We start from the raw sequence: 61,277 nt of genomic DNA on the forward strand, positions 1-61,277 counted from the left end.
ATGGTGGGAAAAGAATGTCTTTTAAAAATTGAATTATAATCTTTAAATCGAATAATTTAATGACCATTTGTGGTGGCAGTCAAGGCATTTAATGTCCCACTGCCCATCACATTGGTATCCAAAAAGAAAACAGCTATTTTAATTGCTTTTTATGTTGGAATTGGTCATCTCATCTGAATTTCAAATATTTTAAATGGTTTATCAATTAAATTTCGAAATTATGTATTTATTTTGCACAATCTGAAATTCGAAATTTTAAATTCAATAAAAAGAAAACTCTTTTCACGGATATGCATTCACGATCTCTATTCATGGAGATCAATAGAAACAAAAACAAATTTCACAATTGTTGAAGACCTGATTGTCATTCAATTCACAATTTCGTTATGGTTATTTTTTAAATAATATATACACAATAATGATATAACAAAGACATTATCTTTGTTATATATTTGATTCAAATATCATAACAATCAAGAATGAAGAGAGCTGACAGACAAAATAAATTAGATAATCAGGTGTTTTAATTGTTTTTATGTCGGAATTGGTCGTATGATCTGAAATTCGAAATTTGAAATGGTTTAAAATTTTGAATTTAAATATGGATGGTGGGACAAGAATTTCTTTTAAAAATCGAATTTTAATTTTTAAATTGAATAATTAAATGACCATTTGTGGTGGCAGATATAAAAGAATAATTAATTAAAAAATATGATTTTGAAATTCAAAATTTTAATTGGATAACCAAGTGTTTTAATTGCTTTTTATGATGGAATTGGTCGTCTGATCTGAAATTCGAAATTTGAAATGGTTTAAAATTTTGAATTTAAATATGGATGGTTGGAAAAGAATTTCTTTTAAAAATCAAATTTTAATTTTTAAATAGAATAATTAAATGACATTTGTGGTGGCAGACATAAAAGAATAATTAATTAATAAATATGGTTTTGGAAATCGAAATTTTAATTGGATAATCAGGTGTTTTAATTGCTTTTTAGGTTGGAATTGGTTGTCTGATCTGAAATTCGAAATTTGAAATGGTTTAAAATTTTTAATTTAAATATGGATGGTGGGAAAAGAATTTCTTTTAAAAATCGAATTTTAATTTTTAAATTGAATAATTAAATGACCGTTTGTGGTGGCAGATATAAAAGAATAATTAATTAAAAAATATGATTTTGAAATTCAAAATTTTAATTGCATAATCAAGTGTTTTTATTGCTTTTTATGTTGGAATTGGTCGTCTGATCTGAAATTCGAAATTTGAAATGGTTTAAAATTTTGAATTTAAATATGGATGGTTGGAAAAGAATTTCTTTTAAAAATCAAATTTTAATTTTTAAATAGAATAATTAAATGACCATTTGTGGTGGCAGACATAAAAGAATAATAATTAATAAATATGGTTTTGGAATTCGAAATTTTAATTGGATAATCAGGTGTTTTAATTGCTTTTTACGTTGGAATTGGTTGTCTGATCTGAAATTCGAAATTTGAAATGGTTTAAAAATTTTAATTTAAATATGGATGGTGGGAAAAGAATATCTTTTAAAAATCGAATTTTAATCTTTAAATCGAATAATTTAATGACCATTTGTGGTGGCAGTCAAGGCATTTAATGTCCCACTGCCCATCACATTGGTATCCAAAAAGAAAACAGCTGTTTTAATTGCTTTTTATGTTGGAATTGGTCATCTCATCTGAATTTCAAAATTTTAAATGGTTTATCAATTAAATTTCAAAATTATGTATTTATTTTGCACAATCTGAAATTCGAAATTTTAAATTCAATAAAAAGAAAACTCTTTTCACGGACAAGCATTCACGATCTCTATTCATGAAGATCAATAGAAACAAAAACAAATTTCACAATTGTTGAAGACCTGATTGTCATTCAATTCACAATTTCGTTATGGTTATTTTTTAAATAATATATACACAATAATGATATAACAAAGACATTATCTTTGTTATATATTTGATTCAAATATCATAACAATCAAGAATGAAGAGAGCTGACAGACAAAATAAATTAGATAATCAGGTGTTTTAATTGTTTTTATGTTGGAATTGGTCGTTTGATCTGAAATTCGAAATTTGAAATGGTTTAAAATTTTGAATTTAAATATGGATGGTGGGAAAAGAATTTCTTTTAAAAATCGAATTTTAATTTTTAAATTGAATAATTAAATGACTGTTTGTGGTGGCAGATATAAAAGAATAATTAATTAAAAAATATGATTTTGAAATTCAAAATTTTAATTGCATAATCAAGTGTTTTAATTGCTTTTTATGTTGGAATTGGTCGTCTGATCTGAAATTTGAAATTTGAAATGGTTTAAAATTTTGAATTTAAATATGGATGGTTGGAAAAGGATTTCTTTTAAAAATTAAATTTTAATTTTTAAATCGAATAATTAAATGACCATTTGTGGTGGCAGACATAAAAGAATAATTAATTAATAAATATGGTTTTGGAATTCGAAATTTTAATTGGATAATCAGGTGTTTTAATTGCTTTTTATGTTGGAATTGGTTGTCTGATCTGAAATTCCAAATTTGAAATGGTTTAAAATTTTTATTTTAAATATGGATGGTGGGAAAAGAATATCTTTTAAAAATCGAATTTTAATCTTTAAATCGAATAATTTAATGAACATTTGTGGTGGCAGTCAAGGCATTTAATGTCTCACTGCCCATCACATTGGTATCCAAAAAGAAAACAGCTGTTTTAATTGCTTTTTATGTTGGAATTGGTCATCTCATCTGAAATTCGAAATTTTAAATGGTTTATCAATTAAATTTCGAAATTATGTATTTATTTTGCACAATCTGAAATTCGAAATTTTAAATTCAATAAAAAGAAAACTTTTTTCACGGACATGCATTCACGATCTCTATTCATGGAGATCAATAGAAACAAAAACAAATTTCACAATTGTTGAAGACCTGATTGTCATTCAATTCACAATTTTGTTATGGTTATTTTTTAAATAATATACACACAATAATGATATAACAAAGACATTATCTTTGTTATATATTTGATTCAAATATCATAACAATCAAGAATCAAGAGAGCTGACTGACAAAATAAATTAGATAATCAGGTGTTTTAATTGCTTTTTATGTTGGAATTGGTCGTTTGATCTGAAATTCGAAATTTGAAATGGTTTAAAATTTTGAATTTAAATATGGATGGTGGGAAAAGAATTTCTTTTAAAAATAAAATTTTAATTTTTAAATTGAATAATTAAATGACCGTTTGTGGTGGCAGATATAAAAGAATAATTAATTAATAAATATGATTTTGAAATTCGAAATTTTAATTGGATAATCAAGTGTTTTAATTGCTTTTTTATGTTGGAATTGGTCGTCTGATCTGAAATTCAAAATTTGAAATGGTTTAAAATTTTAATTTATATATGGATGGTGGGAAAATAAATTCTTTTAAAAATCGAATTTTAATCTTTAAATCGAATAATTAAATGACCATTTGTGGTGGCAGACAAGACATTGAATGTCTCATTGCCCATCACATTGGTATCCAAAAAGAAATCAGCTGATTTAATTGCTTTTTATGTTGGAATGCGTCATCTGATCTAAAATTCGAAATTTGAAATGGTTAAAAAATTTGAATTTAAATATGGATGGTGGGAAAAAAATTCTTTTAAAAATCGAATTTTAATTTTTTAAATCGAATAATTTAATGACCATTTGTGGTGGCAGACAAGGCATTGAATGTCCCACTGCCCATCACATTGGTATTCAAAAAGAAATCAGCTGTTTTAATTGCTTTTTATGTTGGAATTGGTCATCTGATCTAAAATTCAAAATTTGAAATGGTTTAAAATTTTGAATTTAAATATGGATGGTGGGAAAAGAATTTCTTTTAAAAATCCAATTTTAATTTGTAAATCGAATAAATAAATGACCATCGTGGTGGCAGACATAAAATAATAATTAATTAATAAATATTGTTTTGAAATTCGAAATTTTAATTGGATAATCAGGTGTTTTAATTGCTTTTTATGTTGGAATTGGTCGTCTGATCTGAAATTCAAAACTTGAAATGGTTTGAAATTTTGAATTTAAATATGGATGGCGGGAAAAGAATTTCTTTTTAAAAATTGAATTTTAAAATTTAAATCGAATAATTAAATGATCATTTGTGGTGGCAAACATAAATGAATAATTAATAAATAAATATTATTTTGAAATTCGAAATTTTAATTGGATAATCAGGTGTTTTAATTGTTTTTTATGTTGGAATTGGTCGTCTGATCTGAAATTTAAAATTTGAAATTTGAAATGGTTTAAAATTTTAAATTTAAATATGGATGGTGGGAAAAAATTTCTTTTAAAAATCAAATTTTAATCTTTACGCGCAAGAACCAGGAAGCATCTGAAGCTCGAAACGCCTACATTTTTTTATTATATAGTTATTTTGTTTTAAACGTTGAAACAGATAATGACATTTGTCTTTCATGACCAGAAATTGCTGACGCATTGATGAAATGACTTCTACTCCCTCAAAAAGCAAAACATATATTTCATTAAATTACCGAATAAGTAATTAAAATTTATAATTTTACGAATAAGTAATTGTTTAAATTTTAAATTTTTATTACCCAAAATTATAAAGTGAAAGCGCACATATTCTGACCATCAATTTTAAATTTTAAATGACTTCTATCTTAATGACGTTTGTCCTATGTGTCTTAATTTCACCCTGCAATTCGAATACGGCACTGTCATTTTCGCACACTGAGTTTTTTTTATCTCGCGGACTTTTCTTTTCTATTTATTTGGTATTTTTGGGAGTATCTCTCTTTTCTCTTCGTTTTTCCGTTGAAGCACATCTATATACATATAAAGGAGATTTTAAAAAGTTCTTAATTTATCTTCTCTTTTCTCTTAATCAAAAGTTCTTCCAAGCAAGTTGGGCGCTGTCATGAATAAACATCAATCAGATTTCCAAACTCCCCAAAATAAGAGAAGAAGGACGGACCGTTTAAAAAATATTCTGAGTGATTCTTCGACCTCAGGCTGTCGTGTGTTGTCTCCCTTTACTGGTAAGTGTGAAAAGCTATCCTTCGACCTGTTCATGGTTCGTATGTTTATTTTCTGTTACAGAAGTTTCTTTGTTGTTCATTTCTTTTTACAATGCTTACTATGAACATAAGTTGCGCTTCTTTTTTACTCCTTTCACTATGAACATAACCTGCTTTTGTTTTTTTTTATTTTCAGTCATAACATATCCCTATTACATGTAGCTGTAGTTTACAAAAAATATATAAATTTTCGTATGCAGACTCTGATAAGTTGCTTTTGTTTGTCATATTGTAAAGAATCTATCTCCGTTCACTGACACCTAGGCCAGCAGGTATTTTTTATTTCGCTTTGAGTTCTTTTTGTGTTGTTTTGTAATGGTTGATTTCAAATCCTTTTTAGTTCCATTAGATGTTATTTCTGATTGTTGCTTTTTATAACATGTAGACTTTCTGAAGTAAGCAATGTACACAATCAGTTGAGCTGCAATAGACAACAGCTCCGTAATATTACTAACGGTAACATTACGTTCACTGTTAAATTGTAGAAAAGTATTTGTAGTTTAAACCCTAAAAAAATAATATGATTTAATTCTTCGTATGTAAATGTTATTAAATTTTTTTCTTCAACGTGTATGAGTTCATATCAGTGTATAGAACACACGTTTATTGGTTGTGTATTTGTTCTCTTTTGTAGAGAATCTATCTCCGTTCACTGACACCCAGGTCAGCAGGTATTTTTTATTTCGCTCTGAGTTCTTTTTGTGTTGCGTTCTAATGGTTGATTTCAAATCCCTTTTAGTTCCATTCGATGTTGTTTCTGATTGTTGCTTTTTATAACATGTAGACTTTACGAAGTAGGCAATGTACACAATCAGTTGAGTTGTAACAGACAACAGCTTCGTAATATTATTAACGGTAACATTACTTTCTCTTTTTGATAAAACAAAAGTTGTGTCAATTAAATTCATTTGGTTTGATAAAAAAATAACTCCGTAAGTATTTAATTTTATCGTTTGCTTCGTAATTCATTTGGTTCAAAAAAGTGGCGTCCTCATATTTTTTGATAGATACCAAAAATGCTAGAATGAGGCGAAAAAGCATACTGGCTGAAAAGAAGAATTCTAGGCGTTTTATTAATGTAGACAATATAACTCGAATGGAAGACTTAACAGGTAATTTGTCATGTGCTGCTTATTGTTCTTTCATTGTTTTAATTGGATAATCAGGTGTTTTAATTGCTTTTTATGTTGTAATTGGCCGTCTGATCTAAAATTCGAAATTTGAAATGGTTTAAAATTTTGAATTTAAATATGGATGGTGGGAAAAGAATATTAGCTGAAGGCAAATCTATTATCGAAAAAGAAAATATAGTAGAAGATATTTTTTTCGGTACATAGAAGATACTTTTTAATTTTACTATAGTGATAACCTTTTTTTTTTTTTTTTTTGATAACAGTGATAACATTTTTTTATCTAAAATAAAATAATGAAACTTTATTTTAAAAGCTTGTGTTTCCTTCTATTTTTTCCCACCCATTGTTAGGGGGTGATTGACTCCACAACATAAACCTCACATTCTACGTTGTTATTAAGACGTGTAAAATAATCGAACCAAATCAAATTGAATCGAATGGAATGGAAACACATTTTTCTCAACTAATTTTAAGAATTGAACTGATTTTATAAATAAATTTAAAAATTAAATTGAATCAACTAAATCCATTATATTGCTGTCAACATGACATTTATATTTTTTTAATGGGAATTTTGCTGTCAACCATGGAATTTACTGTGTTTAAATTATTATATTCTTTTTTTTGTTCCTACCTTAAAAGTTACACGTTTATGTCATACGAACAAACCGATTTTCTTATTAATTCGTTTACGGGACAAACAAACCGATTTTTTTTCTCCGCGATTCGTAAAAAATATGTATAATTAATATACAAAGTTTTAAATTTTAAATTTAAATAAAAAATGACGTCTGTCATTCTGTAAAAAAAAATTATTAAAACTTAAGAACTATAAAAATGAAAATTTTAATTTAGTACATAAGAAAGAAATTAAACTTTCATTTTTTTATTGCAAGAGTGTAATTAACACAAATACTTGCAAAAATTAATTATTTATATAAAATGTTGACAGTTAGAGGTGAAAAACTGGGCTCGGCCTGGAGGGTCGGCCCGCCAATATATTTTTATAATTCAATTGAAATTTTACTTTTCTTCTTTTATAATTAAATTACTAAATCTGATTTCAATTTTTGTAAATACAAATTTGTGAAATTCCAAAGACTAACGACACTAATCCTTGCAAAAAAAAATTATTTATATAAATGCTGACAGTTAGAGGTGAAAAATTGGGCTCAGCCCGGAGGGCCGACCTGCTAATATATTTTTATAATTCAACTGAAATTTTATCTTTCTTCTTTTATAATTAAATTACTAAATCTGATTTCAATTTTTGTAAATACAAATTTGTGAAATTTCAAAGACTAACGACACTAATCCTTGCAAAAAAAAATTATTTATATAAAATGCTGACAGTTAGAGGTGGAAAACTGGGCTCGGCCCGGAGGGCTGGCCTGCTAATATATTTTTATAATTCAACTAAAATTTTATCCTTCTTCTTTTATAATTAAATTACTAAATCTGAATTCAATTTTTGTAAATATAGATTTGTGAAATTTCAAAGACTAACGACACAAATTCTTGCAAAAAAAATAATTATTTATTATTATTTTATAAATCTGATTGTAGTAAATGAAAGTTCATCTCTCGGATAAAATATAAAAACCTAGACGCAACTATAAAAAAAAAATTTTGTGGATAAATATAAAAACATTTTACATGCTGGTAGTTAGATGTGGCAAACTGGACTCAACCCGGAGGGCCGACCCACAAACACATTTTATAATTAAATTAAAATTTCATCCTTCTTCTTTTATAATTAAATTCCTAAATCTGATTTTTATTTTTGTAAATACAAACTTGTAAAATTCCAGATACTAACGACACAAATTCTTGCAAATAATAATTATTTATTATTATTTTTTAAATGTGATTGCAATAAATGAAAGTTTATCTCAAAGATTAGTGTAGTTGCTTTTATTTTGTTCATATGCATTTGTTGCAATGTAAGCAAAAAATATGACTTATACATGCTTATTTGATTAAGTTGCATTCAAATCCCGTTCAGACAACATTTTTTTTGTCCCTAAAAATATTTAATCCAATCTTTTTTTTTTGCTGATACTATGACTTTTGGGTGCTAACATATTAGTGTTACTTATTTAATGAGTTTTTGTCTTCTGTATCGTAGGCACAAGGAACGAAAATCACACAAGAAATGACATATTTAATAAGTGTTGAACTCATCCCTCCAATGATTGCTAAGAAATGACACTGAATGAATAGCGTTTTCATATTATAGGTAAAAGCTGATATTTTAAATCCATATTTGCTTGGTGTTATTGTTACCTTGATTTTGTTGATGAATGTTATAGTTAGCAATGATTTGTACGCATTTTTTTTTATATATCCCTTTCTCATGTTAACATGGTGTATTATAACGTATTATGGTGTATTAGGATGTAGTTGTATGCAAAATTAATTATCCTTCTGAATAACAGATTTTTGTTTGTGGTTGATATTTGCAAAGCTCTGTGTCAGTAAATTTTTTCACCTGAAATATAGAACAAAATAACAACACAGTTTTTTGTAAATATAAAGTTTGCAGTGCGATTAACCAACCACTGCGGACGACAAAAATTTTGATCTTTTTTTCCCGTGCATCGCACGGATAATATACTAGTTGAACTAAAAAGTAAAGAAATGATTATCAATATTAAAAGGCTTCTGGATATATCTCAAAATCATGGATGACAAAAATATTTGCAAACTGCAAATTCGTACAGTGCTACAACGAGTTTATCTCAGTTTCTGAGTGGCTACAGCAAGTTTAGTTGAAACTTTCCAGAATCAACATTAAGGTTCAAGAAGAACTTTTCCAAAGCTTCTTGAATCTTTACAAAAATTTATCAGAAATGACCTTTGATTGTCCCTAATCCAAAAGGGTTCATTTAACACTTAACAAAAATCCATTTCCCAATTTCTTTTTGTTGAAAAACTCAAGTTCCATTTCCACGGATTTCTTGAGTTGAAAAGTAAAAGAATCAAACGAATAAAATAAACGAAACAGTAACAAAGAACATCAAAAATTCATCCAATCATTTTTAACAGAGATAACGAAAATCCATATTCAGATAACGAAAATCACAGATTAAAGAAAACAGAAACATTCATTAAAAGAGAAAATCAAGTAAATGTTCAACAGTGTACCGATCCTAAACTAGAGCAGGATCTTGAATCTCCTCTTGCATGCACCTCCTTCTTCGATCTTGATTCTTCAGCTTGTCAATGCTTAAAGTTTCTGGATCTTGAATAGTGAAGCAAGAAAGTTTCTTACAAAATGGATCTGTATCAGAGAAAGTACAAAGGAAATTGAAAAACGTAAAAACCTAATACTAAAAATCTGATCTATATCCATTTTAACCCACACAAAAGTTAACTAAAAACTAAATCTAAAAACTTCTCATCACTAGCCGTCCATTCTTCTTTTATCCAACGGTTCTGAATATGTTCCTTCCCTTTTCAAGCTGATCCATATCCACGTGCACTTTGCATTCTTTTCTTCTCAGCTGAAATTAAAAATGAAAGTAAAACATGTAAGGAAACAAGCCAAATTCTACTCTTTTTACTTTTTACCTTCACTTTTTACTTGGGCCTTTACTTAACTCATTTGGGCCTAATTTACCTGCAACAACATTAATTAAACAGCCCAAAGGTATTTAAATAACATAAAATAATATAATATTAATATATATAATTTGGTGCTAACAGTTACTCAAACGTGATGAGTCTCACATTGGTTGGAAATAAACTAAGTCAAGTGTTATAAGTGAATGGCTCATGAACCCAATGCCTTAAAATTTTGGGTGGAGACATTGTGTCGGACCTGCTTGCTATGGTTGGTGCTAGCTTAACTCATTGGTGGTGTCCCCCGTCAGGCCGCCACGGACTTCTTCTTCGACCCGCCTAACACTTATTATATTAATGATTTTAGTTTTTGCTCACAATTGATGTATTATCAATTCAATCATGTGTTAATAGTATATACAATTTGATTATGATAAAAATTTAAAACGACCTTCACATTGAAGATAGAACTCAAAGTCAATAGCTATCAAACAACTCATCAACAGATGTAGGAGATTCTCGTGTTAACCATTGAAGCAGTGAATTAGAAAGTAAAGCATAAACCATATTAAGAGAGTGGATGGTATGATCTAGGTCGTTTAAAGGGTGGCCAATAAAAACAAGCTCATCAATTATGCCCTTAATTTTTTTTGTTGATTTTATAATTTTTATTGATTTGTTGAAGTACGTACAGTTCGTGGATATGCACTATAGTATATACACGATTTATATTACTTGCTTAGTTATTCTATACTTCAGTCGGCCTCTCATATAACATTGACATGGTTTTAATTGGAGTGCCTTGTATTTAAATGATGTAAAACCCTTGTACCAGTTAGATACTTCTTGCACAGCTATCTTTCACATTTTATAATTTTTTATTGTTAGGCCAACCTCTTGAATTATGTTATATTGTTTGTGAATCTACCTAAAAAGTATTAATGTGATGTTACAAGGGTCTGAACGTAAAGTTGGGGACACAGGATTGTAATTAGTGATGGATCCAAAAATTGTGTAGAGGGGTAAAAATAATGCACAAATACAAGAAAATAGATTTAAGATATTTATGTTTTGGATGGAAGAGAAAGTTTGGCATTTGGAGAAAATGGTCAGATGAATGCTCCGACCAAGTACATAGATCAAAAGTGGTGGGAATTTTTTCCAACTTGATTAGTAATTTCGATTTTGAGTTGATATTCGTTGTCAATCACAATTTGGTTTTAAGAGTACTATTATAAAAGTGTTTATTTGGCATCAAATTGTTTTGTTTTTTAATGGCGTTATCAAACATTTGTATATCCTTTATCTTTGGAGATTGTTTTAGCTTTTAAAATTTGCATTACTCATTTGCATCATAGGTATATCTTGTACTGGTTCAACGTAAAATAAAGTGTTTCCAAAAAAAAAACGTGAAATAAAGTGTGAATAATTTTCTCTCAATTCTATTTTTCTATAAAACCTTCGTTTTTAGAATTTCAATTACCACTTTGGTCTTCTCTAGATATAACACTTTTTCTTTTTTTTTCTTTTTTTTCTTTTTCTTAAATCTGAATTGGGCGTGTCTTCTATCACATGGCAGCATATAGCTTAAACTTGTTGACTTTGAGAAATTATGCTTGAAAAGTCCTATTGGGTAAAGATAAAATTCCCAACAATCTTTCAAAAAATTCAATGTTTTGGCAAAATTACATATGTCCAAAATATGCAACATCTAGAAGTGTTAAGTATATTTTGGTAACACTTTTTTAGAATATAGCTCGTTTATCATCATACTCCACGAAAAAAAAAATACATAGTAGCCAAATAAACAGCACATTTCCTTATTCTGTGCTATGGGCTGGGCTAACTAGTTAAGTTATACAATATAAAATAGATTGAGAAAGAATGCACAAACTCTTGGTCAACAAATTTTAAGTGCATTTATAACATTGTCTCATATGATAACCAGTGTGAAAGCTTCTTTCAAGATCTTGACTGAGTTAGTTATGACTCTTGATAAAATGAAAAGGCTTAGGAAGAACTATATCTATATCTAGCAGATTGTGATTTAGATCTGTGACATGCAATCCACTTTATCAAAAGCAGAGGTTATTTTTCATTACTATTATGCTGTCATCACTGTAGATATCTGACAAATGATAACTATTTCTAATAGTTTGGTAGTTAGTCATTGTGCAGAGTTAATAGCAAACCTCAGAGAAGGACTCATAAAATTGTTAGAATAATATCCAGATTAATGTTTGTGACAAGTGCTTAATTGGTGCCCCAAATTTGATTACTACTTGTCCAAATTCTAAACAAAATACCATGCTCTTAAATATTCTAGAGACAACAGCAGTTAGTAAATGGTAATATGTAACTTTAAGGATTAGGATTTGTTTAGTATAATTTTCAAGTCACTGAGGCGTCACCACAAATGAGTTTTGTTCTAAAAAGTACTTTTACCTTGTCAAAGTTTATAATGCTAGGCGCGAACCCAGTTTTGGGGATGGTTTTTGTCTGCCGTCACAAAGATCAGAATGGATAATGACCAACAAGATAGAATCCAATTACACCTTGAACTACGAAATCTGTTGGGTTATTCAAATGTGATGAGTCTCACATTGGTTGATAATGGATTACGTGAAGTTTATATAAATGTGAGGACCCATGAATCTAATGCTTGCTCCCCTTGGCCCACCTAATAATTTCATATTCGAGCAAAATTGGATATTGCTCCGGACCATTCATGGAAAAATGATAAAGACGATTAATGTCCAATAAATGTTGATTTGTTTTTTGTTTTCTTTTTTGTAAAATATAATAAACAATAAAGACAATTTGCTTTTATCAGCCCAATAATACGTACGCGCTGATTAAAAAATGCTGGATTGTTCAACGTGTTTACATTGCCTCAAACTCGTTGTCACATGTCCAAACGTCAAACGCCAAGTGTTGAAGCGTTTTTTATGACGTGACATTTTGACAAATTTTTTAGGAAGCGTGACATTCCGATAAATTTTTGCCAATAACGTGACAAAATGGTCGTTGTTCCCCACATTCCCTGTCTTGTCATTCCTGAGAATCCACTTGCGATGTCTCCTTCAAAAACCTTAATCTATATCATTGCCTTTTAAGAACACCTTGATAGCAATATAACAAGGGGTACAAACCTAGTTCTATAACACAGCCACTCAGATACCATGGAAATTGTCTTACCTAATTATTTCAAAAATTTATGTCACGGACAACATTGTTTTCACGGACTTGCTGACTTCAATTATCCCTATTTAATTCTTTTTTAAAGTTGACAAAGATCTTTAGTTAAACCTCCCCCAAAGAGAGAGAGAGAGAGAGAGAGTTGACAAACATATTCTGCTACATGGTAGCCAATTTTCTAAAACGCGTTGTCCTTGAAATTTCATCCAAATTTTAGATGGCAAGTTGTCCAAATTAAATAACATTCTTTCTTCTCTCTCTTTTGGTTCTTTTAAGTTCAATGTTACCATTGATCATTTTCTAATAGTTATTATGGTTGTGTTCAGCATTGTTAGCTAGTTTGGGTAATAACTAGAGCTCTTCAAGTGAAAAGGGAAATTAACAAATGCATAGCAAATAATATATCTATCTGTTTTATAACTTTATTGTGGCCTGATCTACTTTTATATGAACAGAAATGGCATGCATAAGACAGCTCTACAATTTCCATTAGTCATATTCAATTAGCAAGAGGTAGCATTAAGGGTTTACTTTGCAAGATTGAAGCACTTTAAAAACTTTTGAGAACTATTCAAGCAAAATAAAGATGCTCTCCCAATTGAGAATCAAGAACAAAGTACTAAATAGAAAAGAATATTCAAAGCAACATGCAATATTTTATCACAAACTCTTTAGTTTATAAATCACCAATGCAAGCTCACATTCATTCTTGTCCTTGCCTTCAAAACAATGGCCAAAATGCTTTTCAAGCTAACAACTGTTCTTTCTCTGCTCATCACTTTATCCCTTCACTGCCAAATGGCCTTCTCAACAACTAACATACATGGTGATGATGATGATAGTGATGAAGAGTACTATGAATTGGATACCCCTTTGTCTCATTTCACATCAAGAAGCAGGTTCTTGGCAACTACAATAAAGAAAGGGGCACATTGCAACCCCACAGATTACAAAATCTGTAATGGGGTTTCAGCAAAAAAGGGGACTCAGTTGCTTCAGTGTTGCAAGAAGAAATGTGTCAATGTTCTTGGAGACATGAACCATTGTGGTTGGTGTGGGAAAAAGTGCAAGCAAGGAGAGCGTTGTTGCAATGGAGTTTGTACAAACATTTTGTACAATGTCCATAACTGTGGCAAGTGTGACAAGAAGTGCAAACATGGGACTCCATGCTGGATTGGGTTTTGTGGGTATGCTTGAAAGTTATTATAATGTTAGCATTTGCTCAAGCAGTTTGAATTATATATCAAATGATTCTTTTGAATAAGTTAATATTTGATTTTCAAAGTAGTTAACTTTGTTGGTTTTTTTGTTTTTACAATGTACTCTTTTTTTGGGTTGCTTTATGACTTTGGTGCATTTGATTTGCTGAGAATAAAGACAACACAGAAAAAAATTGTTTTATTTGATTGCTCAAATAGTATATAAAGGAAGAACACAAATATGTAAATAATCGTTACCTACTGAATCAGTTTATAAAATCTTATCCACGGTACAAGAAGAGAAATAGACCGGTATAGTAATTTTATTGCATGTGAAATAATGCACAATACGAATAATATTATAATAAATTTTATATTATTTCATTCATGTATATCACAAAACTTATAATCTTGTGAATTGATCATCAAGCAACTAGTAACACGTTCTTGTGCTCTAGTTTCCCTACACAACTTTATTACTTGTAATTCTAGGTTTTATAATATCGTGATCAGAACAATTAGCCACTAAACGATTATTCCAATTTTGGTAGACTTGCATCCACGATACAAGTTGATGCGTTATGTCAACTCGTTAATTAATGCTCAATATTCATGCTTGGTTTTAAAATTTCAACTATACCTCTTTGGTCATTGTTAAATTGTGATTGGGTATGTCGACTCTTCTGTTCTCTCACATACATGATGGCACTTTGCCTTAAAATCCATCATTTAGAATTACAACATTAATTCACATGTAATAATATAAAATCCATCACTTTGGACCTGTCAAAATCAGTTAAAACTCTTATGAAATTATTACTTAATATTTCAAAAAATAATAATAACAATAATACCCTTTATATGATTACATGTGAATTAATGTTGTAATATCATCCGGTTCAATTATTTAATTTAAACGTTTGAACCAGTTAAACCTAAACCGAAAATCTCATCAGTTCACTCTCTAGTCCAGTTTTAACAACATTGATCACAGGTAACCATATATTTTTACGCACCACTTGCTATAGGTGCAGTAGCTATAATATATTTTAAAGAAAATTATAATATAAGAAGACAATTATCAATCATTATGTTTTATCAAATTATTCGGTGTAAAAAACCTTGGAATACACCACCCCAAAAGCTAGCTCAAAGGGTGGAAGTGTCCAATGCCTTATAAAGGCCACATTAGTTGTCCACACAATCAATGTGGGACTATATATCTCAACACGCCCCCTCACGCAAGAGCCCTTTGGGCTAGAAGCGTGGAATTGCACAGGCCCAATTTTTGGTTTACCTTTTTGTGCTTTTTTATTTTAATTCCACTTGAAAGTGGGAGGCCGTAAGGATTGAACTTGTGACCTTGTAGTCACTCAAGCTCTGATACCATGTAAAGAACTTTGGGATACACCACCCCAAAAGCTAGCTCAAAGGATGGGAGTGTCCAAGGCCTTATAAAGGCCACATTAGTTGTCCACACAATCAATGTGTGGGACTATATATCTCAAGATTCGGAAAAAAAAAATGAATAGAAACAGTCGAGAAATTAAATAAAAAAAATTAACATCATTATCTATCAGCCAATCCACTTTTAAAATCTAAATGGAATAACTTGAAAAATATATAATTCAGCACCATCTCTATCCATTAATGAACAACATGATTGTAATGATATGAAATAAAATTTTCCTTCATCCGATTATTTTTACCTGTGGTTTGTAAATAACATTAATAGACATCACTTCAGTAACAATATAACATAATCAAATAGGAAGATATGAACATTTATAAAAACAAAAGAAGATGAAAGTTCTGTCTACACTTTTTCTTTGTTGCTTTTTTGCACAAAACAACTACAAATACCGAATGAGCTCCACCGCAAACTTTCCTTTCTTTGTGGAGTTTATTTCTCCAATCTGGACCAACCAAAATGATATAAAAACATAACTGAAAATGCTAAATAGTATATTCAAAGTTTCAGATGATCCTTACCTTTAATCTTCCCATGCCACTAACTGATACAATATCTCCACTCTTGAGCGTGGTTCCTTTGGTAGTAACTGGTGTCCAGTTGATACGCACATCACCATTGCTACATGCATGATATGCATAAACACAGTTATCGTATAAATAATTAAAATATATCAGTTGGTGTTTTAAGCAGTAACACTTCTATATCAAGTGACATAATTATGAAGCAAGCTCAAACCAGTATAACATATTCCAAAAAGCTAGAGAAGTCTGTGCAGTTTTATGCACAAGCATACATTTTTAGATATTGCCCAAGATGCTAATTATGGGTGTACATGGTTCGGTTTGACGGTTTTCTAAACCTAACCAAACCGAACCTGAAAAGTGATTCAGTTCTTGAACCGGACCGGAAAAACTGTTCCTTCTTAAACAGGTTCGGGAAAATATGATGCAGTTTGATTCATTTGATTTTTTTACACTCCTAAAAATGGTTATGATTCAGTTCGGTTTTTAGCCCAAATTGAACTGAATTGATAAAATGATTTGGTTCTTAAACCGTTTTTTAAACCGTTTTGAAAAAACGGTTTGGTTCTTGAACCGGTTCAAAGAAATAGTTCAGTTCTTGAACCAGTTCAAAAAAATGTAGTTCTTTTGATTCGGTTTGGATCAATTTACAATTCAATTCAGTTCATTTAGTTATTTTGACACACCCCATTGCTGATGTGATTAAAGCTAATCAAATTCAGAGACATTTAATTTATTTATGCATACATTTTCTTATATTTCTATAATCTGTACAATGCTCACAACTGACGATTGTTTTTGTCTCACGAAGCATAAACAGAATTCAAATAGGATTCAGAAAACAAGATCTCATGGACCAGTGCACAAAAACTATAGGCAATCAACAATTTACAAATAAGTTGGGACTTATCAACCTGATCATGTCAACTAGCTTTGAACGCGAAATCTTAAACCCAGCACTAGCCAGTGCATCAACTCTTAGTGATGCTTCTATAGCTTTGAATGATTTTGTTCTGCACAACAAACCAACAATATTGGTAAAGTCTGACTGACACACTTAAATATTATGAGAACTTGAGACCAGGATCAATACTGCACCTTGGTGGTTCATAATCAATAGAAATTAATGGTATCTTGCTGCAAGATACCGGAACATTACGAACCTGAAAAAGAAGAATGCAATTAGAACATGAATAGTATCCAATAATACAATACAGAAACTGCTTAAAAGCGGTGTAATATTATGAAGCACTTTGCTTCAAACAGACCTTTATATGATGAAGAATTCTTCTGAGTTCTGACACAAGGGAAGACATTATTCTATTATTAGACTATCCACACCACCTTAACATAAGTAACTAATTGCATTATTTGTTAATAAAAAGATTATCTGCAGAGTTCACTTCAAGAGCCAGTTCTAGGATTTATTTTTATTCTAATTTTCAGAACCAAAGGGCAAGATGTAACTGGTCTGTTCACAAAAGAAGCAAAGATACTTGCATATTGTGTCACACCTGCATCTGATAAATTTCAGCTGTATTTGTGCCAAATACTCCTAGGCCTAGCTACTAATTAAGACCAATCTAATATCTTTCCCATTTTTTTGTTCCTGAAATGTATCAGATTAGATGCTAAAGCATGATAAAATGGCTCTGAAGCACCCCGAAATGTTTGAATTTTTTAGTTTAGTAGTTTTTGGAATCGATATATACATATATTGTTATAAATAAGCTTTAGGAATATTTATTTATGTGAATATAAATATGTCGTTTATATTTTATTTTGAATAGTACCCCATACTGGTATCCTAGATTTTTAAAAATACTTGTACCCCAGGATTTTGGAAACAACACTCATGTCCACATCAATGATATAAATATCAAATATTTATTACTACAATTACACAACTATTTCCTTTTGTGCTAATAATTAGATGTTTATTATGAAGGGGATTACTTCTCTAGAGAAGTTCTCTCATGTTAAGAGACAAATAAAGTGGGCCCCACCAATTTTTAGAAAAAAGAAAAAAGAGAGACGCATTTTTCGAAGTGAGAGTAACATGAGAGATCAATCTCATACAACAAAAGAGTATGATTTCCCTATTATGAAAGGTAAACTTCAAAAAGCAGGAAAAGAAATAACGCTACCTTATCCAATGATGACATAAGAAATTCAACAAGTTCTGGTACAAGAAGTATCTGAGCACCCCGTTCTCCCTGGTTAGCAAAGGCAACAAAATAAACAGAACAAAAACTATTTATTTGGATAAATACAACTGAAATGGTCAAATAAATCTCACAAAAAATGCAAATAAGAAAATGTAATCCCGGTCATGTCCATAAACTTAAATTGCAGCTAACCAACGGATCATCAACATAGTTGCCACCTGAGGTCAGCTTTCTTCCTAATGTTGCTTTCTAGACAGAAATGAACTTTTTCTCTCTATGCCACAATGATTTGACTTTGTTCAGATCCATTGTATGAATATTTTTCATTATATACACTGTATTGATCTAAGTAGAAGATAATAGAAATATTGACTCATCAAACAACAAACTGAAGTCATTAATTAATATTGAAATTAGAATAGGATCAACAAATAGAGAGCTCATTAGATGGCAAATTCTTGTGTAATATGTAACGAGTTGTAGGTTTGATGTACTAGTATTATCACTGAGGTATATTATATTTCCATTTAACTTCAAATCATATTTTCTTCAACAGAGCTTCATTATTGATGGATTAGATAATAAAAGTCTTTTCAAATGCAAACAAATTGTAAAATCGTGTAATATGAATTATGTGTCAGAAATAAAGGAAAACTATGCATACCAGAAAGGCATGTTAGAAGCTACTAATGTTCATACAACCGCCTTAGCTGTTTCTTGTAAAAATACTACTTTTCCTCAGTCGGATATAAAACCTCATATGAATATGGTTAAGTAATGATACTCTTAAAAATTCTGCCATTATCCACACACACAAAAAAAAAAAAAAAAATTCTGCCATTAGTACCCTTCGGTGCACAGAACACAATTTTAAACAGAAATTTCTTGCAATTAAAAAAAAGGAATACCTGCAATATAATATCTCCAAGTTTCTCCCTGGCAATTCCTGTACCAAGAATTGAGCCAAGGAAGTCACCATGAGAACAAGGTTCAAACTGAAAATTACCTGTAATGCTGAAAAGAGTAATTTAATGTAAATATTAGGAAGGACATCTAGGAACATTAATAATGGAAGTGGTGAGCTTGACAATTTTGGTAACAAAAATTATAAGATTTACCTCAATGCTGAGATAACATCTGGATCACTTGTCAATTCTTCTGGATGTCCAACAGAAATCCGACAACGTTCAGCCTAGAGAATATATAATGTTAACATACAAACACGGATAACTTGTATCAAGGGAATAGAAAGCGCTTATCCAGACATTTACCTGTGGGTAACCTCCTTGAGCAATTGCTTTCACTTCTGCTACTTTTTCCAATACTTGCATAGATTCCTTCAGCAATGGAGGGGTTAGAAAATCTGTATGGAGAACCTCTCGTCTTAATGATGCTCGTCTAGCCTACAACAACCAAGCTAGGGATTGAATAATGTTTTATAGCGTAAGATTTTAAGACATACAATGGTCCAAAGGCCCCGCAGACCTCAACATTTCTGCTACAGGAAATGAACATTTGAAACTTTCATGAGGAGAAAAAAAAGGAGTTCCAAGGTTGATCATCATCACATGCTTAAGGTAAACCTAGAATGACATGTAAATGGACCAGGTAAAAAAAAAAAAAAAGTACCATCTCAAGAATATGCTTCACTTCTTTAGTGAGACTTCTTTCACCTACTCCCTTGAGTAACACATCAACTTCTCCCTTTAAAGCTTGTACTGTCTGGTTTACACCTGAAGCTTCATAAAGCATTAAAAATGTGAAAACTGGATCATGATTGAGATGCGCAAACAATATATTTAGCTTACAAGAATACATACTTTAATAGACAAGCAGTTAAAAAGTGAAAGAAGTCACGAATATTGCTTCTCCATCACCCAGAAAGCAACTTTCCATCAGATGACCAAAGGATAATACCTAATTGCTTGGTAGTCTAGGAAGGGGAACATACAAGATTTAAAATGAAAATTACCTGATCAGAACCATTACTGAAGTATCCCTGACATCGGCATTATCACCGGCACTAATAAGGACTCTAGATGAAACTAGAACAGTCTTTTACAAGTTTTCCCAGTGCTCAGAAAACTACTTGGGCAAAACATGAAGTCCTCAATTTGTTGGTTTATAGCTATGTATGGATATAGCCAGACAAATGGGCCAACAGGGGTAGTCCAAAACACCATGGAGATATGCTTCAATGAACTTACAAAGGAAACCACACCAGTGGCCTAACAATAAGTTTCAACCCAGAACCTTAAAGCATTAGGTTCGTGGATCCTTTCACTTTAAGGTCCTCATCTTGTTCATTCATATCTAATGTGAGACTCCTTCACTCACAATTGAATTCCCAACAATCTCTTCCTTAAGGGTGAGTCCTCAATACTCCTTGTGCAAAAGCCTTTTTCTTGAGTATTCAATGATAAAAGGTCTTTCCATGAGCACACCAAGCCTACTTTTCCATGAGTCACGTAGCTTACCAACATGTTGCAACTATTCATTTGACCCAGCCACTTCTTAACCACCATGTTCCTGCTCGTCACCTAGAGCTAGCCAGCTACAAACCATACTTTCAAAAGCCACATCATACATGTTACCATTCATTATCACTCACCCAGTCACATCTCCACACATGTTCCAGCATGTCACTGGGTAGGGGCCCTTGCTCATACCACCATTCATCAACCATTTTTTCTCCAATAATAGTCTAGTCAGATCCGAACCATAAGCTCTCATCCCAGGTAAGACCATTAAAATTATTATCTCCAGAGTTATGTACTCCCCCAGATGGCCCAACACAGACATCACTGCTCAAGCTGTATTACATTCCAGGCAGTGAGATGGGGGACACTGATCATGGCTTTAGTTCATTTGGTTAATTGACCAGTCAAGCACTCCATTGAGATTCTATTCTAAGACTGAAGTTTCCCTTATAACACACAAAACCTCAGCATTAAAGCTGATAATATGTCTTTCAGAGTCAAAGTCCCTTCACCGCTATTACAGGTGTAGTAAAAATTATGACTTTGAGCAGTAAAAAGTTTTACACAATCAGTAACACAGAAAGAACACTGCTTGCCAAATTACAAACAGCAAGTTTTCAACTTGATCGTAATTTATGAAACCCTTTTGTCCATTAAGCTGTATTTATTACCATGTTCAGTTGAAGACATACTCTAAATTCAAGCACCTTGAAATTAAAATAACGGGCAATTATTTGCATTCTCGACACAGGTCAAAGAACAATTTCTTTAGTCAAAAAGATTACATTTTTAAATGATTGAACATAACGGGTATGCCAAACAACATCGACAAACATTAGCACCAGAAGAAGGGGGAAAAAGAAAAAGGAGAAATCAAATGGATAAAGTAAGTAGAGACCTGAAGAAGAAACGGAGAGAGGAAGAGAGCAAAGGGTCCTTTGGAGAGAGAGGTTGGAATTGGTGGGGAGAATATAAGAATGAGAGAGTGCAAAAGCGTGAGCTACTCTTCTTAGACACCTTGCAGTTCCAAAACTAGTGGCACCAGCCATGAATTAGCTCTGTTTCTCTCTCCCTCTCTCTCCCTCTCTCCCTCTCTAAGATTAGATTAGCTCTGTGTCTATACAATTTCTATTTTTATTTTTTTGGTAAGCTTGTGTCTATACTCTACAATTTTATATAAGGTACCTCTTGCAGGAGGATATCCTTTAAAAAAAAATTCTAATATTATGGATATTTCATAATTTTATTATTTTTATATTCCTTATAATTATGTCCTATATGTAGTGTATAATTATAATATTAAAAAAAAATTATATCCTTTATAACTATATTCTATCCGTAATACATAATTTATTTATTTTTAAGAATTTCTTCAAGATGATTCTTATATTTTGTTTTTATATATATGCCCTTCATTGGAAAAAAATAGTATATAGCCAAAATTTAATATATACTGTACATAGAATTTAATATGTAGCCGTTCTTTGAAATATATTTAATCTTTTTCTTTATCAAATTTTATTTATTTTGTGAGTTATTATGAATAGAATTTATATAAACAAGGTTAATAAAATTAAACAAGAGACAAGAATATTAATGCTCAAAAAAAGATCGAAACTTGTATTTATAAAAAGGGGGGAGATATGTGACATATTCTAACCAATTAAATCATGGGTTCGTTTTTTCTGCACTAAGTCTAATACAACGTCGTTTTGAGGCAGAAATCATGATATTTTTGTAATTTTAATCTATTTCAGAGTTATTATAGTTTTTATAATTTTTTAATCTTTCAATTCCAAAACGACGTCGTTTTGAAAGTAAATACAGATAACTTATCGGTATTAATTGTACAAATATTTTTCTGTTAAATCATTTATATGAAACACAAATTTCTAAAGAAGAGATGTGCAGCATTCAAATAAAGAAAATAATATAATGAACTACGCCACTTTCATGAAAAAAATACTCAAAATTATCATATAATAATGTCATAATTCATCTATAGAGATCAAAAGGAAAAGGAGAAAATGGTAAGCGAGGTTAAGCTCCACCCTAAAAGTCAAGGTTCCGTGTGACAGAAAAGCTCACCGCTTCAATATGTAGATTTCTACATACTATTTCTATGGTTGTTCGCATAAATTTAAATTTTCTAAATAAAGGATTGTAAATATATATTTAGTTGCGTGCGTACATTTTCTTATTAGCAACGACATTTCAAAACTAGATGTGTTAAGGTTTACACGTCTCTGTCTAACATGTTATGGTTAAAAGAAGTAACTTTAATCCCATCATATGGTTGAAGGAATAACCTTTGCGGCCAACTTCAGGAAAGCAATGTAAAATTCACCATATCATAATAAAAGGCATCATAAATTGACCATGTTCTCCAATTTTAAAATTTTCATTTACAGAGGCATTATTTAGAGCTTGTTTGTTTGAATTTCTTAAAAAAGTAATTTTTATCTATTCATTATTTTAAAAGTGTTTTTTATAAAAGTTTTATTTATATTTTTATAAAAATATTTAATTTTAAAAAAAATATTTGACTTTTGCTTTTCTTAGAAGTTAAAATTTTTAACTTATGAAAAAAAGTATATTTTTGACTTTTTTTGCAACTTCTGTCTTTTTAAAAACAGACATCCAAACGAACAAAAAACGAGAAGTATTTTTTTTCTTGATAAAAAAGCAGCTTTTGAAGAAAAAAAAACTCATCCAAACGGACCCTTAAAATGTTCTTCAAAAAAAAAAAAAAAAAAAAAAAAAACTCATTCAAACAAAAAAGTCAACGTACTAAGTCACCATAATTTTCCCAAACACATATTAAAAAATTTATAATAACTAAAAAAATTCTTCTAAAAAAATAGTAATTCAAAAATACTCTAGAAAAATCATTATAAAAGCACTTTTTTTCTAAAAAAAGCTTATGCATCAAGGCATGTTCATCCTCTCAAAGAGATTTTGTTCTATAACATTAATACTATAAGCAACATGCAAAATCTCTGTCAAAAGTTTTCAGTATATCATGGTACCATTCCTCTAACAAATGAACCATAAAAGACAAATCCACCGATAAACATCACATGAAATCTGAACAAAATTTGAAAATACATAAAAGTCAAGCTAAATGTTTGCAGCTTCTCCACAAGTTCCCCAAAGAGGATGTATAGAACATAAATAACTTAGGTTATCCTCACAAACCTAGGCATTCCACTAAGAAAATTGGTCTTGTAGCTCCTTCCAGATTCTAAACTTTTTTCAGATAAGATAAGTGTATCCAAACACCAACAACAGCACAACTAACAAAGCAGCAGCAGATGCAAATGCAACCCATATCCAGTAATTGTTAGACCTTTTGCGCTTAAGAATGACTTTTGGAATTGATTCCTGGCCTTTTGCTCTACCCCTTGACCTAAAACCACTCTCCTTTGGAACCTTTTCTTTGGCTGAAGCTTCAACAACATTATCATTAACCTTTTCTTGTTCAGCCTCAACTTCTGCTTCTTCCTGTTCCTCCTCAGGATTGGAAACAGTTGCAGCTTTCTTCTTGGCTTTCTTCTCACGGTCCTAAAAACCATTTTCAGATTTTGTAAAATAAAATATATTTAATGTTTACAAAGAAAGAAAGAGACACACACACATACAAATATATATCAATGGAAGGAGAAAAAGAATTGCATCAATAATGAAATCACCTTAAGCTTCTTCTCAGCTTCCTTTTGTGCTCTCAGAGCTGCTTTGGCTGCAGCTTTCTCAGCTAACTTCTTCTTCCTTTCCAAGGCCTGCTTTGCTTTTGCAATCTCCTCTTCTCTTTTTTTCTCTTTCAACATTGCAGGATCAATTTCGGGCTCTTTGACAGAGGTCTCCTTCTGGGGCAATTCAAATTCATATTCATTGGTTTCAGCTACATCCTTATTCTCAGCCTCGGATTTCGAATCTCTCCCTTTGATTTTGGATTCTTTCTGAGTAGGCAAAGTTTCTTGTGGAGAAGGCTTAGGCTCCTCCTTTGGCTGTTTTGGGATGATTTTTGATAATGCATCAGTTTCAGCACGTTTTGGTTCTTCCAACAGTGGTTTTTCATCTTGGTTCCTCATCCGTCCATCCCTACTACACTCCCGCATATCCAGTGATGGCAAAATTCTTTTCTCATAATCATTCCTAAAAGTCTTGTCACTGTTCCAGAGTGACATAAATTTCCCATCCTAGAACCAGGGTCAAAAAATAAGATTCAATGACAACTCATCACAGTCAAGAAAAGCAGGAAAAAGATGATCAGATGATTAAAATGCAATGCCATCATTAAAATTGGATAGCTTCAAAGAATGAATATGATAGAAACCGAATATTGTATTTTAAGGGATAAACCCCAATTAAAATGGATCAAATCACTCAAAACTGGACAAACCTCTGTCTTTGAAAGTTCCCGAACAGCATTGACATCTTTCTTTGTAGCCAGCTCCCGTACTTTGTTCATAAGTGTACGACTTTGGTAAAAATAGGTGTTCTGTAACAAGATATTATTAATTGAAATTCAGAAATTATTCTGCAGGGATCACAGCACTGGAAAAAATAAATGAGTTTATAAATAATGGCAAAAATTACTAGACATTTACAACAGCAAGTTTCCCAAGGATGTTTAGATGAAATTTACATCAAGGACGAAATTATACTTTACTGGGTTCATAACAACAGATATGCTAAATAATTTTCAGTTTGGTAGAACTCAAGATTCTTGTTACAATGTCAACTAAATTTCTAAAACAGCAAATTTCAGGCACAAATTTCACAAATAGTAAGATTAAAAAACAGGAGGAAGTCATTGAATCCTACATATTGGAATAATTAAGAGGAAAATTGAGGATGGAAGTGACCATACCACCATATTTTGCATTCAATCTCTAAAAAATAAAAAAAATTCATACCAAATAAGATGAAAATGCAAAAATAAGGTTCAAGGAAAACAATTTTGAACCTCCCACTCCATTTTCTCGACCAAACACCAAGTTAAAATCAAAACCATTCCATCTCAATCCATTTTGTATTTGCTGTATTCCACATCCTCATTTCCACCTGTTCTACCAAGCACACCCTAAAACAATTGCACTGGAGTGAGACTTAGATAGTGCTCATATTTAAAGCAAAACATACCCCCTCATCGCGCTGTTTTCTCAGTTGCTGAATGCTCTCAAAAGCTTGTTCCCTCTTCTGAGTAACAGCTGTCAGTTCTTCCTGTATAGACTGGATATCCTTGTCTATGGTATTCAGTAAATCATCAATTTGCTTGATTTTGGACCGAATTGCTTGTCTCTCCTTCTTCACTTCATCCAAATCCCCACCTATATTCTGCGATGACAATTAATTTCTCAAGAACCTTTTGAATAATACACATTTAAAAAAATTCAGAACACTTTTAACCAAAAAGAAAAGACTCGATTGCTCAAATATAAATAGAACTATCTTACCTTAACCTTATCTTGAATGGCTTCTTTCTGCCCAATAGAATCCTGTAACTTGGCCCTCATTGCAGCATTAGCAATAACCTTCTCCCTTGTCCCCTCAAGCTGCCTGATTTCACGGAGGATTTGTTTTTCCTCAGTCAATGAAATGCTCTCGTGCTGGATGCGGTATTGCATGCTGTATATCTGCATCCATCAAAGCATATGGTAGTAGTGGGTGAATGGAGAATAGATGCAGGGATAAACTACAATACAGACAAAGTGAAGAAATCTGGATTAAAAAAAATATGGACTCATAACATACAATGTCATTAAGTTCCTCCTCAGATGAGCATAAACCACCCCGACCCACGTTATTTGCAGTGCGCAGCTTGCCCAGTGCCTGCTGCAGAGGTTCTATCTCTTTTATTTTCTCATCCACAATACTCTGATATTGCCTACTGTCACCTCTCAGAGACTTAATCTGAGAAATCAACTCTGCTCGTTCTGCCTGCAGTGAAGAGTAAAGACCAAATATGCAATTATATTAGATGTCTGTTGAGAAGGAGTCTGTCAGTTTATGTCACTCCACAAATATAAACATTCATGAAAAGGACAGCCATTGCTAAGTGATATGCAAGTGATGCTATTTTTTTTAATATATATTTCCAGACATAATTTCTCCAGAAAACTTCATTCAACAACTATTTTTACATGCTAGCCAGCTCTATGTTTGAAAAGATTCCAACATCAATCATTATAGACTCCAAAAATATGTCCTAATATTATATACATCTTCGTCCATATTTCCAACCATAGAGCTGTTAAGCTGATACATAAGAAAATACCCATCCTTACACAGAAAAAAGTATTTCAATTTTTCTTACAAACACGACACAGCTGCAAGTTCTTTCCCTAAAGACCATATTTCCCATTTCAAGAAATAGGGATTACTAGCAAAAATGGACTCCCATGAATACGCCCAAAAGGTGTTTAAGATAGACACGGTTATATTCAAACTAACCTAATGATGGCAAGGAGAGGTAATAATGAAGAGTTAACAATTACGTACTTTGTTTTTAACTGAGAATGTATAAGTGGACAAACACTGCAATAATAAATCCGAGAATTTGATAACGTTGTATACGAAGACATGACGTGGTATGCCTGTCAGTGTCCAACGTCATACGAAGACTTTGCTTGACACTTGACAGTTAGAGGAAGAATATGACAAGGAGAAGGACAAAAGGAGTGTGTTGATACACAGCCCAAGGTAGTCAAAAGGCAAAATGTGTCCTTAAGGTGCTAGGGGATTTCAAACCTTAAGTCGAGAGGGACCAAAATGCGTATGCCTTACTAGAGAATGGCATTAACATCGGAAAATAAATTATTTGACTCTTTTGCATTAATTTTCCAAATAAATTAGCATTTCAAGCGTAACCGTTGTAATAGAAACAAAATATTAAATGCTCAATTTAAAGAACTCTCAGCTGCTTGCTGCTTAGAGTCCAAACGGCCAACAACTAACAACAAACAACTAGTTTTTTTAAACAATATGAATATTTTATCTACGTTACTACATTATCATAATAGCATCACGGTAAGGAAGTTAGACAGCTTCACATTTACGGTTATTTATAGTTATGAATAAGACACGCATAACGCGCTAACCCCCCTTCCGGGGCCTTGCTTTGGCGCCTTGGACTAAACTGACACATCCTACTTTCCATTAAAAGTAACTAAAACTTTAACAAGCAACCATGACGTTTTATTCTCAACTCACCCGCTTTGCCTTAAGTGCTTCAGTGATCTCAAACCGGATTTGATTTTTCTTGCTAATTTCTTTATCAAGCTGATCAATTTTAGATTTGATGGTTGGATCATCATAAGGTCGGCACCTGGCAAAATAGAAAGCATGAATCTGCATAGGTGCAGGCCACTCTTCAACAGCATCTTTCCGGGCATTGGATTCTGAAACATCATTCTCTTCCTCTTTAGCAGCTTCATCTCCATGAGACCCAAATTTGATGGGCTCACCAGCTCCCAGATCTTGTTCCAGTTTGCCATTCTCCTTTTCATGCAAAACAGGTTTGCCTCCTTCAGCACCGTTCTCTAATGGTCCTTGAACCATCTCAAATCCCACCACCTCAACTGCCATGGCTCCAACTACAAGACAACCTCACAACCCAACAAACCTAATTCCAAACCAAAACACAATATATATGAAAAGATTCAGAAGCACGTAGAACTCAATAGTTTGATACACAAGCTCAATAAGCAGGTACACAAATGCTAAATCATGAACTAAAAGAAAAAAATTTAATTGTTATTATCAAATGAAAAAAACATACATACATATATAAACGCACATAGATATATACATATGAATAATATTTGAAAAAAGCCACAGAGCATTTGCAGAACAAAGCTATATGAAACCCCATTTGGTCAAATGAATACATGAACTCCATCAATTTGATCACAAACAACCAATCCCAGAAGGGCATGTAAAATGGGAAAAGGGATCTAAAGATTACAATCTTCATCTCAAACATGCAAAGGAAATGAATCACAGCTCGGATAGACGATCTTAAAAAAATCTGATTTTTTTTTTTGGGGGGGGACAAAAATCACAACTTATTCCATTACCAAACCCAGCATGCAAATCCAAATCACAGGAAATGGAAACAAAGACAACAAAATAAAATTCCAAAAGGGCATGATCTGAATACATTGAACGATCACCCCAGCAATGATGCACCCAAAAAGACAAAAACTTTGAAGCAAAAATAAAACAACAGAACAAACTAAAAATTGCACAAGCAATAACAAAAAAGTATACCAGTGTAGAGAATGAAGGAGATTGCAGAGAAGAAGACCCCTTTTGGAAAAGGGTCTCCAAATCCAATTCCAAATTATGGGAAAAAAAAACCTCAGATCTCGTTCTGTTTTTCTTGTCGGGCCCGTGTGTCCAGCCCCTCTCTGTGCACGCTTAATCAAACCAGTTCCAGAGAGAGAAACAGGGAGAGAGATGGAGAGAGAAACAAAGAGATGGAGAGAGAAAGTAGAAACTAGTACATATTACTGTACCCAATTTATATAAACACGAGATAAAGATTTTTTTCAGTTTCAGCCGTGGATTTCGCAACCTCAATTTCTTCAAACAGTAAAAATGTTGGACTTTTACAAAAAAAAAGAAAAAGTAAAAATGTTGGACTAGCTTTTTTTTTATTGACACTTTTATTTTATTTTAAGGATCTTTTTATGATTTTATTTTGTTCTTTTTTTAAAAAAAATAAAAATAAAAATAAAGTAATCAGTACCGTATAATACAATATACGATTCAGAAAGGGATAACGATACGTATTGTGGGATACTGAGATGTATCAGAAAGAGTTTTATATCGAACAATATGATACTATATCATAATATATGATAGTCAATATATATTATACTATACGAAAAATAAATCAAAATTTTTAATTTTTAATATAAAAAATAAAAATTTAATTTGTGATTTAAATGATTAAAAAAAGTAAAGATCCACCCATATTATTATTTTTAAATTATTTACTTAAAAAAATTCTAGCAATAGTTATCCATGTACTACTCCTGTGAATTATTTAATAATGTAAATAAAGAAATAAGATAATATAATATAAGGTTTTATTTCTCTTATGTATTATCTCCTATTTTTATTTTGATTTCAGTATTTAGTTTTTTTAAGAATTTCCTTACGTGACATAAGAGAAATAAAACATATATAATATAAATCCAATACCGTCAAAAATAATTAACGTTTTCAGCATTTTAATTTATGTATTTTAAATATTTAACAAATATTATTAAACGCAGTTTTCATTAAATAACCTTCTAAATCATTAATGCCTTTTAGTATTTGAATTACTTTGTTTTTAAATAGTTAATAAATATTATTAAATTATTATAATAAATTTTTGGTCAAGCCTCGAGTTGAATCTTATGAATAAAGAAACTAAATGTTAATCAAATTTTCAAATAGTCCAACTGTTAAATGAAAAAAAAGTCAAATCTACTTGCTCGTCAATAAATATTACCAAAAATGCATTAAATGTTTTAAATATTTATAATAAATTTTGTTGTGCTCATAAGACCATGGTTATATCACTATTATAAGTTTTAAAAATAACTTAAAGAAAAATAATGGCCTGTTTTATAAATTATGTTAAGAGTAAAACGTTTGCCATTTATTTAGAAGGATGTAATTTGGAGTCGTTTTTTAAATGAAATGATGTAATTTTGGTATGTATATATTTAGTATTTTTTATATTTGCTCTCCTCCATAAAATTAGGAAGAGAAAGAAAATAAAGAAGAGAGAATATAAAAAATTATCAATTATGCACCAAAACGATATCATTTTATCTAAAATAATATAAAACTATATTATTTAAAGGGTTCGCTTTTTCTGCAGTTACTGCAGATAAGTTATCTGCAGTAAGCCCAATATGACGTCGTTTTAAGGCGGAAATCATGGTGTTTTTATAATTTTAATTTATTTCAGGGTTATAATAGTCTTTATATTTATAATTTTTTAATATTTCAATACCAAAACGACATCGTTTTGAGAAAAATGCAGATAACTTGTCTACAGTAACTGCAGAAATATTTCCCCTTATTGGGTTCGTTTTTTCTGCAGTTACTGCAGATAACTTATCTGCAGTAAACCCAATACGACGTCGTTTTGAGACGAAAATCATGGTATTTTTGTAATTTTAATTTATATCAGGGTTATAATAGTTTTTATATTTATAATTTTTTAAAATTTCAATACCAAAACGACGTTGTTTAGGAAAAAATACAGATAACTTATCTGCAGTAATTTCAGAAATATTTTCCCCTAATAAAACTATTACTTTTAAGTTTTAAGTGGTGGCAAGTTTTTTTCATTTTGATAAGAATTTGGCATACTGGTTTTATTAAGTTTTTAATTTTAGGGAAAAATGTTTCATTTTAAATGACAGAAAGTTATGTCATTTTAAGAGAGATACAGACACAGAAAATTTGAATTTTAAATTAAAAAAACCACTCACTTTCTCTCTCCCATGATTTTCGTTTTTCTGTATCTATCTCTCTCCTAAAATGACATAACTTATGTCATTTAAAATGACAAACACCAAACCCTTAATCTTATACATGAAATACGATTTTGGAAGTTGTATTGCTTGTGGGTTCCTGGAATTCGAACATAAACCTAGATTCAGATTGAAAATTTGCCTAAAGTCAGATTTGTTGGTCATATAAAAGTAGAAAAGCTTATAACAGAAAAAGAAATATCTAAACCTACTGAGATGATGCCTATTTAATCTTTTTATTTGTACAACGGCACCAACAATTATGAGTGTGGTGTATAATAGCAATGGAATTTGTAAGAAACAATTTTAATAATTACTAATTCTAACAAGGCTTCCTTAAAGAAAACATTTCGTGAATTCGTCTAAAATTGCGTTGGTGAAGAAATTATGTTTTTCTTTTTTCTATTAAGAGTAATTTTGGTATTTTCAAAAAATTTAACTCCGTTAACAAAATTTTGGAGGAAAAATCAAATTATGGGGTAAGTGATAAAGAAATTTTAACTAGAGGAGTAAATGATTAAAAATTTCGGGAGGGGATTAAGTGATTTTGAAGAAATTGTAGGGTTTTTTTGAAGTCTTCCCTATTTAAAATGACAAATATTTTTCTCATGTGTTAAATATAAATTTAATTTACCCTGAATTTTAATTATTAGCATAACAATATATAACTGATGTATAATCATAAATAAATTTAGAAAATTCAGCTCATAAATATGTTGATATCATTGGATCGGTTTGAATTGGATCAGTTTTCACCAACCAAACCGAAAATTAATCCAATCCATTAAATTTTACGATATCTTTTTCCGGTTTTCAGTTATCACTTTTTCAATTCGGTCACCCCAGTTTGAATCAGTATGAGTTGGTTGATGAACACACCTAAAAATATATACTTGTTTGAGGATCGAAAGGCTTACCGCTGAACTACTTTTTTTTGGTAAATACCAGTATACTATACCACTGAACTACTTTAATTTGTTGGATATAATATCTATATTTTAATTTTTATTATGAGAAAGGTTATACTTATAACCTATTTTTATTTACAATCATATCTTAACACAATTAATTTTTATCAATCAACAGTTATTATTTTTTCAAAATAAATTAATTATTAATTTATAATAAATAATAATCTTTAATTGACAAAAATTAACAATTAAGATATAATTGTAAGAAGTTATAAATAAAAATATATTACAAATATAACATTCTTTTTGAAATTCCACCGAACTCATTCACTAATTTAGTCGATGATCGGGCGAATTTTGAATCATTGATTTATACATTAAAAACGCGTGTGATGTGGTGGGCGTTGATATCAAGAAACGCGTCCTAGATCTGGATAAGAGTAGTAGCAAAGTACTTATATACCCTTTTACATTTCCTTAATTACTGATATGGTTTTCTCCACGTGCAATGCGCATTCTGCCATCGCTTGTATCTTAGTATTCTTTTTTTTGTCTGATTTTCTCTCGCTCCTCCCCACTTGCCAGTGGTCCTCTGTGCGTTATTGTGGGGAAAAATTTAAGAGGAACAATCTCACGAGAAACAAGTGACTATTTTGTTACGTCTAGCCACAAAAATTACCAAACTGTCACATTAACAGTAAATTTTTTCAGAATGTTACGTGGGATAATTCGTTACACTGTGTAGCAAAATATACTTGTAAATAATTCGCTACACAGTATAGCGAATTATGCCACGTCAAAATGCACAGTCAGCAAAAATGACACGTGTCAAGCAGGGTGTAATTCGCTACACTGTGTAGCAAATTATGTTCGCGAATGATTTTTTGACATGTTACACACTTTCGCAGAAAAAAGCTGAAGTGTCATAATTCGCTACTACTGATAGCGAATTTGGTCTGCAATATAATCACGTGTCACAAAATTATTGGCCACGAAATTCGCTACCAGTAATAGCAAATTATGACACGTGACAGTCTGATAAAAAATACTATTCGCGTGATATTTGAGTAAAAAATTTGACAAAACGTGACATTTTGATCACTATTCCACCACATGTGCGTTTAAGAATGAAATGTAATAAGCCATTAGAATAATTTAACGATGAAGGATTTGAATAGGTTATATTATATTATGTGTCTAATTTTTATTTATATATAAAAAAAAATGTGAACAGTTTGGGTGATGGTTATATAAAAAAAAAATGTGAACAGTTTGGGTGATGGTTTCTTTTAAAGGGTGTAGTTAACATACTAGTGATTAACGAGACACAATTTAAGTTTAATGGAGTTACCGTGAGTAATATTTCATGAATCTCATAGCAAATGGGGAATGTGAAGAATACGGTGGTTGTGTGGTAATAATTTTGCAACGTAAGAGCTTAGCAATGTGCCCGTGAAAGATGTTAGTATAAGTCAAATATAATGATCTCATTTCTAATTGATTTGGACCTTACACGGCAAGATGAGGGTCCAGTTAAGGCCCAAAATGGCCCAAACACGATAGCTTAGCCATGAAATATACGTGTATCTCGCATCCCTAACTAGCAACCACTTGTCAGCTTACACAGGCAAATGGGAATTGACAAAATCAACTGTTTAGAGTCACTTGACAACCATGTGAAACCAACAGCTCGCGGCAACATCTATCGAGTCTAGCCACCTATAGTCATCTCGCCTACAATTAGAGGTGGTAAAATGGGCGGCCCGCCCTGCGCCGCCCACCCTGTCATCAACCCGCCAAAAAATAAGTCAGTTCGTCCCGCCTCACTTTTGAAAGTGGGTTGGAAAACTCAGCCCAACCCGCCCCGCCCCGTTTGGCGGGTTGGGCGGGTTGGCCTGCCAGCCCGAGCCTATTTTACACTGACCCGCTAGCCGCCTATGCCCGCTATCAACTCGCCAAAAAATGAGTCCGACCCGAGCCGAGCCCGTTTTGCCAGCTCTACCTACAATATAGCTTGTAAAGCGTCACCACTTTCCACTAACGGAAATAAATACCATCATATCAAGACAGCATAAGCAAGCCCTCCACTATAAATACAAATATCTCATAAAGATCATCTATCCTTAAACACTTGAATATTAAACTCATTTGAGCATCCAAATTTACATATACACCCTAGTCTCCTCAAATTGCCTAGACACCAGCTCAAGGTCCATCTCGCCAAAGCCCCCAGGCTATCTCGCCAACGACTCGTCATCTTGATAGCACACTCGGCGTTAACACATTTTTTCTTTATTTACTTCAACCATATGCGATCGAGCCCAACCCAATGGTTGTTGGACTGATCACTAATCAATTTACATCTTTAATGCATATCCATGAATTTTCCTTCCACAATTTGATAATAAAGAAGTAGAATTCTTTAATATCGGTGTCAAATTTGAAGTTTGACACTTCATTTGAGAGCCGTTAGATCAAAAAAGATCAATGATGTCACATGTTTACAAATCAGAGTCGTTGATCTTTTTTATCTAATGGCTCTTAGATGAGATATTAAATTTCAAATTTGATACTGATATCAAAAGATCCTACCTCTATAATAAAATATTTGATTCGGATCGATGTTTCTCTGTTCCAGTGACTTTATGATAAATTTGTTTTGATATTCTAGCACACTGCACACCCCTACAACAAGAATTCAGAGACCCTTACATAAAGTCAATGATGTAGTAGATTTAATCACATGAATTTTTATTAGATAATCCAACTTTGGGCCTGCGAATCATGTCAAATAATATGGGAAAAATGTTTTTAGTTTAGTTGTAAAGAAGTTTCTGTTACGAACCCAATACAAGAGAGAGATGAAGAGAATAGCGAGCATGAAGTAGATGAAGCATTGTCGGTGGAACCGACAGCAGAGGATGAAGTAGAAGTTCCTAGAAGAGGAACCAGGATCAGAGTGCGTTCCAATTGGACCAAGGATTACCACTTGGGATGAGGTGGGCTACATGAGGGCAGAGGCCCATATCCTTAATGCTAAATGATAGTAAATTGAGTACCTTGTAAATAATGGGCTGACGTGTAGGAAGTCCAATAGGAGTATAGTCTGATATTTCCTTTATAATTGAGAGTCACATGTTTGTGTGAGGTGTCAAAAAGTTGTAACAGAATTCTCTTTCTTCTTCCTCTGTAATCTTCTTGGAGTCACCGGCAGACTCGAATTGCCGTTGGATCTTTAATATACTGTCCTTAATTGTGTTTTCGTTCTTAATCCCATCATTTTGGTGCTTTCATTGAGAGGCAACTTCTGTTCATCACCACCATGACAGAGGGAACTCGCAGCACGGTGAAACAACAAAGTGCCATTGATGAATGTATGGCCAGATTGCACCACCACGAGGAGCAGTTCGATGCTCTGGGAAATCTGTTACAGGAAATGAACAGGAAATTAACTATGGTTGAAGCAAAATTAGATCAGAATCACAAACATAAGGGTAAGACAGAACACTCATCTGGCGAAGGAATTGCTGGTTTATTTGGTACTAATGCCTTTAAATCGGTTAAACTCACCATACCTCGTTTCAATGGAGGTAACCCTGAACCTTGGATCCATAAGATTCAACAATTCTATGGGTTCTATAGCTTATCTGATACTGAAAAATTTACATTGACCTCATTCCACATGGATGGGAAGGCAGAAGACTGGTACCATTGGATGGACCGAAATGGCAGATTACACACTTGGGCTCAATTTTTGGACGCATTGCGTTCCAGATTCGGTCCTTCGCGATATAGAGATTTGCGAGGTGAATTGGGTCGCATAACCCAAGGCTCAACAGTAGATGAATATCAGACACACTTTGAACAGCTGGCCAATCAGGTAATTGGAATTGATGATTTGAGCCTTCAAAGTTACTTTGAATCTGGCCTCAAACTAGAAATCCGCAAGGAGGTGCGTATGCATCTTCCTACAAGTTTGGAGCAAGCTATTGATTTAGCAAAAATAGTGGAGGACAAATTGAATGATAAAAGTCTCAGTAGAACCTATTACAATAAAACCCAAATTAGCAGTACTCAACCTGGATTATTACCTACTCCAGCCAAACCTCTTGCTATTGGTGCTGGACCACCCAAGTCTGCACTACCCATGAGGAAGCTCAGCCAAGCCGAAATGTTGGAGAAGAGGGAGAAAGGGTTGTGTTTCTATTGTGATGAGAAGTTTAATAGAAGCCATGTCTGCAAGGGGAAGTTGTTCATCTTAGTGATGCAGCCTGAAGACGATGATCAACAGCTCTTGGAGGATACAGCTCCAAGTCCAGAAACGGTTACTGAGGAGATAGTCATTGCAGATACTCTCACGCCTGAGATCAGCTTGCATGCTATGGCAGGTCAGCATTCCACTAGTACCCTGCGAGTCAAAGGCAGAATAGGCAATGCATCAGTACAAATTCTAGTTGATGGTGGGTCAACCCACAATTTTATCCAAGACCGTTTGGTAAAATTTTTGGGGTTAGAAACGGTACCTACACAGAAATTCCAAGTTCTGGTGGGCAATGGAGAAAAGATGAACTGCTTGGGCATGTGTCCCCAGGTAGCTTTGGAAATGCAAGGTCATGGATTCTGTCCAGATCTTTATGTATTACCCATTCAAGGAGCAGAAGTGGTCTTAGGAGTGCAATGGCTATCTGAGTTGGGTGATATCACTCTGAATTACAAACAGCTGGTGATGAAATTTGAGCATGACGGGCAGCAATTGGAGATACAAGGAGAATCTGCTACAAACATGGAAGCCATCCAATTGAATCAGTTCCGGAGACTCACGGCATCTAATTCCGTCGCGTGCCTTTATCAATTCCATTCCATTGTGCTTTCGGAAGAGCAACCCACAGTCAATGGCCAGGTTCCTGATGCCCAGGTGCTGCAAGTTCTGGCAGAGTTTGAGCAAATATTTGAGAAGCCATCCACTTTACCTCCACATCGCCAGCAAGACCATCAGATTCATTTGCAGCCTGCAACAAAAGCCATCAGTGTTAGGCCCTACAGATATCCACACTTTCAGAAAACTGAAATGGAGAGAATGGTGAAAGAGATGTTAGATTCAGGAGTGGTTCGACCCAGTATCAGTCCCTTCTCCTCTCCTGCCTTACTGGTTAAAAAAAAAGACGGTACATGGCGATTCTGTGTAGACTATCGCGCTCTCAACCAAGTGACGATACCTCATAGTTTTTCCATTCCGACCGTAGATAAGATGCTTGACGAGTTAGCAGGTGCCACCATTTTCTCCAAGCTGGATCTCAGGTTCGGTTATCACCAGATCCGTATGGTTGACCAGGACATCTACAAAACTGCATTCCGCACGCATGAGGGCCACTATGAATTTGTGGTTATGCCCTTTGGCTTAACCAATGCCCCAGCCACATTCCAGGGGATCATGAACTCCATCCTGAAGGTATATTTGCGAAAATTTGTTATTGTCTTCTTTGATGATATTTTAATTTACAGCAAAACTCTCGAAGACCATTTGCAACACCTACGTGCGGTATTGGAATGTCTACAAACCAATCAGCTGTATGCAAAGAAGGAGAAGTGCTCGTTTGCTCAAACTGAGGTGGAGTATCTCGGTCATGTGGTTGATGCCGTGGGGGTCAGACCCGATGAGGGAAAGATCAAGGCGATCATCGAATGGCCGGAGCCTAAGACTGTGAAACAGTTAAGAAGCTTCCTCGGGCTGGCCGGCTACTACCGCAAATTTGTAAAGGGATTCTCCCAAAATAGCAGCCCCATTGACTACACTCCTCCAGAAGGATGCTTTTAAATGGGACTTCATGGCTGCCCAAGCAATGACTCAGTTGAAGAACGCCCTGTCTAACCATCCTGTATTAGCCTTGCCTGACTTCAGTAAACCTTTTGTTTTGACTACTGACGCATCCGGCACCGGCATTGGAGCTGTGCTCAGCCAAAGTAATCAGCCTATTGCCTTCTTTAGTCGCAAATTATCAGCCAGAATGCAGCAAACGTCTACGTATGTCCGAGAGCTATTTGCAATTACCGAAGGGGTAGCCAAATTCCGTCAGTATTTGTTGGGCAATAAGTTTACCATTAGAACTGATCAATGCAGTATAAAGAACTTGATGGCTCAAGTTATCCAGACACCGGAACAGCAACGCTTTCTGGTCAAATTGCTTGGCTATGACTTTGATATTGAATATCACCCTGGTGCTATCAATAAGGTCGCGGATGCCTTGTCCCGCAGGCATGAAGGAGAGGTACAAACGGAATTGGTCACTTCACAGATGCTGACTTTAACCACCAGAGTTAATCCCCTGCTACCTGCCATAAAAACGGAGGTTAAAGACAATTCTGAATTAAGGAACATAGTCACTGTAGTTCAGGAAAACAAGGATGGATTCACACACTACCAAGTTAAGGATGACCTTCTTTACTTCAAAGGTCGTATTGTTTTGTCCAGCACTTCGGAGATTCGTATTGCCTTGCTGCATGAGTTCCATTCAACGGTGGTCGGTGGTCATGGTGGGATACGAAAGACCCTTCATCGTTTATCAACACATTACTACTGGCCCAATATGAAGTTTGATGTACAAGAATTTGTTCGCACCTGCCCCATATGCCAAGTTACTAAGTACCAGCCTCTCTCCCCCGCTGGCCTCTTGCAACCACTTGCTATTCCGATGGCTGTATGGGAAGACCTTTCAATGGATTTTATAATTGGTTTGCCACCATCGGAGGGGAAGACTGTCATTATGGTAGTCGTGGATCGCCTATCCAAGTACTCCCATTTCTCTGCATTGACAGGTAACTTCACTGCTTCAAAGGTAGCATCAGTCTTTGCTTCTGACATCTGCCGTCACCATGGAATTCCCCGGTCAATTGTATCCGACCGAGATCGTGTTTTTGTCAGCAAATTCTGGCAAGAATTGTCACGATTAAGTGGCACCAAGCTCCATTTTAGCACTGCAAATCACCCACAGAGTGATGGGCAAACAGAAGTTACCAATCGTGGATTGGAGCAGTATTTAAGATGCTATACTATGAAAAATCCAAAGATTTGGGCACAGTACTTACCATGGGCTGAGTTCTCGTACAACTCTTCCTTTCACTCAGCCATTGGATCAAGTCCGTTCCAGATTCTCTACGGCCATCTCCGTCCACCCTTGCAACCGTACGACAGAGCAGCAACACCAATTGAGGCCGTCGATACCCTGCTCAGTCAGAGGGATCAGATTATACGGCAACTCCGGGAGAATCTCCACCGCGCCCAACACCGCATGAAGGTCCAAGCGGATAAGCACCGCCGGGATGTGCAATTCACAGTGGGTGACCAGGTCTTAGTCAAGCTTCAACCCTATCGTCAGAAATCTGTACGGCATCAAACTTTCTCAAAACTCCGGCGACGCTACTATGGTCCTTTTCCGGTGACTGCTCGTGTTGGACCTGTAGCCTACCGCCTGTCTCTTCCCACCGACTCCCGTATCCATCCCGTTTTCCACGTTTCATTGCTGAAACCGTTTCGCAAAAATCTGTTCTTTCATCCCTTGCCTCTTCCACCAGTAACGTGGGATAATCACCCAGTGGCTGAACCAGTTACGATCTTGCGTTTGCGGACTCTAATCAAGGGTAAAGTCTCCGACTTTCAGGTGCTGGTGCAGTGGAGCGGCCTTCCCCTTGAAGATGCCTTATGGGTCTCCGTTTCTGAGTTCGTCCAGGCCTTTCCCCAGTTCGATCTTGAGGGCAAGATCGCGTCTTTATCGGAGGAGGGATTTGTTACGAACCCAATACAAGAGAGAGATGAAGAGAATAGCGAGCATGAAGTAGATGAAGCATTGTCGGTGGAACCGACAACAGAGGATGAAGTAGAAGTTCCTAGAAGAGGAACCAGGATCAGAGTGCGTTCCAATTGGACCAAGGATTACCACTTGGGATGAGGTGGGCTACATGAGGGCAGAGGCCCATATCCTTAATGCTGAATGATAGTAAATTGAGTACCTTGTAAATAATGGGCTGACGTGTAGGAAGTCCAATGGGAGTATAGTCTGATATTTCCTTTATAATTGAGAGTCACATGTTTGTGTGAGGTGTCAAAAAGTTGTAACATAATTCTCTTTCTTCTTCCTCTGTAATCTTCTTGGAGTCACCGGCAGACTCGAATTGCCGTTGGATCTTTAATATACTGTCCTTAATTGTGTTTTCGTTCTTAATCCCATCAGTTTCTTTTCTACACTTATATAAAAATGAGTGAGTTCTATTGGAAAGAAAAAATTGAAATATATTAATGAGATTCACTTATTTTTATGTGAAAAAACAAAAACATTAAACTCGAATAATACACGAGAATGATTTTTGTAGAAAATTAGAATTCAAACATGTTTCCGTTTTTATTTCCTATTAATTAGGATTGATTATGATTGATTAGGATTGATTATGATTGATTAGGATTAATTGTGATTGATTAGAATTGATTGTGATTAGGATTGTGATAGGATTGATTAGTCATCGCTTAGTCATTCTTAGCGATTCTTTCTTGTATAAATACTCACTCATGTAATTTATTCAATATCAATATACAAAAACTTCTTAATATGGTATCAGAGCGGGTTCGTTCCTACCCTAATTCAAATCTGAAATAACCATCCAAACACTTCCATCACCGTCAAACACCTCCTAAACACCGCCTTGAATCTGTCCAACACAGAAACCTAGTTTACTGACCTCCGATCAAAAAAGTGAGGTGACCATTCGACTCAGAAGGATCCGACGAGTCGACCGCCGCTGGACCCATCGCCGTCAGCCGCTGCACGCGCCACCACGCGCCGCCTTCCAGACGTTTTTTTTCTGTCGCGACTTGCACACACCTTCTCGCCGGCTTCTCCCCTTCCTGTTCCAGAGGTCAGATCAAAAGTTTACAAAACTTGATTTTTCATCAACGGTCAACCCTTCTCTTTTTATTCATGGCTTCCTCAAAACACTCTTTTTATTACCACGAGCAACCTCCTAAGGCCACTAGTCATGTGGTCCAGCAAGGTACAACTTTCCATGTTGATAGTCAAAATCATTGGATCCTTGATTCTGGAGCCTCTGATCATATGACAGGTAATCTTGGCTTGTTTTGTTCATACACTCCATATTCTGAACCTTCTCGGGTCAAGATCGCCGATGGCAGTTTTTCCCAGATTGCGGGACACGGAACCATTAAACTTTCTGAGCTGATTACTTTGACATCAGTTCTTTATGTTCCTTCTCTGACTTGTAATCTCATTTCCATTAGCAAGCTCACCTCTGAGTTGCATTGCTTTGCTAAATTCTTTCCACATGGTTGTGTTTTTCAGGAACAGGACTCGGAGAGGATGATTGGCAGTGCTAGAGAGGATGGTGGACTTTACTACTTTGAGGAGGATGTGACTCATGAAGCTGTTTTCGTAGAAAAAAACTCTATGTTTCCTTTTGATTCATGTAATGATGTTATGCTGTGGCATCGTAGGCTAGGCCATCCAAATTTTATTTATCTTCAGAAGTTGTTGCCAAACTTATTTATTAATAAAAGTCCAAGTTTGTTTTCTTGTGATATTTGTCAACTTGCCAAGCATACTCGTGCTCATTATCCTTCTAAAGTTCACCATGACTCTTCTCCATTTTCCTTAATTCATAGCGACATATGGGGTCCAGCCCGTGTTAAAAATATTTCAGGTACTCGATGGTTCATTACCTTCATTGATGACCATTCTCGAGTTTGTTGGGTGTATCTTCTAAAGGATAAGTCCGATGCTGCATCCGTGTTTAAAAAATTTCATGCCATGGTTCAAACCCAATTCCAAGTTGCTATACAAATTCTTCGTACAGATAATGGCAAAGAGTATTTTAACTCTATTCTTGGAGAATATCTTTCCCAACATGGCATCCTTCACCAAAGCTCGTGTCCTGACACACCCCAACAAAACGGAGTTGCGGAAAGAAAAAACCGACATCTCCTTGAAGTTGCTCGGGCTCTTATGTTTACCACGAGTGTTCCTAAATATCTTTGGGGAGAGGCAGTTCTCACTGCCTCGTATCTGATAAATCGAATGCCATCTCGCATTCTGAAATTTCAGTCTCCTCTTTCTAGTCTTGTTCGTATCTTCCCTTCCTTCCGAGGTGTCTCCTCCTTACCTCTCAAGTTATTTGGTTGTGTTGTATTTGTCCATATTCCCTCCCATCAACGGTCTAAGCTTGATCCTAAGTCTCTCCAGTGTGTCTTTATTGGTTATTCTCCTACTCAACGTGGCTATAAGTGTTATTCACCCTCTCTTCGTAAGGTCTTTGTCTCTATGGATGTCACTTTTTCTGAGAATGACCCTTTCTTCCCCTCGACTTCTCTTCAGGGGGAGTCTATAGGAGTAGATGAAGATCAGTCATGGGAACCTATTAATGCCACAGTATTACCTCTACTTTTGGAAACAGGGGGAGCTACAGAATCCTCACCATCAGGAGCCTCCTCAACATGGGGACAAGTTTATAGCAGGCGAAAGCCTCCTCAAAGTGTGAATAACCCAGAGCCTCTACACTGCCAGGATTCTGAACCATGTTCTAGTTCCAGCACCCCAATACTTGAGTGTCATGGTGAAAATGATCTACACTTGCCCATTGCTCTCAGAAAAAGGTACTCGATCTTGTACTACTCATCCTATTTCTAATCATATTTCATATGGAAAGTTGTCCCCAGGGTTTCGTGCTTTCAATACTATGTTGGATAGTACAAAGATACCGAGAAATATACATGAGGCTCTCAATGATAAAAAATGGAGGGATGTTGTCTTTGAAGAAATGAATGCTTTAGAAAGAAATGGAACTTGGGAGATAGTGACCCTACCCAAAGGAAAAAAGGCAGTAGGATGCAAATGGGTGTTTACAATAAAATTCAATGCAGATAATAGCATCAACAGATACAAGGCAAGATTGGTTGCAAAGGGTTTCACTCAGACTCATGGGATAGATTATCATGAGACTTTTGCTCCGGTTGCTAAAGTCAATACCATCCGAGTTCTCTTATCTCTTGCTGCCAATCTAGATTGGCCTCTGCAACAGTTAGATGTGAAGAATGCATTCCTAAATGGTGACTTACATGAAGAAGTCTATATGGATCCTCCACCTGGTTTTGAAAGGGGAAATGAATCAGTGTGTAAACTAAAAAAGTCTCTATATGGATTGAAACAGTCTCCCAGAGAATGGTTCGACAAATTCACACAAGCAGTCAAAAGAAGAGGCTTCATTCAAGCACAGACTGATCATACTCTCTTCCACAAACACTCTAAGGATGGTAAAATTGCTATTCTTATTGTATATGTAGATGATATAATTCTTACAGGTGATGATATTGAGGAATTGAACACCTTGAAGAAATTTCTAGCAGCTCAATTTGAACTCAAAGACCTTGGCACTCTCAAATATTTCCTTGGTATGGAAGTTGCTAGGAGCAAAACATGCATCACTCTAACACAAAAGAAATATGTTCTAGATCTTTTGTTGGAAACAGGAATGTTAGGGTGTAAACCTGCTGAGACACCTGTGGAACCTAATACCAAGTTAGGTATTGAAGATGGGAATGAGGTGGATAAAGAACAATATCAGCGATTGGTTGGTAAACTAATCTACTTATCTCATACGCGTCCTGACATTGCCTTTGCGGTGAGTATGATTAGTCAATTCATGCACTCACCCAAGGAGAAGCATCTTAGTGCAGTCTATAGGGTGCTTAGATACCTCAAGAATACTCCAGGAAGAGGATTATTCTTTAAAAAGGGGTATAAAAGGACAATTGAAATCTACACTGATGCAGATTGGGCAGGCTCATCAGTAGACAGAAGATCTACCTCAGGCTATTGCACCTATGTGTGGGGAAATCTTGTTACTTGGAGAAGCAAAAAGCAAACAGTGGTTGCAAGAAGTAGTGCTGAAGCAGAATTTCGAGCTTTAGCTCATGGAGTTTGTGAAGGAATCTGGTTAAGAAGACTTCTTCAAGAGTTGAAGATTTCATATTCCCTACCAATAAAACTATATTGTGACAACAAGGCAGCTGTTAGCATTGCTCAAAATCCTGTGCATCATGATCGAACAAAGCACGTGGAAGTTGATCGTCACTTCATCAAAGAAAAATTAGATGATGGAAGTGTGCATTTGATATATGTTCCAACCAAAGAGCAAACGGCAGATGTCCTTACCAAGGGCCTACACCGTCCAGCATTCGAAGACTTGATTGGCAAGTTGGGAATGATCAATATTTACCTCCCAACTTGAGGGGGAGTGTAGAAAATTAGAATTCAAACATGTTTCCGTTTTTATTTCCTATTAATTAGGATTGATTATGATTGATTAGGATTGATTATGATTGATTAGAATTGATTGTGATTAGGATTGTGATAGGATTGATTAGTCATCGCTTAGTCATTCTTAGCGATTCTTTCTTGTATAAATACTCACTCATGTAATTTATTCAATATCAATATACAAAAACTTCTTAATAATTTTTCTCATTAGGAGATAATTTTATTTCATACACGTATAAAAATATGTGAGACCCACATAAAAAGAAAGATGGGTATCACTCTCATATTAAGTCGCGCATTTTTTCTATGCACATCTTGCATGTAAGATGTGTGATGTATATTGACTTTTTGCATAAGTCGTGCATAAAGTGATATTCGACTTGAATATGTAATGTCAATAAATGTGTATTTTTTATATTATATTTATAAATTATTTTAAAAAATTAAATAAATTAGACAATTCGAATTAGATGGGTCAAATAATGGTTTCCGCGCAGCAGTTTTTTATTTTTATTTTTTGGTCATCATTCACACATCATCCTTGCAGCTTTCCCCACTTTGCATCCTCTAGCGTTATTAAAAGCCCCACTAGTAATCAATCAATGTGATTCCCAATCTGGACAAGCAACAATAAAAGCCCCACAACTAATCACTCAGTACTGGAGTGATCTTAATTTAGCATTTGGGTCATTGTTAGAAAATTCGTTAGTTATCATGTTTTATACTATTACGGCATGTTTATTGTTTGCTCTACAGTATAGAATAAAGTTTAAGGGAAAAATGTTATCTGTATTTATTCTTAAAACGACGTCGTTTTGGTATTAAAATCTTAAAAAATTATAAATATAAAGATTATTTTAACCCTAAAATAATTAAAATTACAAAAATATCTTGATTTCCGTCCCAAAACGACGTCGTATTGGGCTTACGGCAGATAACTTATCTGCAGTAACTGCAGAAAAAGCGAACCCAAAGTTTAATAGTATAATATTTGATAATATAGGATCTCATTGTATATGGTCTGATTAAATTTTAATATTATTCAATATTTGGCATTCTATTATATAAGATAATATATTGTACAAATTAATATCATCCAGTGTTTGATAATGCACTGTATAATATTAGACAAGATAAAAATAAATATTTTTAATAAAAATACCATTTAATAAAGAATTTATATATTTTTTTTAAAAATGCCATATCACATTAATTTTTCAAAAATATATTGTTCAGTGTGTCCAAAAAATATTAATTTTTAGAAAAATAAAAATATCCAATATTTTAATATTAATATATTGAAAAATTAATTTTTATTTTAATATCAATATATTAAAATTATATATTAATTTTTAAAAATTGTACTGATCAACGATGTTATACTACAAGAAAAAATATATACTACTACGGAATAACTGAGGCGGTTGCAATAGAACTGCCTCCATATTTTTTCAGAGGCGGACTCGTAGGCGTTTTAGGCAATCGATTGAAATTTAGCATACTACTGAGGCGGTTACAAATTAACCGCCTCCATTAATACACCAATCTCTTATTGATTAAGTTATATATTATTTTGATGTATAAAGGAATTCTACTGTATAACTTTATACTATACAATGATCACACTAAATAATTAAAAATGTCATAAAGTATAATATAAGTTTATACTATCAGGCCTTATACATCATACTAAACAAGTTCCGCTTATTGCACTACTTATAACATTAAAAATATAATTACAATTAAAATTAGAAATAATATTCACTGTTATAAAATAAGACTAATAACACTTGAAAATTTCTCTCATTGTCATTTGGGGTGGTTATTTTATTTTATTAGAGGGTTGCTCAACTATACCAGTAATAAAGGTTTATTTTTGGACTTACAAAGAGGGGTCTCTTTCTGGACATCGACATTAAAAAGTGTGGCTTAACCGCAAACTATAAAATACATTATCGACCAAAAAATAAAATTCAACGGCATTGATTAGTCAATTCCGATTAGCTTTAGTATAATTTTTTGTAGATAATGATAAAATACTAATTAAGATGTATTTAATATTTTTATTAAAATTTTAAATTATCCATAAAAGAAAATGTCAAAGTTTTCAAAATGTAAATATTAATTCCAAAAAACAAAAACTTGAATTTTTATAAAGTATATAGTGTTGTAAAACAAAAAGTAATTAGGAGAAAATATAGAGATAAGAGAGATAGGAAAAGTTCTTGTATTGTAATGTATATTGAAGCTCTATGCGAGGCTTGATTGATTAGTGATCGGACGGCCGGGGAAAGACCATCAGATCCGCATTAGTGATTGAGTCTATGCGACCATGTGATAGAATCTTCCAAGTTTGTGGCATATTCGCAATCGTTTCATTTGTTTACCTTCTTTGGATGTAATACTGTAAATTTTTAAAAGAGTAAATATCATTTTTGGTCCTCAGCAAATTTTACGATGTTCGCTTTAATTCTTAGTAAATAAAAAGGCTCATTGTGGTTTCTAAGAAATTCAAAATAGACTAATTCAGTTGAAATCGTGGTCCCTAAGAAATTTAAAAATGACCCATATTAGTTCCTTTTTAGGGACTAATATGGGTCTTTTTTAAATTTTTTAGGGACCACGATGGACCTTTTTATTTGCTAGGTACTAAAGCGGGCATCGTAAAATTTGCTGAGGACCAAAAATGATATTTACTCTTTTTAAAAAGAAATGTAAATATTTTTTTAATAAAATATTTCTTTTGTCATATTTCATTTTTTTTTTCTTAGACTCTTTAGTGGTTTTTTTTTTTAAAGCCACTTTAATAACGAGATATTTTCTAAACCCTAATAAAATGCAGTAAAGGGCTAGTTTTCTTGCCATACAATTTCATGTTACTCGGTACTAAGTAAGGATCAATGTTTATATCAACGGATTTAATATTTCTCATGTTATAAGAGATGATTTTATCTCTTATACACATATAAAAATATGTGGAACCCACATTTTATTCTCTCTCTTATATTCATATGATCAATATGAATTTTACATACTTTTATGTATGTGTAAGAGAAGATTTTTTTTTTTTTTGATAACATGTAAGAGAAGATTTTATCTCTTATAATGCTAGAAACACCAAACCCTTATACCATATATAGGAGAAAGAGTTGTTTTATTTACATTGTTTTTCTTCTATACATGCTACCTCATTCATTTAGTTTTTCTTTTTTCTCTCAATTATTTACTGTCTATACTGATTTCATATATGGTCTGTTGTGACATAACACATTCTTTAAGAAAAATAATTTTTCTTCTTTTGAGGAAATGTTTATGTTAAATTAAATTCCTAAATCAACCACCGTGATAATACAATCTTATATATTCTGGCTAACGGTGTAGCGAATACGGTACAATGAATAATGAAATAATGATCCATGAAAACAACATATACCCATTTTTACTCGTGGTCAAGAAACATTCATTAAGAATCAGATCACCACAATGTCACCGTCTCTCACCAAGTCACTATAATACATTTATTTGGAAAATCTCTTTCTTTCATTTCATTATTAATTGATACAGATTTATGTCACTTTCATGAAAAATGAGTCTAATAACCAAATAACAAGAAAAAAATTTGGGTTGATTCAATCTTTTTGCTAAATATGAGCTCAAACTTAATAAAAAAGGAATAGGATCCAAACCGAAATATTTTTAATTTTAAAAGACATATATATATATTTAACTAAATTATTCTTTTCATTTTGTAATTTTTTATTTCACTTAATAAAAATATAAAATTAAAATATAAAATAAAAATTGATACCTTTTTATAATAATAAATTCAATAAAACCAAATTTTCCTCCAAAACGAATAATATCTTCAAACGATCAAAGTATGTTTTATATTTAAAAAAGGGTTTTTTTATGCAGTCAATATAGACAAATTATCCACATTGAACTTAAAATAATGTTATTTTGGGACTGAAAAAAAAGTATGTTTATAATTATAATTTATTTCTGGGTTATAATAATCTTTCTCATTAAAATCTTTTAATCTTTCAACCTAAAATGACGTTGTTTTGGGAGTGAATATAGATAACTTATATACATTAACTATAGAAATATTAAAAACTTAAAAAAATAATATAGGTTATTTAATATTAATTATTAATTATCAAGGAAGAAAAATTTTTAAAAATATTTTTTATTAAATATTTTTTATGATCTTAATTATTAAATATTAATTAATATTTATATAGAATGAATAGGAATATAACAGTGGATTTAAAATATACGATCTGATTACAAAAATATATATATATATATATATACACGATCAGAGTTTACCGGAAAAAAAAAATATACGATCAGATGTTTACCCAAAAAAAAATATACGATCAGATTGTATCACATGACAAGATCTTATAATGGAGTGACGTGAGGGATTAAAGATAACAGAGTAAATGTTATCCAAAAAAAATAAAAAAAAATAATAATAGAGTACATGATGAAACGGAGAAAATTTGTAAAGAAAATGAGGAGAGATATTCTCACTATCAAAAAATTTCACTACTAACTTACTACCTATCTAATAACCATTAGATTAACAATTTTTCTTTTTTTAAATTTTTTTTAACATTCTCTCTCTTTGATCCAATGGTAATGTGATAGGTAGTAAGTTAGTAGTAAGAATTTTTGGTAGTTAGAATATCCTCACAAAAGTTTATTATTCTTGTAACTGATTTAATCATCGATGATTTTTATCAATTTTAATGCTTATAATTTATTGGATTTATTGCGAATTAATTAATAAGATCGACCTAATAATTTTTAATAAATTATAACCATTAGATTGAGGAAAATAAGCGATAATTAGATTAGTTACAAGTGTGGTAAACTTTTGTAGTGAAAAGTATATCCTTCTTCAAATATAATAAAATGATTGTGTATTTTTTTTTTTTTTTTTTTGATAACATGTGTATTTTTATTTTAAGGGGACTATCCTTTGACATCGGTATCAAATTTAAAAATTTGACATCAAATCTTAACCTTTGATTTCCATCAATCAACGATTATCACTTATTGGGAATCAAGCTTATTCATTGATATTAATTTTCAATAAATGATAATCGTTGATTGACGAAAATCAACGGATAAAATTTGATATTAAATTTCAAAATTTGATACTGGTTTCAAAGTATCTTGTCCCTATATTAAGAGGGGAGATTATTATTTTTAGATATTAACCATAATTACTTATTTGAAGTGAATAAAATTTTTAATATTTGCATAAACTTTAATTTTATGAGCTAATCCCAAATCCGAGGAGGATATATTATTAGTATTATAGAAAGGGAAATATTCTCCATTGTGGTGTGGCACAGGAAGTCCCTATAAAGAAATGGAACCACTTTATCTGACACGTACAATGTAGGAACTAGCAAATGTCCACCTTACAAGTTTCAACAAAAGAAACTACTTTCTCTTTTCTCATAAATCTCCCTCTGAATCTTACCTTTTTATGTGTTGTTATGCACTACACCCTCTCTCTCTCTCTCTCTCTCTCCCCCTGATTCTTTGTTCCTAGACGTGGACGGGTCTTGCATCACAATCTGGTTTGTCTCTCATGTTTATTGTCTCTCTAAGGATTTCATCACTTTGATCTATATTGTCTGTCATTAACTCAACAGATTTATGGTTTATTTGTTGCATATTTGAGTTCAGCTTAACTTTCTCTGTTCATGTTCTTCATCATGGAGATTTCCTTTCTCTTTGTTGTTATATATTTCTTCTGTTTCAATGGGCATAAAAAAAATTAAATTTTTTTATGCGGGTTTTTTTTTTTCAGTTTTTTATTTTGATGATCGTTTTCTCTTCAAGCGTTTTTGGATGAACACATCTATTGTTCTTCGTGATAATGTTTTTAAAACAACAGTTAGAAATAAAATTTATAGACCATTGTTTGAGCTGAAATCTAGATTTTTATCCCAGTAATTCAACGATTTGTGCTAGATCGTTGTTTTTCTAGCTATTTATTGTATGATAATGGATTTCGTTTAACCGTTTTTTTTTTCCCTCTTTTGTTTTTAGCTCATCGTTGACAAGAACAAAATCTGGAGTTGTTTAATACTATAATGTTCTTTGGACACTTTCGTCGATCTTTTTTTATGCTCATGTTTGTCTCGTTTCTCTACATTTGGCAATCTTCGAGTTTTGGTTGTTTAATTGTCTGTTTCTTTATTTGATGCTTAACCAATTTGACTACGGAACTATGATTACTTTGTTTATTTAATAATTAATACGACCCCAAAAAACTTGATTTTTTTATTTATATCTATACTATAAATTACTTGAATTTAATATTTCAAGTTGATTCAACAGATAATATTCAAAGGCAGAGATCACTGAGAAGATATATATGTATAAAGAGGATACCAAATATGCTTGATGGTGAATTGGCAAATTTTATGTTTCAGTGATTCATGGAATCTAGAATGCGAGAATTGAATGAATATGCATGATAGTTCTCAGTGATGGGGTTCTTAAACATGGAGAAGAAATGGTTATTTCCTCTCATTTTGAGTTCTGCTGCATGCATGCTCATTTTAGCCACATCCTTCAACGTTAGTATTGTCTCTTCAATTCACTCCATCAATTCATTTTTCTTTCTACCATCTCATGTACACATAAACCAAACTGCTCGAGTTTTTGTGGAGAATAAGATTTCTCCTGCTCCATCTCCTGCTAGGCCTGCGATTCCCCGTTTTGCTTATTTGATTTCGGGGTCGAAAGGTGATTTGGAAAAGCTTTGGAGAACTCTTTTTGCACTCTATCATCCATTAAACCTTTATGTTGTTCATTTGGACCTTGAATCTCCACTAGAGGAAAGGTTGGAGCTTGCATCCAGAATTGAAGGACATGCTGTCTTCAATAAGGTTGGAAATGTTTTTGTAATTACAAAGGCTAACATGGTCACATACAGAGGACCAACAATGGTTGCTAATACTCTTCATGCTTGTGCTATTCTACTCAAGAAAAGTAAAGACTGGGACTGGTTTATTAATCTCAGTGCTTCAGACTATCCTCTTGTGACTCAGGATGGTTAGTTTATTACCTTATATAATTGTTTGTATTAGTATTTTGTTCTGATTCAAGCTTTTTAGTATTGCAACTTTTCTACTCTATGAATGTTAGACTAATATGAGTATAAATCATTGTACAGATTTACTATATACCTTTTCGGATTTAGATAAAAGCCTTAACTTCATTGAGCACACAAGTCGGTTAGGATGGAAGCTGTAAGTTTTTACTTCCCTACTTTTCCATGACATAAACAACCTTGACATATGAATAATATGAAACCTGGATTTATACATAACTATGAATTGAACCATAATGTGCAGGGATAAACGAGCAATGCCTTTAATTATAGACCCAGGGCTTTACATGACAACCAAATCTGATGTATTTTGGGTCAATCCTAAGAGAGCTTTGCCAACTGCTTTTAAACTATTCACAGGTCAGTTTTCCCCTTCGCACCTTTATTTCTTTGTCCTTGTAATAATTCAATTGATTAATTGACCACTTTTCTAAAGGTTCACTTATGCGAATTTGGAGAATAATAGTTTTCTAAGAGAATCTAACCAAATATATGTTGTAGTTGCAGACACTTTTTTTTTTTTATTGTTAAGATGATATCACATTGGTTCTGGTACCTCAATAAGTTACCTGCTTCATTTAATTACTTCCTAGGACACAGCTTCTTAAGGCACAAGTACAACATATGCATGTGTATTTCAAAAACTTATTGGATCAAGATTTTCTTAATCTTAAGTTGAACCATTCACATTTTTAGTGCACACCAATTGCAAAAAGACTAATTTCTGGCTTGCCATTGTTTCCCCCCATTTATTATTATCTATTTTTCTTTCCAGAGATTTTTTGTTGAATTATTGTAGCTGCAATGCAGGTTCAGCATGGATGGTTTTATCATATGATTTTGTCGAATATGTTGTCTGGGGTTGGGATAATCTACCAAGGACCCTTCTCATGTACTACACTAACTTTCTCTCATCACCTGAAGGCTACTTTCAGACTGTTGCATGCAATGCGCCAGAATTAGCTAAGACCCTTGTCAATAGTGACTTGCATTATATTTCCTGGGACATCCCTCCTAAGCAGCATCCTCATGTCCTTAATATCAATGACACAGACAAAATGATTGAAAGTGGTGCTGCCTTTGCTAGAAAGTTTAAGCAAGATGATCCAGTCTTGGACTTGATTGATAAAAAATTACTACGTAAGAGAAAGGGACTATTCACACTTGGTGGTTGGTGCTCTGGTAAACCCAAATGTTCTGAGGTTGGTAACATTTATAAACTCAAACCTGGTCCAGGAGCCCTAAGGCTTCATCGCCTTGTAGCTGAACTATCATTGAAGGCTAAATCTGGTGCGGATCAGTGTATATAGATCCTATTGGGAACTTTCATGGTTGGAGATGGAAGAGTCACATAGATGGTGATTTTTTTTATAGCTAGACACTCAATTGGAGGGGTAGATAATTTATGAGGTTGGAGTGCAATTGCACCTCATTCATAATATAATTTGGAGAGCATATCAATTTTATATAAGAACTTAGCTATAGTTGCCACTATATAAATTATCAAAGATGGCATGAGGGTCATCTTTCTTTTTGTAGGTCCCTATTTCATTGAGGTTACACAATTTTTTTGGCAGCATCATGATCTCGGAATTTTAGAGATTTTATTTAAATTTTTTTTGTTAATGTTCATTATTCATGAATTAGGTTCTTTATGTTTCCTATAGACAACAGAATTTGGATCAGGCATACTGTATCCCAACTCTAAAAGGCTCACGTCCACTTTTATCTACCGCATCCACTGTGAGGCGTGTTCGCGGTTTGGATTAGATCGGTTTTGGAAGCAAAAATCATCTGATTCAATCCCTTCGGTTTAATAATATAATCATCCATTCGGTTTGTATTTTTTTTCAAATCCGATTCGATCCAATCCAATTTTTTTCGGTTTGGATTGGATCGGTTTTCGGTTTTTTAAAAATTCTAAAATTTATTTCATGATTATTGTGCAAATAACGTCTTTTCTATATATTGACTTTGTAATTTTTTTTTTGAAATACAAAAGCATTAGTAAACTATAATATAGTATTGTTTTTTTGGCAATGAGATATGAAGCTCTACAAAGATAAAATTTTGCTGATGAGATATGACTAAATTTTTTCTTGGGTTTAGTTGATGGGATAATGAGTCTTGGGTTTAGAAATTTTTAGGGTATGATTAGGGAAAGACCCAAGTAGATAAAAGAGAATTAATATATTGGATCAGTTTGGATGGATCGGTTTTCATCAATGCATTCAAAAATCAATCCAATCCAATTAAAATTTGCGATTTTTTTTCGGTTTTCGATTTTTTGGTTTTCCATTTATTCGGTTATCGGTTTTTCGGTTCAGTTACCGCAGTTTGAATCGGTTTGGATCGGTTGATGAACACTCCTATCCACTATCATATGAGTCAATTTTGATAGCTATGAAACATTTTTTACCTTTCATCTTGTGCATGGATTTCCGATTTGAATTTCTCTACCTTCCCCCAAGAGTTGGGACTCTCAAAAATTAAACTCACTATCTTTTGGCATGTTAAATTTTGGGATTTAGTTGGAACGCTATTAAACCAACAATTGTTGGGTTTTTAGTTTGATGATTGAATATGTAAATGGTTGTTTTGGGTTTATTGGGGGGAAATGAATGACAAAAATGACAAAGGGGAGGGAGAAAATTAACTTGTCACACTTAAGCTTTGTCCACCTTCAACTTGGGATATGTGTAGGATAAATAGTAGATTGTTAGAATCTAAACATATAATAAAATCGATTTGAGTTTATTAAATGCCACTAATAATCTTTTTTTTTTAAGTAACAAAGTTTAAGATAGTATCTTCATTCATCTCGTAATGTCAAAATACAGATGAATTACAAACCCATATGTATTCAATAATATTTCTCTCATGAACATAGCCATTAAAAATCAATAAAGAAAATAAGAATATAGCCATTCAAAATTATCAATTTATTTAATAATATTTAAATTAAATAACTTAACCTAACCACCGTTGTTCCGGTCAAACATTACATGAACAATTGATCATACCAAGAAAAAGAAGAAGTTGTATTTAATTGACTAATTTCGACATGGCCACATAACATTCAAGGAATCAGAGCTTGGCACAATAGAGCACATAAAAGCAATATATTTTTATGTGTAGATATCATCGAATTCTACATAAAAAAAAAAAAAAAAAAGTAGCTTCCCTGTAGGTAAATGTATCTATAAAATTGAATATGGATCAAAACCATAATAAAATCTGATATAGATTTTGACCTTTTACTTTCTCCATGTAGCACTTTATCTACAGGACTTCCGGTTTCTTTTTTTCTCCCCTTCACGAGATCAATCTCATTCTCTCTTATCCAATAATGCAAAAATTTGTTATGTTACAACTTACAAGTAATAATCAAGGAATTTGTATACCAATCTGTATATAATTACTGGCAACAGAAGCTAATGTTGAACAAAGATTCTGTCACCTCAATGCCTGCATGCATGCACAGCAAACATTGTATCATATTGAAGATTGCTGAGTAGAGAGGCTTTAACTTTAAACCATCTCTAGAATCTTGACATTCCCTGTGGAATTTGCAGCAAGTAAGGTTGATGATTGACCGCGCCAACAAACAGAAGACACAAACTGTGCAGCATCATCCACTTCATGACCAGAATTAGGGTCTGTGTTCTGAAACTTGAATGACAATGCTGGCATAGGGAAGGCCTTGTGGTATATGAACACCTAATAGCACACACACAAGATTTTACCTTCAGTAGTACTGCAAAAATCAATAGGAAAACTTATAGAAAAGAACATGATTACATGAAATAATACCTCATTTGTTTCTGAACCAGTAGCAATGTAACCGTCGGATACTGACAATCCTACAAAGTTCTGCAACAAAAGGAAAGTTGCATCAGCAAGATAATATATGATCCCTCAAAAATTGAAACATTGAATACATATATTTTTTTGGATATTAATAATAAACTTTTATTTATGAACAGGATATGGATCTCAAACATCAAGAACAAGATAAGCTACTCCATGAACAAGGATAACTGAAAAAGTCCTAATATCTCAGTAGCTATTGACACAAAAGGATGAAACTGTGTATAACACTAGTCTATGAACACTTAACAGGCATTGTCATACAGTAAAAATTGCAAAGGTTCTAATTATGGCCATTGGGGACTACTAGAAAGATCATATTAATTCATTGGGTTAAGGATTACAACGTGTTACAAACCCGCGGATAACAGCGAAAAAATATCGAAGATAGAATGGAAAAAGGAACAATTCCACCATTGATGACTGAAACACAATCAGAGAAAAGGAGAGAATTCTCCTTCAAGGGACTTCCCCTTCAACAAAGGGTTTCTCTTATTACAAATAATCCATTGCTATGTTTTCCTCATGCAACAAATCTGAAACACTCTCCCTTCTACCCCTCCTACTATTTAAGCTAAGTCTTTGTCCTTCCAATTATAACCACCTAACTAATTCTATAGCTACTTTATAATTAATTCTATAACTTCCTAGGTCCAAAATGACTAACAATTCTTTTCCAACTCTGTGAATATTGATTTGGATGAACCGATGAAGGCCCCCGAGTTGGTTAAAAGCTACACACAAGATGAAAAATAATCAACTAACAGGGGGAGGGGATAATAACAAAATCTATTTGAGGGAGCTAGCTTTAAAATTTATACATAGTAATCAGGGGGAAAAATTGTTTTGGGGTGCAAAAGGACAAAAAAAAATTGTTTAACTGCAACTGCACCCCCACCCACACAAGTAGGCCAGCCCCAAGATGCTTTGTATAACTCATTGATCAGTAAAAGAACATTTTGTGTCCATCCTCAACATCATAATATATTTTTTGACAAGTTTGTTCTAAAAAGCTGCCAAGAGAAAATGGTAACATTCAATGATACTCTTGTAAAGGCTTATTATGGATCCAAATCCAGAGCAATATACACAACAAGCACTAGTGAAATGCAAGGCTGTACAACGATTGCATACTTACAATTACAATAGAGACTTATTGAAGCAAAATAAATAATTCAAAATCACAAAAGAAATAATAAACAACGTCGAAATTGCTGTAGTGAAGATTTTTATATGGACATGTACATCATTATGTGATTTGCTCAAATTTTAGGTATTGTTTACTGGATGATACATGAAAGACCATAAAAAAACAAACCCTTAGGCATATACAATTGAAAACTCATGTCAGTAAAGACACCAGTTACTGTTATCAACAAATGTACCTTAACATTCATGTGACCCGTGAATGATTGAATCGGTGAGTCTATAACTCGAGATGCACACATAGACAAATCCCAAAGCTTCAAAGTGTTATCTGTGGATGCAGAGACAAGGTTCACAGTGTCTACAAACTTGATGTAGCTCACGGTCTTATTATGTCCAACTAATGTACAAAGTGGCATTTGGAGGTTGCGAATATCATAGTAGTATATTCGGTGATCTGCTGAACCAAATGCAAGGAAACGAGCAGAATCTGGAGGGAACTGAACACAGCATACATTTGCCTTCGTTCTGATGGTACAAACACTAGCTCCCTGCAGTAACAGCCCAGGTGAGAGAAACAACTCATCATACATCCAGCATTAAATACATAAAACATGCAATAGATGACTGCAGTACGTTTAGTTTCAAAGCTGACATCCACCAAGTGCAAAAATGGAATTGCCTGATTGATATTCCATAGCTTAACAGAACCGTCATCGCTCCCACTTGCAAACATTGTTGGGTATGCTGCCGAGAAATCAATGGACCACACCCGACGCTCATGCTCCCTCCTTTCAGACAGTATTTGACTTCTTGTCACGTCCCATAACTGAATAAGATAATAAGTTACAATATTGTTATAGAAACCATAAACAACTTATCAATGGCATTTGTTGTAAATATTAGGTCTTTTATTATTATTAGTATTTGTTGTATTGGGCCAAGCCCATTAGGTCAAGAATTAGGGTTTTTGGTCTCTATAAATAGAGACCTCTTTGTATCATATTAATACACAATTCAATAATATTTAAAATACCCTTTTCTTTCAAGTTGGTATCAAAGCTCTCGATCCAGAGGGCTCTGCTTCCACGCCTACGAAACCTTTATATTCTTTTTTACGTCTCTCGCTGCCATCAGCCGCCACCGGAAAATTTTTTCCGGGGACCTCTTGGACCGAGAAGACCATTGCTTCACTGTTCCTCTTTCTTTTTCTTGTCTATTACACAACCAGAAACAAACGTTCACAGAATCAACGTACAGAACCACCGTACAGAACCTGTTCATCGCGATTGGAACCTTTTTCCGGTGGATTCTTCACTCCGAACAGCCACAGAAACCATCGCGCTCGCCGGACGACCTTCGCCTGAAAAACCCAGCACCATCGGAGGTCAGACGCGCCTCCACGCGCCGCCCTTGTCTCTGCGCGTGAATCCCACGCGCCGCCAGCTTCACCGGCGTGTGACAGCGCGTGACGGTGGTTCTCGGCCGCGGACCACCACGGTTCTGATCGTCTCTCCAAGCCGGTTCTGGATCTGTGCTCTCTACTTTGATCGGACATCGTTTGGTATTTTTTTCAGAATTTCTTGGCTTCTTGGAGTTTGTTCTTTCACCAATTTCTTGCCTCCGACCAGATCTGACGTTGTTTGGTATTTGTTCCGGTCACTGTGTTACTGTTTCGGCCGTTGTGTTACTGTTCCGGTCAGATCTGACGTTGTTTAGTATTTGTTTGTGATTTTGTGGCTTCTTGGAGCTTTTCTTTGACCATTTGCTGTGCAGTATGGCCTCTTCTCAAAGGAGTTCTTTTTCAAAATTTTATGATGGTACCTCTTCTAGACCTAAGAGAAATGATCGATGGTGTTCTTATTGTAAAAGAACAGGTCATATCAAGGATTTATGCTTTCGCCTTTATGGAAAGCAAACTGTCTTAGAAAAGATGGCAAGGATGCGTGGTCAAGCGCATTTTACTTCTTCTGAAATAACCCCTGCACCTAATGAGACCCAATCTGCATTTCGTCCAGATGAGTTGGAACGACTCCGAACCATTCTTGATTATCTGAGTAAGCCATCTGATACTAGTGCTTTGGCTATGACTGGTATGAGCTCCAAAACTCATTCTTTCATTTCTTCATGTAATGATTTTAAACATTCTTGGGTTGTTGATTCTGGTGCTACTGATCATATGGCTTGTTGTGCTGACTCCTTTATTTCTTATCATCCTACCATTGGAACTCATACAATATCCATAGTTGATGGCTCACATACATCAGTTGCGGGTTCTGGTGACATAAACTTACAGCAGTCCTTACATCTTAAGGATGTTCTTCATGTTCCTAAACTCTCCACGAATCTTCTTTCTATTCACAAAATTACAAAAGATTTGAATTGTACTGTAACCTTCTTCCCTACCCATTGTGTTTTTAAGGATCTCGCCACAGGGAAGACGATTGGTAGTGCTAAAGAGCAAGGTGGGCTGTACTATCTGGTGTCACAATCTCCCACAAATAAAGTAATAGATCACACATTCATGTCTCATGGCCAATCAACTGTTGATTCTTTAATTTGGCTGCATCATAAGCGTTTGGGTCATCCTCCATTTAGTTTACTCAAATCTTTATTCCCGTCATTGTTTTTGTCTAAGTCTGTTGAGTCTTTTCATTGTGATGTTTGTGAATTTGCTAAGCATCATCGTGTGTCTTTTCCTTCTAGTATTACTAAGAGTGTTGAACCTTTTGATCTTATTCATTCTGATGTTTGGGGTCCTTCTAAGGTCCCTCATTCTTCTGGAAATAAATGGTTTGTTTCTTTTATTGATGATTACACTCGTGTCACTTGGGTTTACTTAATGCGTGAAAAGTCTGAGGTACCACAACTGTTCTTTCAATTTTATAAAATGATTGAGACTCAATTTTGTAAAAATATCAAAAGACTAAGGACAGATAATGGTACTGAATATGTCAATCACTCTTTTTCCCAATTTATACAAAATCAAGGTATGATTCATGAACTTACTTGTGTAGACACCCCTCAACAAAATGGGGTTGCTGAAAGGAAAAATCGTCACCTTCTTGAAGTTGCTCGTGCCTTACTGTTTCAAACACATGTACCCAAATGCTATTGGGGAGATGCCATTCTTACTGCAGCGTTCTTGATCAATCGTCTACCCACTCGGGTTCTCGATCATGTAAGTCTTATTCACTCCATGACTTCTTTTTTTCCTTCTGTTCCAACTTTGCAAAGTCTTCCTCCTCGAGTGTTTGGGTGTGTTGTCTTTGTTCATATTCATAAACAACATCGCAGTAAGTTGGATCCTAGGGCTCTTAAATGTGTCTTCCTTGGTTATGCTCCTGATAAGAAGGGCTACAAGTGCTATCACCCTGGAAGTCGAAATTTTTTTGTTTCTATGGATGTTACATTTCAGGAATCTGAGTCCTTTTTCCAAGGTCCTCATCTTCAGGGGGAGAATAATTCACCAGAAGACTCATCACCTTCCTTCTTTGAATCTTCAGTGTCTACTTCTTCACCTGTGTCAGTGTCTCTTCCTCTTGTTCCTGTTCCTAATGTGTCTATGTCTGATCCTCCTGTGACTGATCCTCCTATGACTGATACATCAAATACACCAGAGATACGGAAGATTGTAACACCTGAATTGGTATATCAAAGAAGGAAACAGCCCACATTGCCTCAACAGCAACCTCAATCGTCTGAACCACTGGTAAGTCCTGAATCTCATATTTCTGATCATGATGTTAATACGTCTGATGACTTACCCATTACTACTGTTTCTGATGACTTACCCATTACTACTGCTTCAGATGATTTACCCATTGCTTTAAGAAAAGGAAAAAGATCTTGTTCCAAGAAAACTTGTTCTTCCTGTCCCTCTTGTACTCAATACCCTATCTCCCATTTTGTTTCCTCTGCTAATCTTTCTGTGCAGCACAAAAGCTTTGTTTCAGCACTAGATTCTACTTCAATCCCAAAATCAGTACATGAAGCTTTGAAAGATGGGAATTGGGCTCAAGCCATGCAAGAGGAGATGAATGCGTTGGAGAAAAATAAAACATGGGAGGTTATTGATAGACCCAACGGAAAGAAATAATTCTGATGGCACTCTTGAGAGATACAAGGCTCGATTAGTCGCCAAAGGTTACACTCAAATCTATGGCATTGATTATGAAGAAACCTTTGCTCCAGTTGCAAAGATGAATACAGTGAGAATCTTGTTGTCCCTTGCTGCCCATTACAATTGGGATATAAATCAATTTGATGTGAAAAATGCTTTCCTCAATGGTGAGTTAGAAGAAGAAGTCTACATGGAAATCCCGCCTGGTTTTGATTCTGTGAAGGGGGAAAATAAAGTTTGTCGATTAAAAAAGGCCTTGTATGGATTGAAACAGTCACCTCGTGCTTGGTTTGGAAGGTTTACTAAGGTTATGATGACCTTAGGATATAGACAGAGTCAAGGAGATCACACTCTTTTCTTCAAGCACTCCCAAA

At 33.5% G+C, this 61,277-nt stretch overlaps 5 protein-coding genes across 10 annotated transcripts; 2 read left to right on the forward strand and 3 right to left on the reverse strand.

The window, feature by feature from the left end:
• Positions 1 to 13,738: 13,738 nt before the first annotated feature.
• LOC133284120 (protein GRIM REAPER-like) lies at positions 13,739 to 14,206 on the forward strand. The gene has a single exon (XM_061481104.1). The coding sequence runs from the start codon at positions 13,739 to 13,741 to the stop codon at positions 14,204 to 14,206; it is 468 nt and encodes a 155-aa protein (XP_061337088.1).
• A 1,694-nt stretch (positions 14,207 to 15,900) lies between these two features.
• On the reverse strand, positions 15,901 to 21,978 carry LOC133284122 (uncharacterized). 2 transcript variants are annotated; one of them, XM_061481107.1, is made up of 10 exons: positions 21,750 to 21,978; positions 20,001 to 20,104; positions 19,643 to 19,774; positions 19,490 to 19,563; positions 19,280 to 19,385; positions 18,351 to 18,419; positions 17,302 to 17,366; positions 17,118 to 17,216; positions 16,201 to 16,300; positions 15,901 to 16,124 (listed from the first exon to the last, which is right to left on the reverse strand). In XM_061481107.1, exons 1-10 carry the CDS (start codon positions 21,898 to 21,900, stop codon positions 16,062 to 16,064), a joined length of 963 nt encoding a protein of 320 aa, XP_061337091.1. In that variant the 5' UTR covers positions 21,901 to 21,978; the 3' UTR covers positions 15,901 to 16,061. The 2 variants fall into 2 exon arrangements, with proteins under 2 accessions (XP_061337091.1, XP_061337090.1); XM_061481106.1 differs by having other exon boundaries at positions 20,001 to 20,110.
• Positions 21,979 to 23,921: 1,943 nt separating this feature from the next.
• On the reverse strand, positions 23,922 to 29,329 carry LOC133284121 (proton pump-interactor 1-like). The gene is made up of 8 exons (XM_061481105.1): positions 29,126 to 29,329; positions 28,067 to 28,478; positions 26,609 to 26,794; positions 26,311 to 26,490; positions 25,997 to 26,191; positions 25,254 to 25,352; positions 24,544 to 25,050; positions 23,922 to 24,415 (listed from the first exon to the last, which is right to left on the reverse strand). Exons 2-8 carry the CDS (start codon positions 28,439 to 28,441, stop codon positions 24,107 to 24,109), a joined length of 1,851 nt encoding a protein of 616 aa, XP_061337089.1. The 5' UTR covers positions 28,442 to 28,478; positions 29,126 to 29,329; the 3' UTR covers positions 23,922 to 24,106.
• A 20,689-nt stretch (positions 29,330 to 50,018) lies between these two features.
• LOC133284123 (beta-glucuronosyltransferase GlcAT14A-like) lies at positions 50,019 to 53,574 on the forward strand. Of its 3 annotated transcripts, XM_061481109.1 has the most exons (5): positions 50,019 to 50,220; positions 50,987 to 51,706; positions 51,828 to 51,903; positions 52,009 to 52,124; positions 52,575 to 53,574. In XM_061481109.1, exons 2-5 carry the CDS (start codon positions 51,139 to 51,141, stop codon positions 53,072 to 53,074), a joined length of 1,260 nt encoding a protein of 419 aa, XP_061337093.1. In that variant the 5' UTR covers positions 50,019 to 50,220; positions 50,987 to 51,138; the 3' UTR covers positions 53,075 to 53,574. The 3 variants fall into 3 exon arrangements, with proteins under 3 accessions (XP_061337093.1, XP_061337094.1, XP_061337092.1); XM_061481110.1 differs by lacking the exon at positions 50,019 to 50,220 and having other exon boundaries at positions 50,238 to 51,706; positions 52,581 to 53,574; XM_061481108.1 differs by lacking the exon at positions 50,019 to 50,220 and having other exon boundaries at positions 50,239 to 51,706.
• A 1,260-nt stretch (positions 53,575 to 54,834) lies between these two features.
• On the reverse strand, positions 54,835 to 59,929 carry LOC133284125 (protein SPA1-RELATED 3-like). Of its 3 annotated transcripts, none has more exons than XM_061481112.1 (5): positions 59,790 to 59,929; positions 57,463 to 57,609; positions 57,020 to 57,331; positions 55,578 to 55,637; positions 54,835 to 55,484 (listed from the first exon to the last, which is right to left on the reverse strand). In XM_061481112.1, exons 2-5 carry the CDS (start codon positions 57,514 to 57,516, stop codon positions 55,296 to 55,298), a joined length of 615 nt encoding a protein of 204 aa, XP_061337096.1. In that variant the 5' UTR covers positions 57,517 to 57,609; positions 59,790 to 59,929; the 3' UTR covers positions 54,835 to 55,295. The 3 variants fall into 3 exon arrangements, with proteins under 3 accessions (XP_061337096.1, XP_061337098.1, XP_061337095.1); XM_061481114.1 differs by lacking the exon at positions 59,790 to 59,929 and adding an exon at positions 57,817 to 57,971; XM_061481111.1 differs by lacking the exon at positions 59,790 to 59,929 and having other exon boundaries at positions 57,417 to 57,602.
• Positions 59,930 to 61,277: the final 1,348 nt, after the last annotated feature.

The sequence above is a fragment of the Gastrolobium bilobum genome, unplaced genomic scaffold, assembly GCF_033153095.1.
Source record: "Gastrolobium bilobum isolate Gb01-03AN ecotype WA unplaced genomic scaffold, APGP_CSIRO_Gbil_v1 utg217935, whole genome shotgun sequence".
In the NCBI taxonomy this organism is placed as follows: domain Eukaryota; kingdom Viridiplantae; phylum Streptophyta; class Magnoliopsida; order Fabales; family Fabaceae; genus Gastrolobium; species Gastrolobium bilobum.

What these genes read in the sequence shown, in the direction of transcription:
- LOC133284120 (XM_061481104.1), top strand. Translation starts at nt 13,739, where the DNA reads ATGGCCAAAATGCTTTTCAAGCTAACAACTGTTCTTTCTCTGCTCATC.
- LOC133284122 (XM_061481106.1), bottom strand. Translation starts at nt 21,900, where the DNA reads ATGGCTGGTGCCACTAGTTTTGGAACTGCAAGGTGTCTAAGAAGAGTA. An exon ending in TGAAGCATATTCTTGAGATG is followed by an intron (nt 19,775 to 20,000) that starts GTACTTTTTTTT and finishes TGGTTGTTGTAG; the next exon opens with GCTAGACGAGCATCATTAAG. An exon ending in TTGGAGATATTATATTGCAG is followed by an intron (nt 18,420 to 19,279) that starts GTATTCCTTTTT and finishes TTTGCTAACCAG; the next exon opens with GGAGAACGGGGTGCTCAGAT.
- LOC133284121 (XM_061481105.1), bottom strand. Translation starts at nt 28,441, where the DNA reads ATGGCAGTTGAGGTGGTGGGATTTGAGATGGTTCAAGGACCATTAGAG. An exon ending in CCATTCAAGATAAGGTTAAG is followed by an intron (nt 26,192 to 26,310) that starts GTAAGATAGTTC and finishes TTGTCATCGCAG; the next exon opens with AATATAGGTGGGGATTTGGA. An exon ending in AAGCTGAGAAGAAGCTTAAG is followed by an intron (nt 24,416 to 24,543) that starts GTGATTTCATTA and finishes AATGGTTTTTAG; the next exon opens with GACCGTGAGAAGAAAGCCAA.
- LOC133284123 (XM_061481109.1), top strand. Translation starts at nt 51,139, where the DNA reads ATGGGGTTCTTAAACATGGAGAAGAAATGGTTATTTCCTCTCATTTTG. An exon ending in TCCTCTTGTGACTCAGGATG is followed by an intron (nt 51,707 to 51,827) that starts GTTAGTTTATTA and finishes ATCATTGTACAG; the next exon opens with ATTTACTATATACCTTTTCG. An exon ending in AGTCGGTTAGGATGGAAGCT is followed by an intron (nt 51,904 to 52,008) that starts GTAAGTTTTTAC and finishes CATAATGTGCAG; the next exon opens with GGATAAACGAGCAATGCCTT.
- LOC133284125 (XM_061481111.1), bottom strand. Translation starts at nt 57,563, where the DNA reads ATGAGCGTCGGGTGTGGTCCATTGATTTCTCGGCAGCATACCCAACAA. An exon ending in TGTCAGCTTTGAAACTAAAC is followed by an intron (nt 57,332 to 57,416) that starts GTACTGCAGTCA and finishes CTGTTACTGCAG; the next exon opens with GGAGCTAGTGTTTGTACCAT. An exon ending in CGGGTCACATGAATGTTAAG is followed by an intron (nt 55,638 to 57,019) that starts GTACATTTGTTG and finishes CTTTTGTTGCAG; the next exon opens with AACTTTGTAGGATTGTCAGT.